At 45.0% G+C, this 72,089-nt stretch overlaps 2 protein-coding genes across 4 annotated transcripts; both read left to right on the forward strand.

Annotated features, from left to right (window-relative positions):
* Positions 1-18,470: 18,470 nt before the first annotated feature.
* On the forward strand, positions 18,471-41,228 carry LOC144132416 (boophilin-H2-like). Of its 3 annotated transcripts, none has more exons than XM_077664814.1 (4): positions 18,471-18,621; positions 21,008-21,196; positions 21,764-21,811; positions 22,324-22,722. In XM_077664814.1, exons 1-4 carry the CDS (start codon positions 18,579-18,581, stop codon positions 22,533-22,535), a joined length of 492 nt encoding a protein of 163 aa, XP_077520940.1. In that variant the 5' UTR covers positions 18,471-18,578; the 3' UTR covers positions 22,536-22,722. The 3 variants fall into 3 exon arrangements, with proteins under 3 accessions (XP_077520940.1, XP_077520938.1, XP_077520941.1); XM_077664812.1 differs by lacking the exon at positions 22,324-22,722 and adding an exon at positions 40,821-41,228 and having other exon boundaries at positions 18,472-18,621; XM_077664815.1 differs by lacking the exon at positions 22,324-22,722 and adding an exon at positions 40,821-41,228 and having other exon boundaries at positions 18,537-18,621; positions 21,011-21,196.
* LOC144133616 (protease inhibitor carrapatin-like) lies at positions 36,966-40,771 on the forward strand. Its single transcript, XM_077666798.1, has 4 exons — positions 36,966-37,119; positions 39,505-39,693; positions 40,261-40,308; positions 40,737-40,771. The coding sequence occupies exons 1-4, from the start codon at positions 37,077-37,079 to the stop codon at positions 40,769-40,771; spliced, it is 315 nt and encodes a 104-aa protein (XP_077522924.1). The 5' UTR covers positions 36,966-37,076.
* Positions 41,229-72,089: the final 30,861 nt, after the last annotated feature.

Consider the following 72,089-nt stretch of genomic DNA (forward strand, 5'->3'; position numbering starts at 1 on the left):
GCATTGAACTGACTTATACAGGCAATAAACTCTTGGCCGAACATAGGAGCAAAAGACAAGAGGCGGGTAGTCGTTGCACGGATGCCTAAATTATTTTCTTTATCTCTGTTGTCCGTGGCCTTGTGCCTCTTAAGCCTGTTCGAGGCTATAAACGCAGTTCTTTGCTGAAAATGACAGCATAATTTGTGCTGTAAATCCTGATGAACGTCGTGGAAACGATGATGGCAGTGTTGGAAAATGTTTGCAATAATGAGAGTAATACTGAGCATCCTGGATAGATGATAAATATGGGGGAGGCTAAAACTCATGGCGACGGAATTGGAGAGCTCGGTGGGCTCATGGTAGGCATGATGTTGTTCCTGTCGGCTCATGGTGGTGAGTAAGGTGGCAAAGCCTGGCTTGTTGCGCACGTGCTAGTCATAGAGTTTGTAGCTGGAACTGATAGCGGTGACGGTAGAACCAAACCTGGGAGGGTATAAGTCAACTGAATTTAATTAAGAAACACCGCATGATCGCTAGGTGTGGTCTATTGTTTCTAGCGTCAACACAACATATGACGTGTTCTGATGTTACCGCCAGACAGTTTATGGTGTTAACCGTCCTCATGTGTGTTACGCAAAAAAAAAAAACTTACGAGCAACTTCATGTCGACATATTCTTATTGAACTAAAATTGCAGCTTACGAAAATTTGTGACAAAACACTAGGTAAGTGCAGCTTCATCCGAAACGATAGCTGTCCAAGTTCCTATATTTCCTAAGCAAACGATAGCTAGTAGGTAATATTCTTCTAGACAGATAGTATTCCTGACTTCTCAAGATATACGAGTACAATAGAATTGAATGTTCCCCCTGCGAAAAAAGGTTATGAAAGCCCGATTGAGCCTGCGGTAATAGGAAATATCTGATGAATCGATTATGGCAAGACGCTTTCGTATTCTGCCGCAGTTGTTCACCCTTGCTCAGCAATCTCGCGGCAATTCCTGGGTAGGTATTGAGAAGGGATCGTTTATGATGCTTGCCGGAGCGCTCGGTGCGCTGAATGATATTGCAATCTATTGCGCCACTGCAACTCCAGTTGTTATTCTCATGGTTCCATGTTGCGGAGACCTGATTGGTTATGGTAGTCTGCGAAGTTCAAGGCGAAACATGTACACCGGCGATAACTACATCCTATCGGTGTTCTGAAGGCATACGTGCCAAGCGTACTCATCAAGAGCCCTTACCATCGGGCCCCTTCGGATTATGTACCACTACACGCAATCTTGAGAAGAAATCTCGAGCGCGTGGCTTGGATTGACATTAGCGGCGCTGAGTGCTGCCTTCTCTGCCCGAGACCATGCTGCACGGTAAGTTTCCAGAGGCTGACGATAGCGGTTGAGTTTCAGCTAGCCTGCCGCGGTGAACGCCGAGAGTCTCTAACGTCAGTCCAAGCCACACATTCGAGCTTTCGTGTTTAGTTCGCGGGAGCGCGGTACATGCAAGTTCTAAAAGGGCTGTATGCGGCACGGGGAAGAGAGAGCGTAACGTGAGACGACGTGTAATCTTTCACGAAAAAGCTGCTCAACAACATGTCTTCACCAACGTATTATCTGCATGCAGGCAGTTAAAGTACAGCGAACAGTGGAGCTTAATTTATTTATTTATTTTCTTATTATTTATTTATTTATTTCTTGATTTATTTATTATAGAAATGACCATCCCATGGAGGGATATCAGCATAGTAGGAGTACATAAACAAAAATACATTTCAAGGGAGGGAGAAAGTGAAAACAATGGCATCTTTCAACAATGCAGTGAAGAAAAGAAAGCAAAATAAAATGTGCCTCGACAGAAAGTCATTGGCAGCATTCAGACGACACTCAAATAATATCAAGGATGGTTGAAGAGCTTCACCATTTTTAAGTAAATTCCTGTCAGTGACAGTTTTTGAGAAAATTGAGTACTTAGAGGTGTTATTATTTGTTCGAAAAGGCGTTTGTCACATTATGACGCTAGATTGTAGAATACCCATATGAGAAAGAATTAATCTTTGTTTGCGAAACGCACGTTGTAATCTCCGTTCATTACTTGAAACAAAAATTTAAGACGCGACCCATGATTTCTATTAACTAAAGAAAGTAAACCTATTCTTGTTGGTAATTCGCTTGTAAATGCTTTCTGACAGGTTTTGTGTACAAAGCGAACGCTTCATATTGGTTTGTGTGTACGGGTCGAAAATTGTGACAGCATATTCTAGTATTGCAAGTACGATCTAGTGTCGGAAGTGCAACTCAGAACTCCCGACGCTCGTTTCAACGCTGCCGCCTCGCCCACCCTCCTACCGATGAAAAGTTTGAAAGAGCAGTCAACATCTTTGTGCAACTACCTACGCTCTACGGCTAAAGCGCTGGGTATTCATGCGGTCAGGCTGATCGCCGATCACAAGAAAAACACGAACTCTCAGACTCATGCAAGCGTATGGCCTGCAATGGGCCTATCACGCGAATGAGCACCGCAGCACTCTGACGCTGCCGTCAGAACTCCTGCAGTTTTCAACCGCAGTGCAAGGAACAGGTCAGTAATCCGCGAGTAGCAATTCTTTGCGATTGCTGCTATTTGTGCGGCCACCGGCATTGCCGAATGGCCCATTATAACACTAAAAACCAAGTAAAAATTTTCCAAGTGTCTTGTCAAGAATGATACTGAAACAGAAACGAAGTTTTACTGCCAAGCTGGTGCCGATAAATATTTTGCTGGTGGTTAGAGACGCCGAACAGAAGAGGGCGCTTTTCTTGCATCTACAGCGACTTCGTTCTGTGCTGAGTGCTTTTGTATTATTGGTTTGTTTTTCGAGGGGTACTTTTGTACACTGTGTACAGCGGTAATTTCAAACCGTGGCAAGTGCAGAGAGGCCCGGCGGTGGTGGCAGGACAGAGGGATTGCCGTACAGCTTGGTTTTGATATTCTGACTTGATTTTATGTTAGGCGATTTACCGGACGAATACTCAGCAAGCTAGGGAAGCCAGGGGGACAAGGAGCTTGTGCCTTGCGAGTAGTTCAAACATTGGTGTTATTTGAACGAGACTAACTTCGAGAGTTTCGTCGACGCAGAGGAGGCTAGCTTCTCCGACCGGTTGTGTAAGTGATTTGAGGAGGCCGTTTGGAGGATGGAAGGCGGAATATTCTCCCTAAACCAATAGGTCTCAGGAACTCAAATGAGATCTGTTGGTTTAGGGAGAGATATCGACTGAGCAACACACTCAGGTTGCCGAGAGGTTAAGGAGGAAGGGGATAAGGCCAACCTGTAACAACGAATAGTCGGCGAGCTGAAAAAAGAGCGGGAAAAGGGGGCTGAGTTAGAAGAAATGGAGGGGGCGCTCACGAAACGGCCGGTGGTCAACCCCGATTCGGAGCAGCGTCAAGTGTGGGGATAGGACACCATTGGACACATAAAGACCGTAGAACCGACGACATAATGTAGTGATAGCAAGGAGGCTCCATGACCCTACAGCTCGGCAGCGCAGTAGGCTGTGAGTGGGGCAGAGAGAAAGGTAGCAACAGGCCGGTGAAGAACGACAGTAGTTACCGCGGCAGGAGGACCAGACAGCGGTAACCGGGGGAAAAATTCGCCGGCTGGAGGTTTACAGTTTTAGAACAGAAGGGTCCTGGTGGTGGGGGACTCGAATGGCAAGTGCACGGCCAATGCAATGGCCAAAGCCCAGGAGGTGGTAGGAAAAAAACATGGACAACGAACAGCATGTCGCTATCAATGCTAGTTTAAGTGATGTGCTGAATGGATGAGCCAGAACCTCGATTGACAGTTCGAAATGTGGTTTTAAGGTTATAGGTCCCTGAGAGGGTGCATGTAACCATACTTTTAATCCCAGAGGACCAGTGATAGTCTAGCTTGATGTAAAAGACGGTCGCTGAGGCTAACCTTGACGTTAGGTTCATGCACCGATGACTAGGGTACGGCGTAATTGAATATAACAGGAAAGTGTACGAGGCCAGCTCCTACGCTCTAGTACAAGATTGTCCTCACTACAGTGGCGATACTGGGAAGATGACAGGAAGTAGGATAGTTAGCCAGGCAAGGGCTTTTCTGGGCCCTGAGGGCACCAGTGCAAAGAAAGAACCAAGGACTAAGGGAAGAACCAAGATCAGAGAAACATAGGAGCTATAGGAGCAGACAGGCGATTACGATATTCGGTAATGGGAGTTTTAAGCGCATCTATTCACACGCTACGTGCCAGCGCTGGCAGGTGGCGTGTTACGCTTCTAGCCACCCTCCACGATGTTCCCATGGCAACGAAGTTTACACTTGTCCATTACTCCGATCTCGCTGTGGCAGGTAGCGTATCTCTTTGCTACCACCTGCCACCTGTAAGGTGGCGTGCTAAGCCGATTACGCCGGCGACGACAATGACTACGACGGTGAAACAGTAACGAGCGCATAAGAGCTTCGCTCTAAAATAGACGTAAACGTCGATGCCAAATTGTTTCCGACGTAGAGTATATTAACAAACAAGGTGGATGGAAAAGGCTGAATTGGGAGGAAAACGAGAGCAGTTAACTCAGGTGGAATTAGTGGCATATAGGTTTTGCAGGGACATTTTAGCAACACGGAGCAAACACCCTGTAATCATCACCACGCATTTGAATATTGCAATAGAACTGAGGGCAGAAGCGCGAAATGGGGACATACATTCATAAAAGTATGAACGGCAAATGAATGCAAGGAACATTTATGGCTAAAATGAAAACTACAAAATGCAAACGAAAAGAAAATGCGTTTCTCACCAACTTAGAGAGTGCTTCTGTATTTTTCAGCAGCACACCAATCACAAGCCATAGCAGGCAGGAGGACCTTCATTCGTCCGGCCTGCAAGTGTCTTCAGAGGAAACCAGTTACATGGTACAGGTATACCAAAATCTCGTATGCCATGCCACTCGCACCCTTGTGAAGGATATATTTGGCCTGGGAACCATGGAATGTACATGTAAAAGAACCCTGTTCGCTAAAGACTGCCATTCTCTTCTTGGGCAACATCAGTTTTTGCATTGCTCATAGAGAATGGTGCTCCTGTGAACCTCTTCCGCTCAATCGCCGCAACATCGGATGTGTACCGTAAGTGCCTTAAATGATTGGACGTAACATTTTCAACTCAAATTAGGTACAGTGCCGTTTGTCAAGCGTTTAGAGAAATTTAATTGAGCGGCTGCTTGAATAGCCACAACGTTTTTGCTTTGTGGGCTGCGGTACTCAATTTCTGTAATCTTCCTGTACAAGGTTACTGTGGCCCAGTGACCCAGCTAGACAAAATCGGAAAATAGCCATTTAAGTTCCTGATCTGACATATTTATACACTGTAAAGTACACAAAATAACTGGTTTTTCACTGCCTCTTGCAGCACTTATGCTTTCTGTGTGGTTTTTGCAAGGCATGCATAATGCCGAATGCCGTCTTAAGAAGCAAGAGGTAAAGATGCTTCTTTCACTGCAATTGTTGTGGAATGTTTGTGGCATTGTGTCAAACAGGGTGGCATGTTAAATTAAACACCCCTAAGATTGAGTTTAGCTATGAGAAATTTTGCATTGGAAAGCAGTAGATTAACCGCGACCATAACAGGCTCTTCAGTGTGCACTGGGACTGCACCAAATGGAACTTTTTAGATTTCTTTGCATCGAAATGTGGCTGTGCATCATCATCATCATCATCCGGCAACTACGCACACTGCAGGGCAAAGGATTCTCCATATAGGTCCATTTAATCCTGGCCGGTCCCAGATGAGGCCATCATATGCCGGCAAATTTCTTAGTCTCCTACCCTTCTATATGACTAAGCCAATTAACCTTCGGCCCTCAGTCCCCAGCGGCTGCGGAGCAACTGACCAAAGCGGCGGTAGGACCTGGGACGCAGCGAAGGGTACTATACGTATAAGCCTTCGTTGGAAACTGTACCTGACAAAGTTTAACGCTAGAACCTTATCCAGTGGCTGCAGCGGCAGGAATCAAATCCTGCCAAATTGGGCGCAGCACTCAAATGCCATTGTCTGCGTGCCAGCTCAACAAGACTGAGAAAAACAGATGGCTAGGCTATATTAAGGCTAGTATTGGACTGGACGTTGTCCGTGGCATTGAATCCTGTGCACGCATGATACCCTAATTACTGTTGCCTCTGCTGTGTTAATTGCTTTGCAGGTGCAAGTCCACTCGATAAACAGCTTGCTATCTTGGAAGTGTGTCAGCGTGTGCCCTGTAATTACGTGCATGTACACCAATAATAGTATTGGCTATGAGGAAAATAAATTACCAGTAACTGTCTCACTGAATTACCGCATCTCAATGCGGCAATGTAATAGCTGACAGGCCATTATTAACTATTTCATGTCTTGGAAGAGGCTGCATGAAATATCGTAGCGAATTGAAACTATATATCAATGATCGTATTAGAGTTTTACTAGTGGATAACGTCAACTGGCACTCACAGTCGTTGTTCGGTCGACGAAAGCGAAGCCGAAATCGGAACAAAATGAGATAAGAATTTCAATTACAAATTATTTAGCGGATTTCGGCAAATAACACACGGTAATCCACGTATTCTAATGTCTAATGCAGAGTTTGACAGAACAAAAGGCGCAATAAAATTAGGTTATAGAGTCTGTTAATGTGCGCTGACATCGCACAGTACGTGGGCACCTTTGGCATTCCGCCTCCATCCAAACCAGGCCGCCACGTCTGGGTTCGAAACCGGAAACTCCGGCTCAGTAGCCGAGTGCCGTAACCACTGAGCCACTCTGACGAACGCTCTCTCAGACTTCCCGGTGTACACCTCAGCCGTGTCGTGAGCGCAGGGAGGTCGGTATAAGTAACAGAAGTTACAAAGAGATGCAGTAGTAGGGGGTCCCAAAATAACGTTCCCGCCGGGGCGGATCAGTGGTTAGCATGGTGTCGAAACAGATTTTTTCGGACGCTCTTCGGGTTTACGTCTTCCGGGTTTAGTTCCCAGTTCGACTCCAGAGCGATGTTGCGTTCCAGTTCGCACCAGTTCGGACCAGGTCGAACGGGTGCAAGCTGGTTCAAACGAGCTCGGCACTAAAAGAAAGAATTCTGATCATAGATGATTTTTAAAGGGACACTGAGGAGAAATTTAAGTTGGCTTCTATCGATAGAATACCAGCTCCTGATCACAAAAACGCCGCTCTTACTGAAATCAAAGCTCTTGTAAGGTAGAAAATAGTAAGAACCAAAATACAGGTATCGCCGCCACAGGCCAAACTCGCAATTACAAGCGTGGTGACGTCGTAGGACAAGAGACGCCACCTTGGAGGAATTTTCCTTCCTACATTGTGTGCGAATCTCTGAAGCTGACAAAGGAAGATTGCGCGGTTCAATATTGAAGTAAATTTTGTTTTAAAACCGATAGTGCACTTTTATCACACAAAGAAGGCAGACAAAAGGCAACCTGAATGTTGGAAGCAAAGAAAACCGATGCTTGGCGGCGCCACAAGCTGCCAGGAGAGTTTCGATTTGTTAAGGCGCTTCGCGTCTATGAGCTTTGCGTGCCCCGTGGTTTTGTTTTTGACGCGCCTCGATTTACAAGCGCCGAAAAGCAGAGGAACTACAAGTGCCGTTTCAAGTGCTAGTTAACCTTTGAAGGAGCCTGTTAAGGCTTGTCAGGTGATCGGCACGGTCGATGAAAAACTTTGATGGCACGATGGTCGGTAATCGTACAAGGCAGCACTTGTGTCTTCGCACGCTCGCCCGGCGAAACATTCCCGGCTGTGCCAGTCAACTTAAAAGTACTTAACGGAAATAGTTTATTAGCGACGGGAGACAAGGTACAAGGAAGTTCAGGAAAATTGCTGATGGCCTAGCTCTGTTAGGCAAGGATATACAAAGCGAAAGCGCGGAAATTTCGGCATCGGTAGAGTGCATTCATTAGGTGCGCCTTTATTGGTAATTGCTACTTCATCCGTCGTGGCGGTGTTGCAGCGTCTCCGCCTCAAACGCCAACGGCCCTGGTTCGATTCCGAACCTCGGCACAGGATTTTTTTTTATTCAGTGAGTGGGCGGGGGGTTTCAGTGGCTCCCAAAGATGCCGCCACCAATTAGGTTGGTTAGCGGTTAAGCGCAGGCACTGTTAAGGCGCGTTTATGCTCCGGCGTAACACGCGCGAGCACGCGCGCTGCACGGCGACGTCACGTCGGCCAAAGCGAGACCCTCTATACTCCAACTGCGCTTGACCGCCTACGCGTTCGGCGGCTTCAGCGCACTCTGACCGCACTGGCGGGGAGCCTTGGAGCATGTCTCTATTTCGCGCCGAGTGCGCCAGCCGCCGCCGGCCCGGCCAGACTGAATCGGCTCCGCGGCGAGGTGCGCGTTGTGACGTAATTCAATAACTTCGGCAGTTGGGCGGAGCTGTTCTTTTCGAGCTCTCGGCTAATTTGATCCATTCACGGTACACTTCTGAAGATACATGCAAGTGGGCGAGAGAGCCCGATCCAGTGGACCCGTTGGGTTTAGCTGAAGCCGTTGAAGCGTCGTTCGTCGGCTTTAGTTTCAAGGCGCCCACTTTAAACGCGACCGCCCTTGAGCACCTATCCGTTTTTTGTGACAATAAAATAACTTGGCCCTTGCAACCGTGGGAGACCTCGACGCCGCCTACTGCCTCGTGCAACTGCGTCGTTCAAGGAATCACAATCCGTTGGCCCCAAAGCCCCGGCCAGACTCCGATGGGCGCAACGCGCCGACCTTGTCCTGGCGCCTCGCGACTCCCCGCACTGGGGTTATGATATTTAGTTTGCAACGGCTGCTCACTGAGGAAGGGGGAAACGACCCGCCGGCGCCTAACCTAACCGTGCTCCCTCAAAAGCATCGCACGCTCTGTGGGGCTGAGGTCGCTTAAATGCAGGCCGGAGATTTTGCGGGAACTATGTCGTCGGGTTCGGGAACGGGATCCATCGCAACGCTGGCAAGACGCCGGTGCAAACGTAAACAGAGCGACGGTAGCGACCCCCGATAGATGCCTTCAAGGTGTGGCGGCGGTAGCTTTCATTTCGGCAGCCGCTAGACCACACCGCTAGCCGCTAGAAATCACGGAGTCTCCGTTTACGTTACGTTTCGGGTCACTCCGTCCTGTGACGTCATAAGAGTTCTCCGTGTCGTCATAAGAGTTCTCAAGTTTGAATCGGAGCGGCGGGAAAAACTTTTTCAACTTCGAATCCAAATTTCTTTGAAATAAATGCATCTTTCGCTCCCGGACAAGCGGCAACAAAGCCATGAAATGCCGAACTATCAGATTTTCCTAACGAAAAAAAATGTGATAGGGTTCTCCTCAGTGTCCCTTTAAGAAATCATTTTATGCTCTTTAGTTTCCTGTATGACGGTGGTATACAAAATGAAAAAAATATAAAGATTTGTTCAAAGCGAGAGGGTTTCACTTAACGCACTTTAATTTGCTGTCCGCGGCAAAAAGATAGGAATTTACTGCAACAGCTGCAGAATGTAATCGATTGAAAATAATATAAAATAGCTATGTATTCGCTTGAATCAATCTGATGTGGTACTACAGCGTGCAACAGTAACAGACCCTCCAAAGCTCCGACCCGTGCCACCCTGCGTGAGGGCACCGCCCGACAGCAGACTCATTTGAAACCGGTGCAGTGGGCTGGTCTCGACATAAGATGTGCTTTGTCACCTGGCAGGCCCATATAGAGTCGTACGGGTCGGAACTTTGAGGGGCAGTCTATTACTTTTGGCGACAATAGTACATAAGGGGAATAGCTGGTTGATTATGCATCAACAAACCCTCCCACTTCACCAGACCTCGTGGCACGAGTAATAAGTCTGCCTCGAAGCCACGAAGCTCTCCCTAAAATCCAAAGCTTACTAAACATATTTTATTTAAACCACCTGTTTGACATCGCGTTTGTAACGCGTTATACCGGGAGTTTCAACTAAGGTGTTCTATTTTTTTAAATAGTGTTTTTGAGTTGAAAGAGCACTCAGCACCGGGTTTGGGCGTGCTAACTAGCAGGCTGGTTAGTAGATATTGAATTTGTAACCTTTTAACTCTTTCTATTCGACTGCTTAATTATTGAGCAGCCTGTAGCCCTCCGAAAGTAATTTCGATATTAGAATATTGCATTTTGAAAACGCAGTTATCATCGGCGCTGCAAACCAACAATTCTTTCCTCCATCGTGCCAAAATGCATGCAATTTCGAAAAGCTTGCATTCAAAGCAACCCTTCCAGAGCACGTAACTCGTCGAAGTAATAAAAATTTGCTGGGCCACAGCGCCGAAGGTGTCTGTGTTTTCGCAGTTATAAAAACTGATATGGATATTAATTTCGGTGGACTTTTCAGTAACTGAGAAGCCTAAGGTAATAACTAAACGTTAACATAACGATAATATTTAAGCATCCTGCTGGTGAGCACGTCTTAAGCGGTATCTTTATGCACTATCCTACTGAAAACGCTATGCGAAAAAAAGTTGTCCTCTAACTCAAAAAGGCTACTTTTATAATTTTCAGGGCATCTTAGGTTGAACACTTGCCATATCTTCAGCCAGCAAGGTGGCAATTCGAGTGAATTTCAAGCAACTAGAAACTGTTGAAGAATGAAGTCATTTATGTTGTGTCGTGATGCAATGTTCTTTTAATGCATACTTGAGAAGACTGTTAGAAATGACATTGCAACCACGCCTTATGCTATAAAGTTTCTGGCTACGATTAAAAACTTTCAATATTCTTGTGATTTTTTGTGTTAATAGGCCTGTTTAGCGTGTGAAAAGCGGCACGGTGGATAAACACATAGAACCGCATCTTTCAACGAGATCACTGTTCAGTGAACAGTGCATTTTAGTGCAGGAATTATGTGCTGCCGAAGTTAAAACTCCTGACTGGTTGTCCTTTTTTGACGTGCGCGCCTTCTGGAATTTTGGCACGCAGGTTGAGTAAGAAACTGATGGCGGCCTGAGCCGTATGCCGAGATCATTGAATTGGACCGGTAGAGTAAGGAACGAGAAGGGTAGTAGATGTTCTGAAATTTCCATACGACAAGAATAGAAACAAGCTTCGGAGATGACCGAGTAGCATCAGTAAAAGAACGCTTCTCTGTTGCTTCGACACTGGTTGGAATCCGAATCTGGAATATTGTGTGGTAGTTCATATTTTTATCAATCAGGTGATGGGGAAATGCGCAGAGTATAGTCAACCCTTATATACATTGAGCCTTTATAGATTACGAGTGAGCATTTGACTTAGTTGAACCTTCAGCAGTCATGCAGGCATTGTGGAATCAGGGCGCATAAAAGCGTTATGTAAAAATACTGGAAGATATCTATAACGACTCCACCGCTACCATAATCCTTTATAAAAGCAGCAATAAAAATCCAATAAGAAAGGGGGCCGAGCATAGAGATGCGATCTCGCCAATGCTGTTCACCGGCAATTTGCAGAAGGTATTCAGAGGCCTAGATTGGATACAGTTGTGGATAAGCGTTAGAGGACTATACCTTAGTAATTTGGTATTAGCTGATGAAATTGCCTTGCTACGTTACTCAGGAGATGAACTGCAAAAAATGATGAATGAGAAAATCGCAGCAGAATTGTGGGTATAAACATATAAAGAAAACCAAAGTATAGTTAAACACTCCTGTAGTAGAACAGCAGTTTACCATCGAGAGCGAGGTGCTCGAAGCAGTAAGAGAATACGTCTACTTAGGGCATGTAATTATTGGAGATCAGGGTCACGGCAATGAAATATGAAGAAAAATTTTAATAGGGTGGAGCGCATTTGGCAGCTTTTCTTAAATCATGGCAGTTTGCCAGTATCCCTCAAGACAAAAGTGTATTAGAGCTTTATATTATCGGTACTCACCTAGAGGGCAGAATTTTGGCGGCTAATGAAACATGTTCACATTAAAGTAAGGACAGCTCAGCAAGCTATGGGAAGAAAATTGAATTGTTTAACGTTAATTGATAGAAATAGGGGACAGTGGGTCAGGGATTAAACATGGGTTAATGGCATCCTAGTCGAAATCAAGAGGAGGAAATGGACTTGGACAGGGATTGTAATACGAAGGCTAGATAACTGCTTGTCCTTAAGGGTAACGGAGCTGATTCCAAGAGAAGGAGAGAGTAGCAGGGGGCGGCAGACAGTTAGGTTGGCAGATGGAATTAAGGGGATACGGTGTTGCAGTTGGCACAGGACTGGGTTAATTAGAGAGATATGGGAGGGGACTTTGTCCTGCAGTTGTGGCGCAGTCTGGCTGAAGATGATGATGTTTCTGCAATAATGCTCCTCACTTGCTCGCTCTTCGTCGGCGCTTGTTGTTTTCGGTAGTCTGCCTGTTTCCTATGCATGAGTTCGCCCCAAGAATGAAAAGCACTGCTTCCAATGCCACGCTTTGTTATTGGCTCGTTTACGGTTTTACGTGATGCACAGAAAACTCTGGTGGTTCCCCACACTGAACATACTGAACATATTCTGTGGTGAGAAACCACACTGCGGCAACAAGCAAAGATTTTTTTCTTTCAGTGCGGTCCCTAATGAACTGAAGATTTTTGGCTGTTTTTGCTTTTCTCTCGAACGGAAATTTTGCGGTGGTGTGCAGACGATTCCCCTAAAGTCGTTCTCGTATTCTACGTCTTGATGCGCATTGTAGCGAGCCTTCAATCTTCTGAAATATGCCAAAGCAGGTGCTGTTTTGCTCCTCTCTTAGATAGTTGGACGCTTGTTGGTCACATTCTGTTTCCATGTATCAAGCGTAGGCAGCACACAAAGATAGGGTGCTTGCGCTCGCTCGTTCTTGCGCTACGTGGCTTGATTCAAATTTTGTCTTTTGTCTCAGTCTCATCGTCATCATCATTCAGAGTACACCCACCGCAAGTCCCTGCAAATAACCTTGTCCTTGCCCCCCCCCCCCCCCCCCCCCACCTCCGCCACCGGATACGGGCCGGTGTAGTTTCGGCCACTAGGCTTTGTTCTGGTGCGACGCCAGCGGTGGGGATGGGTATGGCAAGGACCCATCCTCTGAGGATGCGAACCCCACGGGAGTGACAGCAACTCCCACGAAGCTATGAGGACCAGTTGCACCAGTGAGGTCTGATGCCTGAGCAGAGGCCGGCCTGGTTATATTACCAGGCTAGACCCACGGAATCCGGCGCGAAAAGCATGTACGAATTCCTTAAGGCTTTCAAATACATGCATCTACCTCCCTCCGCACGCGGAGGCGTGCATGTCTGGCTATCGGCCGGCCGGTTTCTTATTCTAGAGAAAAAAGGTTTGCGCGGGGGTTCATAGTAGCCGGGATCTAACCGACGCCTCGGGGAAGCGGTCTTAGGCCGGCCGCGGTGCCGTAAGGGCCGTCGCGGGACGCCGAGGAAGGGGATTGTAGTACAACCTATGCAAGAACCGTAGATGTGGAGTAAAAACGGAGAAGACCCGGATCACCTCACACTAAGCCCCGTTATTGGTAGTGACTCCGGTCAGCCCTGCCTTCAATACTCCCTCCTCAGTAGGCGTGGAGCAAGCTAGGGGAGAAAATAAGCGCATGGTTGGTTGGATGGAAGCACAGGTGGGTCCTCCAAGAGGTGTTAGGTCAAGACGCCAAGGGCCTAATTTGATTTGTTGACTAATTGCGTTGGGCAATATAAATTGCAGCTTCAAGAATTTTTTGCGGTTGGCATGTCCTATACAAACTTATATTTAGCTTTCTTTCTTGTTCCATATTACTTTTAACAAGTTCTGCTGCCGTGCAACCTTTCAATTTGGCCCTAAAAGATTTTAAGCTTTGCTGTTTCCGTGGCCGTGATTTTGAATATTTGTACGAGTAGTACTGTATCTTAAACGCCGCAAACATTTTCCGCTCGTAAATGGCCACTTTGCGCTTCTTTACAAATATTTGACACTGGTATAAAGCCTCCTCAGGCGTTTGATCGAATGAATGATCGTCTTAAATCATTATTCAGTTTCACTTGAATCTGTTTTGCCATGCTCGCATAAAGAAAATTATGAAAAAAATGCCACAAAATACAATTTCGCTTCGTTCTCGGCCATAAATTCGAAAGCAACAGCAAAAAACAGGCTATCGTTGCACAGTTCTGAAATGGTGTTGCTGCACGTAGCGTCATCTCCAAAATGACGGTACTTCTACGTCATAAAAAACACAATCGGTGACAGCATCACCTGCTGTAAAAGCGCCAGCGACACCATTTCGAAAACGTGCAAAGCGCGAAATCCAATTCAACAAGGTTTGAAATGCATACAGGTGTATTTTACTTTTTTTCTTCTAAAACATATTGGCGATATAAAAAAAAAGAATTGGGCTCACCTCTCATGTAGACGCTCTTCAATTTCGAAACATATTTCACAATCAAAATCAAAGATAAAAAATTGATTACTTTTTCAGTTCATAATTCATCTAATCCTTGAAATATACCACGTGTACAGGTTTAATGTTCGCCTTGGTATGCAATTTACCTGCGCAGACCATACCGGTGTAACTTACACAGTTTTTAAAGCAAGAATTAGTAGACGCCTCGAAAAAACACCCGGTCCATTGCAAGTTGTTTCCAATAAAACAGTACATGGACGATCAAACCATACGTTCAACACATCATGGCCTTAGTTGCTTAGGTACCATAAAACTGAACGCAACACACACAGTCAAAGCATGTTGAGTATCAGACACCCAAAGCTAGCAGAGCACTCAGTTCAATAAGGTTAATTGGAATAAACCGCCAACTAACGTAAACAAATTCATGCATTCCACTCACATGAGCTCTATTATGCCTATGTAAAGCGGCAACCGCCATTTGGTATATATCTGATTTGCTTGAGCTGCTCAAAACAATCCATACGAATTTGTGTCTGGCGATTGCAACTGCTTCACATTTCTTAATGACTGTCGTGGTTGAGATTCCTTGCTGAATCAATTACTTCGAAGAAGCCTCAAGCGATGCCGTTAGCGAAAGAAAATACGTTCAAGGCGCTATATATATAATCGGAGAATGCGAATTGTCTTAAATGTAAAATATGTTGCGCAGTGCGTGCTGAGCCCAAAGCATAAAGCAATAAAAAGACAAGTGCCTACGCCAATGAATATTTTACTGTCATGTTATGTTTTGCCCAAGAAGAAAGCCTTGAAGGTTTTATTGGTTTTTTCTGATGTTAATGATGCCAAACGTCTATAGAAGTTTTTGTAAAATCTAAAACAAACTGCTGATTGGCGGTATTTTTCCTTGCACTGCGCTTGAGCTGTCATAATTTTTCACCGCCCTCGGGCAGGATGTTGTTAGTGTGAGCAGCGCTCATAAAACGGTGCTTGCAGTGCACTGAAGAGAGGCCCGGACCGTCCTTTTGTTCGGTCTTCTCTCTCATAAAACGCACAAGTCGCGTTTATGTTGAGGCTATGACGATAACCTATAAATAACAAGAGTACATACAAGCTAAAAGCAAATATTAACCAAGGGCACCTGTATGGAATAAGTAGAAGACATCTTTCAATTTCCCCTTTGCGCCTTTAGGTTTTTGCTCTGGCAATGCATTTTTCGGTGAAGGCTGGTATGCTGTCAGCGCGATATAACGCGATATTTGACAAACTGGCTCAGGGTACAAGATTGGGGTGAACCGGGCCTTACTCAAAACCGCCTATCTACGCAGAATATTGATGGAGTACGAGACTGCCACGTACCTATTAGCTTTATCCTAAATATTTCTGATCCTCACAGGCCGCTATCTCATCATTGTCTAGACTGGCATCGCCTGAAAATCTGGTGGCGAAACTTCTCGCGTTGTTCTTATAGCGGTGCATTATTCTCTGCAAAAACTGTGCAATGGCGTCATAAATATGCATGGCGCGATGAAATGTTATAATTTCATAATGTGAGGCAGGACGGAAAGAAACGCGCATCAAATAGTAAATGCTCCATGCGATTGCTTTTCAGCAGCGTTCAGGAGAAGTTGTTGACAATTTGTTGACTATTCAATAAAAATCACGGCGTCGTTAATAGTTGTAAGACGTATGATGTGCAGAAATGTATCTAGTAGTTTATCTAATGGTCTGTCTATTCGCACAAAATTTTAGGTTTCGCTGCCAGCGCAAAACTTTTCGTGCAGTGCCTGGTTCAATTATTTTATTCTCGTAATCTTTGGAACAACAGCCTGATATGCAGAGCACTTTCAGGCGTGCATGGCTAATTCCATTCCACATAATCTTACCTTCCTGGAGGACCGGCTCCTGAAGAAATGCCGACATTTTTGTACTCCGTTCACAGACTTTTGCTCTGACCCGCTTATAAAATACACTCATGAAGTAAGTAAGGTTCGGCCCTATACAGTCGCTCTATCTGATAAATCATCACGAAAAAGCAGCAAGAACCGCATAGACTAGCAGAAAGCGCGATTTACAGTACATGTTAGATTAAGTTGATACTCATCATCAGTAGCCTGGCTACGCCCACTGTAAGAAAAAGGCCTCTCCCATATATCTCCAATTAACCCGGTGTCCTTTGCCAGCTGCGGCCACCTTACACCAGCAACCATCTTAATCTCATCCGCCCCTAATTTTCTGCCGCGCACTGCTATGCTTGCCTTATCTTGGAATCCAGTCTATCACCGTTGATTACCATCGCATATCTTCTCTTCGCAATAAACGACCTGCCCAAGCCCATATATTTTTGATTTCAACTAGGAGAATCTAAATCAGCGTCTGTTTCCTGTCCCACTCTTTCCTCCTCCTGTCTCTGATCAAAACACCGATAAATTTAATTTCCACAGCTCTTTGCGCGGTACTCAATTTAAGTTTAGCACTTTTTGTTATGCTCAACGTTTTTGGCCTACAGGTGAGTGCTTATAAGTACACAGCTTTTATGTGCATTTCTCTTGCGAGATTAGGGTAAACTGCAATTCATGATCCGAGAAAACCTGCCAAATGCGCTTCATCCCATTCCTGTTCTTCTAGGTACTTCATTCCCGCCATCCGGATCTGCGGTCACTTCAATGACTGCCCTAAGTGGATGTATTTTCCCTTAGCACTTCCGGCACCTTGCTACCAATTGTAAACAGCTGTTCCCTGCCGAGACTGGTGACTATTGCTTTAGTTTTGTACTGAATAATTTTAGACCCGCTGGACTGCTTTGCCTGCCTAGTGATCTAAAGTCCACTCAAGCACGCTAAACCAAAACTAAATATTTGACTATAAAAATTATCTCCCCTACGCAGACTCAGGTGTAGTGCACGATTGAACTTCGGAAAAAAAACTTCGCTCGCAACTCCAGCTCCTCCATTCCAGCGACGAAAGTGTATAGAAGCGCAAAGTCCACGAGACGGCCAGGAGACCCTGCCAGTTTATATGCCTTGCTCATGCGCCAACCCATAATGAAATTTTGGAAGTGTGTGTTCAATTCACTGCCTGCGGGAAACGCATGCAATCTGCGCGGAAAAAGTCACGGTGTGTCTGTTGGAGCTAATTCTTCTTTCATAACGCCCCTAAATTGCCGTCCATTATTATTCTGCGCTGAAAATGATGATGACAGCAAGTGAGAAGAGAAAGTGAGCCAGGCTACTTCCCGTAAAGGTAATAAATATGTCGCTTTTTGCGTGCCACTCGGCTACTAAAAGCGGAGTATTTCTTGAAAAGGTTCACTGCTATTTTTCTGGAGTTTGTTTTTGAGATCTTGAGATGGAGGTAACTGCAAAAAAAAAATGTATGTGAGTGATATTGGAACCAATTACTTCTTTTCAAACAGGCAGCAAATAAAAATGCCGAATATTAAGAATCGTAAAGAGGACTGATATTCATTTGGCCTATATCTTCCGCGTTCCTTATGCAAAATTTATAATAAACTGCACATCTAAAACCAAAAATGTTAAAACCAAAAATGCCGTCGCTTGAACTGCTGCCGATCGTTCCCATTACAATAAATGTAAAGTTCGCAAAAAGGAACGTCGAAAAAAATAATAATAACAAATAACGAAAAATAATGCGATCAGCGGATTCTCAGCACACAGTGCAAATAGATGTTCAACAAAACTATTCCCAGAATTTAGAGAACGCAGCAGAGATATGTTTTATTCCACTTTTAATGGCTACATTTCGAGGATTTATTAAAATGCATCACTTCTATGCTTGGCAGCAGAAACTTCAATGTACTGCCCATATAAATTATACTCTGCATGAGTGCTCTACCTATTACATTGAAGTCGTTGGAGCACCCGGATATTTCTATAGAGGGGCGGTACCTTTGTATGCAGTGCTGTACCTCAGCTCTATATCTTACCAGCGCATTCCATCAGCCCTATCTTCGCTGCGACAGCCGGCAAATGACACCGCGTGGATGCTACCCCCACCGGACGTTGGACGTGGCTCCCGCCAATGATAAATTTTGAAATAGTTCAATAGGGGAATTAATTCTTTCAAAACACTGGCCATGGGGGCGGGTTTCTGATTGGCCTGCTTTATCTAGCATATGTGAAAAGAACACCTAACGGCTGATGGCGTCAAGGCTTATGTCACGCTATTGTTTCAGAGGCTATAAAAATCGGCCGCTGCGGGACAGGTTCCATCGTGCTGTCCCCACTTGTGGCCATCATGAAGGTCTTCATTTTGCTTGCCGTGGTCAGCGCCGCTTTCGGTGAGTTAAGAGCTTGGTGCTAGTTCTTGTTATCGTCGTCTTTGCTTTCAGATAACACAGGTTTCTTGAGACTAGTTTCCGCAGAGTACTCAACCTGCCTAATTTGTTCATGACATCATTGGGATCTGAGTACGCCACGTGAACTGATAGGAAACATGATTTCGAGCAGGCGATTTGCAATTGTGTTGCAGATAACTCCTCCCACACGACTGGGAACGTTTTAGCACTCTGGAGTCTTTTTACAATGGTGCCGCACTGAGCGATTCGTTATAATCTCCACATGCCGATTTCACGCTTTGTAAGCCAAGGTAAGCAAGCACCCAACAGAATAAACCCTAACGCAAGTTTATCGAAAAAAAAAACGGAATAACAAGCCTTGCTAGTGCCTTCATAGCTGCCTAACAGGAAACAATAAGTTCTTTATTAGAAAGAGGTGTATCTTGTTTATTACTAAAAATTTCTCGGAGACGTGCGCCGCTCAGCAGTTGAAAATGTCTGTATTCTTGATGCACTCTTTAATCATTCGTTTGTATATTCAATTCATTCAACACTGCATCAGTAGGAGTCAGTTTGACATCTTGAGCGATCCTGGAAAAAAGTAATTAAGCTCAGAAAATTGCTTTAGCTTTTATTTTTTTAAATCTATGCCATTTCACTCGCTTCGGCTAAAAATGTAAAAATGCAAGCAGGAAGTGAAGAGCGCATGGCGATACTTGTCATATTCTTTGCGACTGCTCTTTGAGAGATTGTCTTCCGTTGATGTCACTGAATGCATTCCTATTAACTAAAGTGGGAAGCGGTCGCATGTAATTTCTTCGGTTGTGGGGCCTGGATGTACAATACGCATACATCATGACTCGAGATATAATTGTTTTTGATAAACGTAACAGGTGAACAATGAAAGGAGATAATGAATAATGTGAGGCTTATTTCTTTCCGTCACCCAAATAACACCAAACAAACAAAGACAGAGCAAATAGAACGCATTTCTTCTATGGAATTCTCTAGCAAATAATTTTCCATAGCTAAAATCCTTTGTCTCCTTAATATACAAGCAATGGCAGGAACAAAATATATTTTTCTTTCGTCCTGTTATTCAAGGTAAGTATTTCGGGGTCATCTAACGCTCAGATTTACAAACTCCACTCTCAATGACAATCGTTGGACATGCTTTGCCGGCTCCAGGAACCCCCGATATGGCCTAAAAGAAAGAGCAGTCGTAGCTTTATGCGTTATTACAATTTAGAGCTAACGTACCCAAAGATGAAACTCTCCTCGAAGAAATTATTTGGGACCGATACATATTGTTGTACTCCTAATATAGGTTAATATTATTATCCGCCTGATAGAGCAAGGTTATACCCTTCCCGGAAATTTCTACTGAGATAAAATACAGTCGGCTGCTAAACACGAGGAGGACGAAATAACTTTATTTCTGACCAGTATTTATGCCCAATGAAATAAGCGCACTGGTCATCGCTTCAGACCAAGTGCAGCAAACCACTCCAGAGTGAAGGTGGAGGTTATGAGAAACAATGAGAGGCAATGGCAGCGTTACATATTCCACGACGAGTTCGCTGTCTGCTCTGACCTTCGGGCAGTCGGGACAATAATCTGCTTCACGCAGCCAAAGGTGCAGAGCATTAATGGGTTGAATAGGCCGTTTGTCTGAAATTTGCGGATGGTCTTTGCTCTTTTCGTTTTGAGCTCTTAAGCAGAGCATGTCGCATTAGCAAAGAAAAGAAGCGTAAAGATTAGAATAGATCTATGGAGCAATGCAAAGGAAGCGCATTGGAAAAACAATTCGCGTGAACCTCTAAACTGTGTTGAGCTGTAAATGAGCCATTAAGCACGTCGTAGTGCAGTCTCTAGAATACTTAAAAATTTATTGGAGTTTGATATCCACCATTGCCGGTCAGATACCCACGTTCTTGCGTTTATGCCAATAAGAAAGGTGGCTGCTGTGGCCGAGCAGCTGTACTGATAATAAAGATGTACCGTCTTTGCATAAGATAAACGGGCGACGGGATTTGCTTACGACCATCCCAAAGACTAAGAGGTCTCGAAAGGTGAGTACAAGCTATTTGTAGTTTTGCACACCTTAGAACTTAATGGGTACCATTAGTTCTCCGCTGTATGGCTAATAAACATATATCGTTGCTTTGCTACTTATCTTTTTGGCAGAGACTATACGCAGATAACACCGGTCTAGGATTTTGCACAAGCCGCTCCAGAGTTGCAGGTTGACTTTCCTAGACCAAGCTGTAGATGTCATATCGGAAGAAATGTACTTTTATTTAAAGGAATAATGTTTTGAACTTTTTGAATAAGTGAAAAAGGTGGTATTTGAAGTAATAATAAACAAATTTACTTATTTTGCTTGCAGCAGCGACTGCGTTTGACATGAGATGCACCCAGCTGCCCGATAGCGGTCCCTGCAAGGCGATGATGCCGATGTGGTGGTTCAATGCCAGGACTGGAAAGTGCGAGCTTTTCAACTACGGCGGCTGCGGAGGAAACGAGAACCGATATGAGAGCAAGCGACAGTGTGAAATGACGTGTTCTGCGAGTAAACGTGAGTGGTTAAAGGAACTGTTGCAGATGTGACCACTCCAGTTGGTCACTTGACCTTTTTAGCTTAAAGAGTGCGTGTCGTGTCCCCGCGTAGTTCACTAAGGTTGGAGCAATGCAGCGTGAACAACTATGTAGCAAAATACAAATATGAGACGTTGATAATTATGTCATATCAATTACTAACGCGTTACAAATTATTAACTGCCACACCCGCCTTCACACAAGCAAGAGTTTATCGCTCGAAGCCGAAAATGTCGACTACATGGAAAAACATTGTTCTAGCAAATAAGGTCGATACAATGCCATCAGCTCGCTGCAAGATATTTCCGCGTTTTGCTGTATGTTGCTCAATTTTTGCTAAGATTCGGCCGATAGCAAATGTTTAAGTGCTGCTTATCCACGGGAAGAAATCAGTTGAAGCGCCATCTCGCGGCCCACTTTTCTTGTCCTGCTATCAGCTGCTCTAGCTTTCAAAAACCCAGCACCAAGATGCCCCTATTCCTACGCATCAAGAATTTTGTTTATATCCTTCATCTTCTCCAAGGCTTTTCTCATTTTCCCTTCACAGCTTCTTTCTGGCCCGAAAGGCATTGGGGAGTGCCCAGTGGACTGTTCGGTATGTACACTGATATTCTGAACTTCATTAATATTATTTCTGCATGGCACATGAGAAAGAAATCCACTGAAAATTATAGTAAGAAACTGGAGAGACGAGATCGGCCATTCATGCACTCTAATTAGGCTGTTCTCAGAAAGCTGTGTACTCACTATAAGTAATGCAAAAAAGATGAGTAGGTATTTATTTTAGTGTATCGGTGCGAACATCATCAGGTTATTTTAATGGAGCTACAATTTTCAGCGTCACTTTTTATAAGTAATTGAAGAGTGCACTTCACTTTGAGAGGCGTAGGATAAGGTGGGTCTTTTGTGTAGCCGACAATGGTCAGCGCACCTATACATCGCAAATTGTATTTAGAATTACGACGAATATCTCCAGTTCACATTTCTGGTCTGAATGAAAGAAATTCTGAAATATTTTGCTAGTTACCAGTACTAAGCTGGAATCCACAGCATACTGAAGATGCAAATGACTCTATGCTGATTGTGTAACTAACTTTACTTCCTCAGCATCCGTGGCTGATGGGTGCCGTCGCCCTCCATACTCCGGCCCTTGCATGGCTAGCATCCCGCGCTTCTACTACGATGCTCAAACAAAGCAATGCCGGCAGTTCATCTACGGAGGCTGCCACAGCAACGGGAACAACTTCGAGACCCTGCGCCAGTGCATGGACGCCTGCGCCATTCAGTCTCCTTGGGAGCCGATGCGTCGGCACGCATAGACGTACATGTTGCACTTACTGCTTTTCGAAAAAGAAGGTGCTAAACATTCTTAGACCTAAAAGATTATAACACATATGCGTACACATTCAATTTAAAAATAACTGAAAAATTCTGTGAGATCTCGGGAAATTCATGCAGGATATAACTAGTGTAAGAGGCAGATTAATAAAGCTGATTTACTCAGCCTCTTGTTCGTTTGCGATGTATTTGGCTTGACACTCTTCGGAATGGGCTCTCCCCCATGTCTCCGCGTGAAGTAAATAATTTCGAGCAGACCATTTCTTTGCTTAGATATTTTAACTGTTTTCCTCCTGCTCAACTAACGCCACCATTTCCGAAAAAGTAATTTGCATAGCGGCGAATGCGCATCAGGTGGCAGGGACTTCCCACAGAGCTGTGACTATAGCTGGCGCTGAAATACCTGTGCTGCATTTGTAGCCACATAAAATAACAACCAGCTGCTGCCTAAATAAACCTTCTAAAATGCTATTTTGGCTCCTTTCAAACGAAGGGTGCGACGGCTGCTCGGTTTCTTCATAAAATGCACTAAATTATTATCCTTTCAAACACGGGTTATGTTCTACTATCGACTAAAATCTGAAAATGTATGTGTACAAATTTAGAATGCTCTACCTTGAAAAAAAAAAAAACAGGAACGGCTCCGAATTTTAAGGAACGGCATTTCCCCGCAGATATCTGCACCATGAATTGAAGCTTTATTCACCTATGTTTTACATTTATGACCAATTAACTGTCTTACTATCCAAAGCGTAAACTTCAATAAACTGTGATATAGTACAAAAGAAATTCCTGCAGGAATTGAAGAACGTTACGACGTCTATCTGTATTTCTAGTTTGGAAAAGTTGATCCTCATTTCCAGACATTTAATGGCCCTACCAATACGTCTAGCAGGAATTTCACATGCAACTGGCATCTCTGGTTTTGGAAAAAACAGTGCTGCACGCCTGAACAGTATATAAAAAGTCGCGTGCAAAATTATAGACGCAAGGCCGGAAAGGGTCGTATGCCGCAACGTGGAACGAGTTGTTGAATTTCACATCCTTTCCGCACCTGCTGGAAAGTGAAGATTATGCTCTTAAATCGGAATATGGGGCATGTTTGCGTAGTTAGAAAACCCTACATTTGGATGTCCGCTAGCACCCGTTGATGCAAATCGCACCGATGTGAGGACAACAGTAGAGTTACTTTCTTTGGCGCACTTATTCGCATGAAGCCTTTTGATAATTTCGAGCCTAGAAGATCTGAAAACCTCACTATGGTTCGTTCCTTTCGATATTCTCCGCAATGCTTTTATTTATATAAGTACCCGTCACCTACGCAAGCGCCTCGCTTGAAAGGAAAGTAAAGGTAGCTTATCTTTAGTTTTATTCTGCTCAGTCAACGCCATTTCAAGAAGCACTGAGAGACTGACCGACCGAGCGACCGAAAGACCTTGAACGTGATGTTTGTAAGCGCGTTGTTCACAGAAACCGACCCAAGCAAAGGAAAAAATAGAGGGGATGATGGTTATGACAGTCTTGCTAAACTGCGTCCCCTCACTGATAAAATACACAAAACATTCAGTAAGAATACTCGTTGTCATCTCACCAGGCAATTAACGAAAGCATGGTAGCTTCCAGAGGAAGATCTAGTATGAAACAGTACGTTCTAATGAAGCCCATAAAGAGCGGCTATAAAGTTTGGTGCAGGGCAGACTCAAAGACGAGCTATATGGGAAATTTCAGGCGTATGAAGGCAAGAACGCAGGAAGACCATTCAATGAAATCCTTGATGAGCATGTCGTACTTTCTCTGTCAGAGAACGTGCAGCCTGGAACGCGGCTGTTCTTTGAAAACTACTTTACCAGCACTCGACTAATGGAAACTCTCGCTCAGAGGAGAATCCTAGCCGCAGGGACGATTCGCACAAACAGAAAGCACTTGCACGAGGAATTGAAGCGAAACAACAAGCTGAAGAAGGGAGAATAGCTATGGCGCTCCAAAGGTCAGGTCACAGCCTATCAGGGTCATGACCCTAAAGATGTTCACCTCTTGGCCAATTTCGACAATCCTGAGACTGTGGAAGTATCGCAGAAACTTGCCAATGGTTCTTCGGTGGATGTCATCGGCCCAAAAGCACTAACAGACTACAACATGTCGATGGGGGCCGTGGACAAGTTTGACCAGAAGAGAAATGCCTACACTTCTCATGGGCTTTCCAAGATGTCCTGGTATAGGATATTTTATTTTCTCTTCAACTCTTCTGTCATACAGCAGCAACAATGCCATAACATACTTGTGGCTCCGGCCTGTTTCAGGGACGGCAACTCATAAGTAGACAATACTTCAGGCACTACACTAGCACTGGACCACTCCGGGAGAACAAGGAGGGCTGAAAAACTTCCAAATATGGTTGGAGTGTCGGAAGAAATCCGGTTCACAGGCAGCAGCCACAATCACAAAAAGTGCCCACAAGGCGAAGGTGCACAAAAAAGGAGGTCCGCACAAAGTTCATGCGTGGGTATGCAAGGTGCCCTAGTGTGCCACTTGTATGGTGCCTTTCACACTAAATAGGTACATAAGTGACCTCAAGATGGTGCCTTCATGACACAAGGGGCAGTGTTGTCTCAGCTCCGAGAGCCACGAAATGTGCCAATGGCACATATACGCGCGACTTTTTTCTAATAAACTTGCCATATTATAATTCTCAAACCTGTTTACTATCATTTCCAAAGTCTTCAGGAGCTTAAAGAAGCAAAGTATTTCCCCTTTTTTACGAGAAAATCATATATGACCTCACAAAAGAATAGGGTAATTAAATAAACAGAGCCCTTTATCTTGATACAGTACTCAACAAGAAGGGGTCGGTTAATCTTACCTAATGGAATCCTAGGATGTGGCACATTTACGCATTTCTAGCCTATTAAGAAGCAATCCTCGGGAATCTGTCATATTTCCTATAAAAGTAGGCGCTAGGCAGCAGGAAAAGAAGGTTTACTGCAGTTCGTTACCGATATTATTTTAATAAGGTACGTATACAGAAGAATTTCGTAGGCACGTAATCGAATTTGTGCGGTAAGTCAATCGGCTCTCCGTTTCGATTCCGCAAGTCGCCTAAACAACCAGATAATGAAAAAGTTCTTATAAGGTCGGTACATATAAAAACGCAGTACAAATATTTATTTGGTATATAACCACATTTTTAAACGGAAATGTCCAATTTCTGCCCATGCATGAGATTCATTTGAACTCGGCACTTTTACGTTTTTGCAAAAAGAATTTCAGACTTAATTGATGACAAGTATAGCCAGATTTTCAAACGCGAATGTCAAGTTTCTGGCGATGTATGAGATTCAGTTTAACTGGATACTATGTTACAAAAACAACACAGATTTATTAATATCAAGTTCACACTTCATTGTGTTCCTGATCCTAAGTCTCGCACTTGTTTTCCCAATTTTCTTCAATTCCCTTCTTTCACACGGCTTTCAAACCACGATCAGGGCGGCGCTCAAAAACTTCAAGTTTTTGTTAGTCACTGCATTTTCATAAATTAAGGAATCAGGAGCAAAAAGCCATGCGCTAATATTTGGGGCAGGACACAAGAAATGTACGGTGGAATGAAACAGGCATGTTTAAAAAAAGATCTTATCCAGGAGGGATGTTTGGTGTCAGGCATAAAATGTCTAACAGCAAGATGTCTGGGAGTAATTTTCTGTATTATTTAGTTTAGTTATCTATTTAGGAATACTGTAGACCCCTTCTTAATTCCAAGCAGGAGTGGGGAACACGCATGAACGATACCACAAATAAAAAACAAAGGAAACGAAAAATTTAAACATTCATACTTTTCAAAGCGGCAAAAAACTCCATCCCGACAATCAACAAGATTCTGAGACAGCCTATTCCAGTTGAACACAGTCTTAGGAAAATAACAATATTTTAACAAATCGTCTCAATCCGGTATTTATTAAAAATTTCCCGTGGATAAAGCGTGTGTTAGCTCGTGATACAGCGGTAAGATTGTCGTTTATCTGCGTCTTGTTACTGTACAGGATGTATAATAATTTAAGCCTGTATTCTGTGCGTCTAGATTGGAGGCTCTGAAATTTCAAGTGATTAACCATTTGTGCTACGCTATCTATTCGTCTCTAGCGGTTGCAAATAAAATAGACGACCATTCTCTGCACCTTTTCCAAATTTGCTATATTTGTTTCGGTGTAGGGGTCCCATATGTTATCAATATGTTTGTTCCAGGTTAAAGCTGATGTTATTGTGACTCCTAGATATTTACAGAGTATAAGTTGTTAATTACGTCCCCGCCAATATTGTATGTGCGGTGTATTGATTGTCTCTTGTTTGAGGCGCGAAGAACAGAGCATTGTTTTTATGCTAAGAGCCATTTCCCACATTTCGCACCAGCTGTGAATATTGCTAAGATTCGCGTTAAGGAGTTCTTGATCCTAGGGTTAGCTGACGGTAGCGTACAGAACACAATCGCCTCCAAAAAGTATTACAACTATTCCGTGATGCGCAAATCTAATCTGTAGTGCTATTGTTTATTCACACACTTGTTTATTATTGACTACTAGCTATAATGTTTACTATATGTGACCTTAAACCTTTTATTCAGCCTATAGACAGGGCCACACAGGTCCATAAAGGCCAGCGTCTATAGTTTGCTTTTATTTAGCCTGTAATGTTTCCATTACGAAGGACCATATCGGTTTTGGCTCATGGATATTCTCTATGTCTTTTTATTGTTACTCTGTGAGCCTAAGCATATAGCAGAAAAAAGCGCTGGAAACATTTTAAAGATATAATTGGCGTCGCTATCACGACCTACTGTGTTCAGTAAAACCGTTACATCTCTCATTGTGCTCCTGTCATTGGCTGAGTACGAGCTTTAAATATTCATAAGCGTCTCATTTGGAACATTACAGTGGTTTGAGAATACGACAATGCTTTGCGATGATGGTGAGGGTAGTGCTCTTATCAGGCAGCCGCGATAAGCCCTACACTGATCATGTCTAATATTCATCCACTTTTGTCACATTGGCTAAGCCAAATGGAGCATCCCCCGAAATGGCAGAAGTGAAATACCGTGTAAGAAACTTTAAACTAGTACTTTTACTGTGCATATATTTGTTACTGAGTGGGCAATCTGATTTTCTTGATATCTGTCCATAATTATTGTTTCTATTCATGTTTTAATTAGCTGTTTTGTTTTTTCGAGAATTTTCGTTAACAGTGGTTAGGTTTGAAGGGCCATGGAAGAGCTGGTTTAAATGCCCAGGGGGATTTACCTTGCAGCGTCCTGTTGGCAATAGCTCCGCCAAAGTCACTCAGTTCAATGACGGCGTCTCTACCATTCTTCTATGAGACCAATGTTCTCTAAAAGCCTCAAGCGCGATAGCGACACTGACCGCCTTTCAGCTTGGGAGCCACTCTTGTTACATTAAGAAGCAATGTATAGTGTAGCTTCTCTGCTGTTGTTGTCTCGGCATATTAACTATCAACGCCAAGAAGGTTAACGTGACCTGCACAAATGCGATGGTGGTGGCTCGTTTGCGTTCTGCGGATAATGGCCTCCATTTAAGAAATAAGCGCATTTGGTCCCCTCCGTATTGGTCGATTACAAATAGCCAGTGTGCACACCAGATCTGGTATGAAATATACCTGTCGATTATAATTTTCGTGAATCAGAATAATTAAAAAAGGATCGATGTTTTAGTATTATTGGCAAAGTGATAAAAAAAAGAAAGTCGGGTTAGTTTGGCGCTTTTGATTAACTAACTACGACGTGGTAACTAGCGTCAACAAACTGCAGAGACAACGAAAAGATGCCGTTCTGTGTCCCGGAAGTACATTTTCGTTCTTCCTTGTGTTTTTTTAGCGCTTATTTCCATGTCGCAGCAGGTACATTATTGGCAACATCCATTCTTAATAGTATATTTGTTGTTGCATATCTATTGCTCCATTTTCCTTCTCGAACAGTCGGCTGTTGTGTACTCTGTTAAATACTTTTTGGAGTACTGCTCATCTGGACACGAAAAAATTCACTAAAATCGTAACTATATACGGGGACAATTTTTCTTTACTAATAAGAGAATACTATGTCAATCATAGATGTGCGCAAAACATTAGAGAAACATAAGAAAACGAGAGAAACATGATGCGCTCATCGATAATCGGTATAGTATGATCATGCACCAACTAGGCCCAACAGAAGTGTTATTGAATTAAGGAAAAGCTGCGGGGGCAGATCATCCCCAATTGTGTCAAACAGCATTCGCTGCGTCAAATTTAGGCTAGATTTTCGTTTCGTTTCCGAATGAAAGTTATAATTTTTTATGCCCAGTTTCATCCAATAATAGCATTTTCCCATGGCCCGGAAACGATACCTAGTGCGTTGCCGAGATGAAAACGCCAGGAAAAGTAGAAGCATACGAACTTCCTCGCGCGGAAAGCTCACACTGAGGCGTCTGAGTGCCGAAACAGATAAGATAACAAGCTCACTTGAACGCCACCTGATAACGCCGCAAGGCACTCCATTAGCGCACTGCAGAGAAACGAGACTCGGACAGACACCCGACGTCCTTGTTTCACCGCTTGGCGTTTCAGGCCAACAGCTCAGTACGCAATAACATCTATGGACGAATAAAAATTTAAATATAATGTAAGTTTTACTAAAGGGAGCTTGTTTCTCTGCCTGTCCGTCGGAAGGCAGTGGCGTCGCTCGTTCAGCTGTCTTAATTTGTTCCGCGGATTTTTCGTTACAGTTGCCAGAACATACACTGAAAAAAGAACTCATGTACACACACTGCTCAAAGAGTTTGCTCGAAAATAACAAAGGATTTCAGGCTCCCTGATGTCGTTTCGTTGAAAATTAAAACCAAGCCTTGGTGCGGAATTTTTGGTGTACCCAGTTGTTCTCTGCTTTTGGAGCCCTCCACTACGGCACCTTTTTCTTTCTTTTTTCTTCTTTCACTCGCTCCTTCCTCCCTTCCCTTACGGCGCGGTTCAGGTGTCCTACGATATATAAGGCAGATACTGCGCCTACTCCTTACCCCGAAAACCAATTATTAATAATAATAATAATTTTGCTTGCAATCGAAATGCTTGCTATCACTCAGTTTCACCTGGAGGCAAATGATCACAAGATGTACAGGAGCGGAACAAAAAAAAGACAATGCTCGCGAGTTCGCAATGAGGATATATCACGGAAAACATGAGACGATCCTCATCATCACAGTCATCAGCCTGACAGCGCCTAAAGCAGGGGGCAAAGGCCTCTCCCGTGTCTCTCTAATTAACCCGACCCTTTGCGTACCGAGATCATCCTATCCCCGCAAACTTCTTAATCTCATCCGCCCTCCTAACTTTCTGCCGCCCCCTACTAGGCTTCCCTTCTCTTGGACCCACTCCGTTAGCCTTAAGGACCAGCGGTTGCCTTGCCTTTGCATTACATGCCCTGCCCAAGCCCTTATCTTGTTCTTGATTTCGACAAGGACGTCATTAACCCGCGTTTGTTCTCTTAACCACTCTGACCGCCTTCGGATGCTTCCGGACAATCAGATGCTACCGTTTGTAGCATCTTACCTTAGTCGTTTGTATTGAACGCTCTAATTTTGATGTTTCTGTGGATTTGCTCATGTAAGGCAGGATATACGAAGCGAAAGCTACCTGCGCTTCTTGTGTTTATTGGCGTTGACGATGATGATATTGAGCAAAGGAAGAACGCATAACTGGCTCCCTGGGAAGGTGGACGCCTCGATGGTGCCTTGAGGTAAATGGTGGTGGTGAGAGAGATATGTAAGCTGCATGCATTGGCGCTGACAACGTTGTGGCAGACACGCGACACTGCAGCAATAGGCCGGAGCGTTCATTGGGTGACCAGCATCTCGCGATCAACCATTAATCTAATTGCCTTCTGTCACTGTGGCAGGGTGGGTGCGCTGCCTGTCCAGTGTGCAGAATGCACTCAACGTTACAGATGCCACGCCGCGTCTACTTGCACGATACACCAAAGCTTTCGCTCTCTAACAAGGTTCAGCAGAAGTTAAGCTGTAGCTCTTTTTTTTTTTATTCAGCTGAGGCTCGACGAGATCACGTGGTCAGACAGCAGCCGTTCCGCGGCTGTGGAGCCCCGGCGCAGTGACGGCGAAGACTCGGCTCGACGGTGTGGTGAAGTCACGTGATTCGTTGCTATTGCAACAGCGCCACGTCAGGTGGCGTAATGTAGTTGTGACGATACGTTTTTCAGAGCCAAGTTTGCTCGCTTGTGCTTGCCACTAAAGCTTTCGCTTTAAAAGTCTCGCCGCACTCTATTTGAGCCTGCGCGTCTGCTTTTTCTCGTAGTCGTCTTAGCGCTCTTCAGTCGACAAAAAAAAACATCAACACGGAAAGTAGCCGGTCCAACTGGCGCATGACTCTTGGCAAAAGAGCGGGCTGAGTATCAGGACACAGACAGCGCTGTGTCTGTGTTCTTGCCAGTCATGTTACTTTGAGCGCTGTTTTGCCAAAGAACGCCAATTGTTTGCCGTACCGAACAATTTAGGCTTCTTTAGACTATTTGTTGTCTTAAAATATAGCCGCGTTGGACTGAATTGCGCGACTATAAATGTCGCTATATAGTCATTCATAAGTTTTTGAAGTTTCTGATTTTGCTCGAATGCTGACATTCACTTAAATCTCTCACTCGTCTGTGCCAGGGCGAGAGTCTCACATTTCTCAAAGGCGAGATTAAGGAGCACCTTTTCTTCCATATGAAAAAACAGTTGAAGAATGAGCTACCTTAGGTGATCTTGACAGAATACGATACAGTATTAAGAGACATAAGCGCTAAGGAAACGTAGATAAAGTGCTCTGTCATATCAAATTTTCTAATTCAAAATCAGCATACAGAGTACTCGCAGGTAGGATCACATGCATCATTATGAAATGTGTTTGTGGTGCGCGATGAAAGTATGGCAAACTTCAAGCTCCGCTGCAATTTACTGGCGCCTCTTCAGAACCGCCTTCAATGCTTTATAGAGATTAGCGCGAAAGACAGAGGCAGCGTTTAGGGGGCAATATGACCTTTGAGATGACATAATATCCAAGGTAATTATGTGGTGATGAACGTGCGCATGCGCATATTTCTAAGCTTTATGCACGAGGGATATGAAAAGAATGAAATGACAGCAACAGCGAACGACAACTCCTCCCACCCTCCCCGTTCCCTATAACCGCGATCACAGCACCAGACTTAATCAAACTTCTATTACTGAAACATTTGGCTGCCAGATGTGTTAGGAGCCAGCCGTGCTATTGCTATCCTTTTCCAATAAACTATTTCTCCCTTTTCATCGGTTCCATGGCACATGATTTGAAAACGAACGCTTCTAATGCGCCTAATTTTTATCTTGCAGTGCCTTCAACTGTCCTAAGAGAATGTTCAGTGCTTCCACAGAATATCTTGATACTCAGAGTAAGAGGTTGTACTCCTTTGTCAGTTATTAGGGAAACGCAGGTAAGAATTAGCTTAAGTGGTGATTCCTAATGCGAATTTATTATTGATATTTATGGCGCTTGTACCCAACAATAAGAATTTCTCCTTTTTCAAGTTCTCCCAGTAGCCGTAAATCTCTGCCATTAAAGTTTTGATCTCTTTATTTTTTCTTCTCCTGTTTCATGAAATTTGCACACTCAGTCGAAACATGCGCAAACGTTTCCGACAAAATTTCTTCCCAAACGTTTCAAATGTATGCGCAGTCCACCCATTGTCCCTTCGTTCATTTCCAAAATTTTATCAGATTGTCGATGCGACCGGTTTCTTATTAGGTTTAACGTCTCAAACAGTTTATGAGGTTTAACGTCTCAAACAGGCTCAGGCTATGAGGAACGCCAGGAACCTATAGTTTCCCGGCCAGGATCGAACCTGCGTGTTTCGGGTCAGCAGCCGAACACCATAACCACGGAGCCACCGCGGCGGCTAGTACACTGTTCAGACGGTCCGCTATGCTTTCAATCAAACATACCCAGGGCTCAATTTTTATTCCTTATATAGTAACTAAGTTTTCATTAGTTTCGTTTGGTATTGATTTCATCTAAACATTCCATTTCAGCGCTGATATATATTTTACGTGAAGCATATATTGAGAGACGTGCCCAGTGTTCGTTGCGTGCTTTGTGAAGCGGAGTTACTCCCTGGTAAAAAGGAGAGTTCTTTGTGATTATTAAGAAGAATGGGTGCGCGACTATTCGAATATTTCGAACAGCGATCTGAACATCCTCCTATTGGATTATTCGGAGCGAATAAAATTTCTCTCAACCTAATGGAATACTTTTCGAATATTTGGCACGAGGTTCAAATAACGCCCACCTAAATTTTTCTTCGACGACTGTTCGAAAAACAGGGCGAAAGGTGGGTGAAAGGGAAAAACAGGTGGGCGAAAGAAAATTGGTTCAAAGCTCTCTATATACCATCGCAGAATGCGAATTGTCTTTCATGTAAAATATGCGGCGCAATGCGTGCTGAGCCTAAAGCATAAAGTAATGAAAAGACAAGTGCCTAAGCCAAATAATAATTTACTGTCATGTTATGTTGCGTCAAGCAGAAAGCCCTAAAGGGTTTATTGATTTGTTATGATGTTAATGACTGCAAACATCTACAGAAGTCCTTGTAAAATGTAAAACAATAAGCTGATTGCCGGTTTTTTTCCTTGCACTGCGCTTGAGCTGTCATAATTTTTCACCGCCCGGGGGCAAGGTGTTGTTTGTGTGAGCCGCGCTCATAAAACAGTGCTCGCACAGCACTGAAGGGAGGCCCGGACCGTCCTTTTGTTCTGTCCTCTCGCTTATGAAATGCACTATTCGCGTTTATGTTGAGGTTATGACGATAACCTATAGGTAAGAAGAAGAGTACATACAAGCTTAAAACAAATATTAACCCAGAACACCGGTGTGGAAAATGTAGACTTCTTTCAATTACCGGGTTGCGCCTTAAAGTTTTTGCTCTGGCAATGCATATTTTCGTGAAGGCTGATATGCTGTCAGCCTTCAGATATAACGGCATTTTTGACAAACTGGCTAAGGGTGCAAGATTGGGGTGAACCGGGCCTTACTCAAAACCGCCTATCTACGCAGGATATTGATGGAGTACGAGACTGCCACGTACCTCTTAGCTTTATCTTAAATATTTCTGTTCCTCACAGCAAGGCATAAACAGATGTAAAATTTAAAATTGCGGTAAGTTTGTTCCTCGCTTTATTTGCGCACAAACATACATATCTTTAACATCAGTAATCATTTTGCTTTTAGACGTGGTTAGAAGCTTTCCTCGTGTCGGCTGCAAAGGCGGAGCGGAATTTCCCAGCGGTCCTCCAACGGTAGACAGGGAATCATTACAACACAATCCTGTAGACATTCTTTCTCCTGAAGAGCTTACAGATTCCTCCATGAATGAGATTGCACATCAGATGTTGGACACGTTCCTTTTTCTCGTCCAATGACAGCTGTGCCTGGATGTTGCGCTCATGTTGCATTATATTATCGTGACCGCTGTAATCACACCCTCCCTGTGTCTTTTCTTTTGGAGCTTGCAATGAATTCCCCGTATTACTATCTCGGCGATTCGGCGAAGCCATCGAGGTCAGCAATCATAAATCAAGCCTGGCATCCGGTGCTCCGCGGGAGGCCGCTATCTCATCATTGTCTAGACTGGCATCGCCTGAAAATCTGGTGGCGAAACTTCTCGCGTTGTTCTTATAGCGGTGCATTATTCTCTGCAAAAACTGTGCAATGGCGTCATAAATATGCATGGCGCGATGAAATGTTATAATTTCATAATGTGAGGCAGGACGGAAAGAAACGCGCATCAAATAGTAAATGCTCCATGCGATTGCTTTTCAGCAGCGTTCAGGAGAAGTTGTTGACAATTTGTTGACTATTCAATAAAAATCACGCCGTCGTTAATAGTCGTAAGACGTATGATGTGCAGAAATTTATCTAGTGGTTTATCTAATGGTCTGTCTATTCGCACAAAATTTTAGGTTTCGCTGCCAGTGCAAAACTTCTCGTGCAGTGCCTGGTTCAATTATTCTATTCTCGTAATCTTTGGAACAACAGCCTGATATGCAGAGCACTTTCAAGCGTGCATGGCTAATTCCATTCCACATAATCTTACCTTCCTGGAGGACCGGCTCCTGAAGAAATGCCGACATTTTTGGACTCCGTTCACAGACTTTTGCTCTGACCCGCGTTATAAAATACACTCATGAAGTAAGTAAGGTTGGGCCCTATATAGTCGCTCTATCTGATAAATCATCACGAAAAAGCAGCAAGAACCGCATAGACTAGCAGAAAGCGCGATTTACAGTACATGTTAGATTAAGTTGATACTCATCATCAGTAGCCTGGCTACGCCCACTGTAAGAAAAAGGCCTCTCCCATATATCCCGGTGTCCTTTGCCAGCTGCGGCCACCTTACACCAGCAACCATCTTAATCTCATCCGCCCCTAATTTTCTGCCGCGCACTGCTAGGCTTGCCTTATCTTGGAATCCAGTCTATCACCGTTGATTACCATCGCATATCTTCTCTTCGCAATAAATGACCTGCCCAAGCCCGTATATTCTTGATTTCAACTAGGAGAATCTAAACCAGCGTCTGTTTCCTGTCCCACTCTTTCCTCCTCCTGTCTCTGATCAAAACACCGATAAATGTAATTTCCACAGCTCTTTGCGCGGTACTCAATTTAAGTTTAGCACTTTTTGTTATGCTCAACGTTTTTGGCCTAGAGGTGAGTGCTTATAAGTACACAGCTTTTATGTGCATTTCTCTTGCGAGATAAGGGTAAACTGCAATTCATGATCCGAGAAAACCTGCCAAATGCGCTTCATCCCATTCCTGTTCTTCTAGGTACTTCATTCCCGCCATCCGGATCTGCGGTCACTTCAATGACTGCCCTAAGTGGATGTATTTATTCCCTTAGCACTTCCGGCACCTTGCTACCACTTGTAAACAGCTGTTCCCTGCCGAGACTGGTTAATAATGCTTTAGTTTTGTAATGAATAATTTTAGACCCGCTGGACTGCTTTGCCTGCCTAGTGATCTAAAGTCCACTCAAGCACGCTAAACCAAAACTAAATATTTTACTATAAAAATTATCTCCCCTACGCAGACTCAGGTGTAGTGCAAGATTGAACTTCGGAAAAAAACTTCGCTCGCAACTCAAGCTCCTCCATTCCAGCGACGAAAGTGTATAGAAGCGCAAAGTCCACGAGACGGCCAGGAGACCCTGCCAATTTATATGCCTTGCTCATGCGCCAACCCATAATGAAATTTTGGAAGTGTGTGTTCAATTCACTGCCTGCGGGAAACGCATGCAATCTGCGCGGAAAAAGTCTCGGTGTGTCTGTTGGAGCTAATTCTTCTTTCATAACGCCCCTAAATTGCCGTCCATTATTATTCTGCGCTGAAAAGGATGATGATAGCAAGTAAGAAGAGAAAGTGAGCCAGGCTACTTCCCGTAAAGGTAATAAATATGTCGCTTTTTGCGTGCCACTCGGCTACTAAAAGCGGAGTATTTCTTGAAAAGGTTCACTGCTATTTTTCTGGAGTTTTTCTGGAGTTTGTTTTTGAGATATTGAGATGGAGGTAACTGCAAAAAAAAAATGTATGTGAGTATTATTGGAACCAATTACTTCTTTTCAAACAGGCAGCAAATAAAAATGCCGAATATTAAGAATCGTAAAGAGGACTGATATTCATTTGGCCTATATCTTCCGCGTTCCTTATGCAAAATTTATAATAAACTGCACATCTAAAACCAAAAATGTTAAAACCAAAAATGCCGTCGCTTGAACTGTTGCCGATCGTTCCCATTACAATAAATGTAAAGTTCACAAAAAGGAACGTCGAAAAAAACAATAATAACAAATAACGAAAAATAATGCGATCGGATTCTCAGCACACAGTGCAAATAGATGTTCAACAATACTATTCCCAGAATTTAGAGAACGCAGCAGAGATATGTTTTATTCCACTTTTAATGGCTACATTTCGAGGATTTATTAAAATGCATCACTTCTATGCTTGGCAGCAGAAACTTCAATGCACAGCCCATATAAATTATACTCTGCATGAGTGCTCTACCTATTACATTGAAGTCGTTGGAGCGCCCGGATATTTTTATAGAGGGGCGGTACCTTTGCATGCTGTGCTGTACCTCAGCTCTATATCTTACCAGCGCATTCCATCAGCCCTATCTTCGCTGCGACAGCCGGCAAATGACACCGCGTGGATGCTATCACCACCGGACGTTGGACGTGGCTCCCGCCAATGATAAATTTTGAAATAGTTCAATAGGGGAATTAATTCTTTCAAAACACTGGCCATGGGGGCGGGTTTCTGATTGGCCTGCTTTATCTAGCATATGTGAAAAGAACACCTAACGGCTGATGGCGTCAAGGCTTATGTCACGCTATTGTTTCAGAGGGTATAAAAATCGGCCGCTGCGGGACAGGTTCCATCGTGCTGTCCCCACTTGTGGCCATCATGAAGGTTTTCATTTTGCTTGCCGTGGTCAGCGCCGCTTTCGGTGAGTTAAGAGCTTGGTGCTAGTTCTTGTTATCGTCGTCTTTGCTTTCAGATAACACAGGTTTCTTGAGACTAGTTTCCGCAGAGTACTCAACCTGCCTAATTTATTCATGACATCATTGGGATCTGAGTACGCCACGTGAACTAATACGAAACATGATTTCGAGCAGGCGATTTGCAATTGTGTTGCAGATAACTCCTCCCACACGACTGGGAACGTTTTAGCACTCTGGAGTCTTTTTACAATGGTGCCGCACTGAGCGATTCGTTATAATCTCCACATGCCGATTTCACGCTTTGTAAGCCAAGGTAAGGAAGCACCCAACAGAATAAACCCTAACGCAAGTTTATCGAAAAAAAACGGAATAACAAGCCTTGCTAGTGCCTTCTTTGCTGCCTAACAGGAAACAATAAGTTCTTTATTAGAAAGAGGTGTATCTTGTTTATTACTAAAAATTTCTCGGAGACGTGCGCCGCTCAGCAGTTGAAAATGTCTTGTATTCTTGATGCACTCTTTAATAATTCGTTTATATATTCAATTTATTCAACACTGCATCAGTAGGAGTCAGTTTGGCATCTTGAGCGATCCTGGAAAAAAGGAATTAAGCTCAGAAAATTGCTTTAGCTTTTATTTTTTTAAATCTATGCCATTTCACTCGCTTCGGCTAAAAATGTAAAAATGCAAGCAGGAAGTGAAGAGCGCATGGCGATACTTGTCATATTTTTTCCGACTGCTCTTTGAGAGATTGTCTTCCGTTGATGTCACTGAATGCATTCCTATTAACTAAAGTGGGAAGCGGTCGCATGTAATTTCTTCGGTTGTGGGGCCTGGATGTACAATACGCATACATCATGACTCGAGATATAATTGGTTTTGATAAACGTAACAGGTGAACAATGAAAGGAGATAATGAATAATGTGAGACTTATTTCTTTCCGTCACCCAAATAACACCAAACAAACAAAGACAGAGCAAATAGCAGGCATTTCTTCTCTGAAATTCTCTAGCAAATAATTTCCCATAGCTAAAATTCTTTGTCTCCTTAATATACAAGCAACGGCAGGAACAACATATATTTTTCTTTCGTCCTGTTATTCAAGTTAAAGTGATTCGGGGTCATCTAACGCTCAGATTTACAAACTCCACTCTCAATGACAATCGTTGGACATGCTTAGCCGGCTCTAGAAACCCCTGAAATGACCTAAAAGAAAGAGCAATCGTAGCTTCATGCGTTATTACAATTTAGAGCTAACGTACCACTATATGAAGTTCTCCTCGAAGAAATTATTTGGGACCGATACATATTGTTGTACTCCTAATATAGGTTAATATTATTGTCCGCCTGATAGAGCAAGGTTCTACCCTTCCCGGAAATTTCTACTGAGATAAAATACAGTCGGCTGCTAAACACGAGGAGGACGAAATACCTTTATTTCTGACCAGTATTTATGCCCAATGAAATAAGCGCACAGGTCATCGCTTGCGACCAAGTGCAGCAAACCACTCCAGAGTGAAGGTGGAGGTTATGAGAAACAATGAGAGGCAATGGCAGCGTTACATATTCCACGACGAGATCGCTGTCTGCTCTGACCTTCAGGCAGTCGGGACAATAATCTGCATCACGCAGCCAAAGGTGCAGAGCATTAATGGGTTGAATAGGCCGTTTGTCTGAAATTTGCGGATGGTCTGTGCTCTTTTCGTTTTGAGCTCTTAAGCAGAGCATGTCGCATTAGCAAAGAAAAGAAGCGTAAAGATTAGAATAGATCTATGGAGCAATGCAAAGGAAGCGCATTGGAAAAACAATTCGCGTGAACCTCTAAACTGTGTTGAGCTGTAAATGAGCCATTAAGCACGTCGTAGTGCAGTCTCTAGAATACTTAAAAATTTATTGGAGTTTGATATCCACCATTACCGGTCAGATACCCACGTTTTTGCGTTTATGCCAATAAGAAAGGTGGCTGCTGTGGCCGAGCAGCTGTACTGATAATAAAGATGTACCGTCTTTGCATAAGATAAACGGGCGACGGGATTTGCTTACGACCATCCCAAAGACTAAGAGGTCTCGAAAGGTGAGGACAAGCTATTTGTAGTTTTGCACACCTTAGAACTTAAGGGGTACCATTAGTTCTCCGCTGTATGGCTAATAAACATATATCGTTGCTTTGCTACTTATCTTTTTGGCAGAGACTATACGCAGATAACACCGGTCTAGGATTTTGCACAAGCCGCTCCAGAGTTGCAGGTTGACTTTCCTAGACCAAGCTGTAGATGTCATATCGGAAGAAATGTACTTTTATTTAAAGGAATAATGTTTTGAACTTTTTGAATAAGTGAAAAAGTTGGTATTTGAAGTAATAATAAACAAATTTACTTTTTTGCTTGCAGCAGCGACTGCGTTTGACATGAGATGCACCCAGCTGCCCGATAGCGGTCCCTGCAAGGCGATGATGCCGATGTGGTGGTTCAATGCCAGGACTGGAAAGTGTGAGCTTTTCAACTACGGCGGCTGCGGAGGAAACGAGAACCGATATGAGAGCAAGCGACAGTGTGAAATGACGTGTTCTGCGAGTAAACGTGAGTGGTTAAAGGAACTGTTGCAGATGTGACCACTCCAGTTGGTCACTTGACCTTTTTAGCTTAAAGAGTGCATGTCGTGCCCCCGCGTAGTTCAATAAGGTTGGATCAATGCAGCGTGAACAACTATGTAGCAAAATACAAATATCAGACGTTGATAATTATGTCATAACAATTACTAACGCGTTACAAATTATTAACTGCCACACCCGCCTTCACACAAGCAAGAGTTTATCGCTCGAAGCCGAAAATGTCGACTACACGGAAAAACATTGTTCTAACAAATAAGGTCGATACAATGCCATCAGCTCGCTGCAAGATATTTCCGCGTTTTGCTATATGTTGCTCAATTTTTGCTAAGGTTCGGCCGATAGCAAATGTTTAAGTGCTGCTTATCCACGGGAAGAAATCTGTTCAAGCGCCATCTCGCGGCCCATTTTTCTTGTCCTGCTATCAGCTGCTCTAGCTTTCAAAAACCCAGCACCAAGATGCCCCTATTCCTACGCATCAAGAATTTTGTTTATATCCTTCATCTTCTCCAAGGCTTTTCTCATTTTCCCTTCACAGCTTCTTTCCGGCCCGAAAGGCATTGGGGAGTGCCCAGTGGACTTTTCGGTATGTACACTGATATTCTGAAATTCATTAATATTATTGCTGCATGGCACATGAGAAAGAAATCCACTGAAAATTATAGTAAGAAACTGGAGAGACGAGATCGGCAACTCATGCACTCTAATTAGGCTGTTCTCAGAAAGCTGTGTACTCACTATAAGTAATGCAAAAAAGATGAGTAGGTATTTATTTTAGTGTATCGGTGCGAACATCATCAGGTTATTTTAATGGAGCTACAATTTTCAGCGTCACTTTTTATAAGTAATTGAAGACTGAACTTCACTTTGAGAGGCGTAGGATAAGGTGGGTCTTTTGTGTAGCCGACAATGGTCAGCGCACCTACACAGCGCAAATTGTATTTGGAATTACGAAGAATATCTCCAGTTCACATTTCTGGTCTGAATGAAAGAAATTCTGAAATATTTTGCTAGTTACCAGTACTAAGCTGGAATCCACAGCATACTGAAGATGCAAATCACTCTATGCTGATTGTGTGACTAACTTTACTTCCTCAGCATCCGTGGCTGATGTGTGCCGTCGCCCTGCATACTCCGGCATTTGCATGGCTAGCATCCCGCGCTTCTACTACGATGCTCAAACAAAGCAATGCCGGCAGTTCATCTACGGAGGCTGCCACAGCAACGGGAACAACTTCGAGACCCTGCGCCAGTGCATGGACGCCTGCGCCATTCAGTCTCCTTGGGAGCCGATGCCCCGGCACGCATAGACGTACATGTTGCACTTACTGCTTTTCGAAAAAGAACGTGCTAAACATTCTTAGACCTAAAAGATTATAATACATATGCGTACACATTCAATTTAAAAATAACTGAAAAATTTTGTGAGATCTCGGGAAATTCATGCAGGATATAACTAGTGTAAGAGGCAGATTAATAAAGCTGATTTACTCAGCCTCTTGTTCGTTTGCGATGTATCTGGCTTGACACTCTTCGGAATGGGCTCTCCCCCATGTCTCCGCGTGAAGTAAATAATTTCGAGCAGACCATTTCTTTGCTTACATATTTTAACTGTTTTCCTCCTGCTCAACTAACGCCACCATTTCCGAAAAAGTAATTTGCATAGCGGCGAATGCGCATCAGGTGGCAGGGACATCCCACAAAGCTGTGACTATAGCTAGCGCTGAAATACCTGTGCTGCATTTGTAGCCACATAAAATAACAACCAGCTGCTGCCTAAATAAACCTTCTAAAATGCTATTTTGGCTCCTTTCAAACGAAGGGTGCGACGGCTGCTCGGATTCTTCATAAAATGCACTAAATTATTATCCTTTCAAACACGGATTATGTTCTACTATCGACTAAAATCTGAAAATGTATGTGTACAAATTTAGAATGCTCTACATTGAAAAAAAAAAACAGGAACGGCTCTGAATTTTAAGGAACGGCATTTCCCCGCAGATATCTGCACCATGAATTAAAGCTTTATTCACCTATGTTTTACATTTATGACCAATTAACTGTCTTACCATCCAAAGCGTAAACTTCAATAAACTGGGATTTAGTACAAAAGAAATTCCTGCAGGAATTGAAGAACGTTACGACGTCTATCTGTATTTCTAGTTTGGAAAAGTTGATCCTCATTTCCAGACATTTAATGGCCCTACCAATACGTCTAGCAGGAATTTCACATGCAACTTGCATGTCTGGTTTTGTAAAAAACAGTGCTGCACGCCTGAACAGTATATAAAAAGTCGCGTGCAAAATTATAGACGCAAGGCCGGAAAGGGTCGTATGCCGCAACGTTGAACGAGTTGTTGAATTTCACATCCTTTCCGCACCTGCTGGAAAGTGAAGATTATGCTCTCAAATCGGAATATGGGGCATGTTTGCGTAGTTAGAAAACCCTACATGTGGATGTCCGCTAGCACCCGTTGATGCAAATCGCACCGATGTGAGGACAACAGTAGAGTTACTTTCTTTGCCGCACTTATTCGCATCAAGCCTTTTGATAATTTCGAGCCTAGAAGATCGGAAAACCTCACTATGGTTCGTTCCTTTCGATATTCTCCGCAATGCTTTTATTTATATAAGTACCCGTCACCTACTCAAGCGCCTCGCTTGAAAGGAAAGTTAAAGGTAGCTTATCTTTAGTTTTATTCTGCTCTGTCAACGCCATTTCAAGAAGCACTGAGAGACTGACCGACCGAGCGACCGAAAGACCTTGGACGTGATGTTTGTAAGCGCGTTGTTCACAGAAACCGACCCAAGCAAAGGAAAAAATAGAGGGGATGATGGTTATGACAGTCTTGCTAAACTGCGTCCCCTGACTGATAAAATACACAAAACATTCAGTAAGAATACTCGTTGTCATCTCACCAGGAAATTAACGAAAGCATGGTAGCTTCCAGATGAAGATCTAGTATGAAACAGTACGTTCTAATGAAGCCCATAAAAAGCGGCTGTAAAGTTTGGTGCAGGGCAGACTCAAAGACGAGCTATATGGGAAATTTCAGGCGTATGAAGGCAAGAACGCAGGAAGACCATTCAATGAAATCCTTGATGAGCATGTCGTACTTTCTCTGTCAGAGAACGTGCAGCCTGGAACGCGGCTGTTCTTTGAAAAATACTTTACCAGCACTCGACTAATGGAAACTCTCGCTCAGAGGAGAATCCTAGCCGCAGGGACGATTCGCACAAACAGAAAGCACTTGCACGAGGAATTGAAGCGAAACAACAAGCTGAAGAAGGGAGAATAGCTATGGCGCTCCAAAGGTCAGGTCAGAGCCTATCAGTGTCATGGCCCTAAAGATGTTCACCTCTTGGCCAATTTCGACAATCCTGAGACTGTGGAAGTATCACAGAAATTTGCCAATGGTTCTTCGGTGGATGTCATCGGCCCAAAAGCACTAACAGACTACAACATGTCGATGGGGGCCGTGGACAAATTTGACCAGAAGAGAAATGCCTACACTTCTCATGGGCTTTCCAAGATGTCCTGGTATAGGATATTTTATTTTCTCTTCAACTCTTCTGTCATACAGCAGCAACAATGCCATAACATACTTGTGGCTCCGGCCTGTTTCAGGGACGGCAACTCATAAGTAGACAATATTTCAGGCACTTCACTAGCACTGGACCACTCCGGGAGAAAAAGGAGGGCTGAAAAACTTCCAAATATGGTTAGAGTGTCGGAAGAAATCCGGTTCACAGGCAGCAGCCACAATCACAAAAAGTGCCCACAAGGCGAAGGTGCACAGAAAAGGAGGTCCGCACAAAGTTCATGCGTGAGTATGCAAGGTGCCCTTGTGTGCCACTTGTATGGTGCCTTTCACACTAAATAGGTACATAAGTGAGATCAGGATGGTGCCTTCATGAGACAAGGGGCAGTGTTGTCTCAGCTCCGAGAGCCACGAAATGTGCCAATGGCACATATACGCGCGACGTTTTTCTAATAAACTTGCCATATTATAATTCTCAAACCTGTTTACTATCATTTCCAAAGCCTTCAGGAGCTTAAAGAAGCAAAGTATTTCCCCTTTTTTACGAGAAAATCATATATGACCTCACAAAAGAATAGGGTAATTAAATAAACAGAGCCCTTTATCTTGATACAGTACTGAACAAGAAGGGGTCGGTTAATCTTACCTAATGGAATCATAGGATGTGGCACATTTACGCATTTCTAGCCTATTAAGAAGCAATCCTCGGGAATCTGTCATATTTCCTATAAAAGTAGGCGCTAGGCAGCAGGAAAAGAAGGTTTACTGCAGTTCGTTACCGATATTATTTTAATAAGGTACGTATACAGAAGAATTTCATAGGCACGTAATCGAATTTGTGCGGTAAGTCAATCGGCTCTCCGTTTCGATTCCGCAAGTCGCTTAAACAACCAGATAATGAAAGATTTCTTATAAGGTCGGTACATATAAAAACGCAGTACAAATATTTATTTGGTATATAACCAAATTTTTAAACGGAAATGTCCAATTTCTGCCCATGCATGAGATTCATTTGAACTCGGCACTTTTACGTTTTTACAAAAAGAATTTCAGACTTAATTGATGACATGTATAGCCAGATTTTCAAACGGGAATGTCAAGTTTCTGGCGATGTATGAGATTCAGTTTAACTGGAAACTATGTTACAAAAACAACACAGATTTATTAATATCAAGTTCACACATCATTGTGTTCCTGATCCTAAGTCTCGAACTTGTTTTCCCAATTTTCTTCAATTCCCTTCTTTCACACGGCTTTCAAACCACGATCAGGGCGGCGCTCAAAAACTTCAAGTTTTTGTTAGTCACTGCATTTTCATAAATTAAGGAATCAGGAGCAAAAAGCCATGCGCTAATATTTGGGGCAGGACACAAGAAATGTACGGTGGAATGAAACAGGCATGTTTAAAAAAAGATCTTATCCAGGAGGGATGTTTGGTGTCAGGCATAAAATGTCTAACAGCAAGATGTCTGGGTGTAATTTCCTGTATTATTTAGTTTAGTTATCTTTTTAGGAATACTGTAGACCCCTTCTTAATTCCAAGCAGGAGTGGAGAACACGCATGGACGATACCACAAATAAAAAACAAAGGAAACGAAAAATTAAAATATTCATACTTTTCAAAGCAGCAAAAAACTCCATTTCATCCGGACAATCAACAAGATTCTGAGACAGCCTATTCCAGTTGAACACAGTCTTAGGAAAATAACAATATTTAAACAAATCGACTCAATCCGGTATTTATTAAAATTTTCCCGTGGATAAAGCGTGTGTTAGCTCGTGATACAGCGGTAAGATTGTCGTTTATCTGCGTCTTGTTACTGTACAGGATGTATAATAACTTAAGCCTGTATTCTGTGCGTCTAGATTGGAGGCTCTGAAATTTCAAGTGATTAACCATTTGTGCTACGCTATCTATTCGTCTCTAGCGGTTGCAAATAAAATAGACGACCATTCTCTGCACCTTTTCCAACTTTGCTATATTTGTTTCGGTGTAGGGGTCCCATATGTTATCAATATGTTTGTTCCAGGTTAAAGCTGATGTTATTGTGACTCCTAGATATTTTACAGAGTATAAGTTGTTAATTACGTCCCCGCCAATATTGTATGTGCGGTGTATTGATTGTCTCTTGTTTGAGGCGCGAAGAACAGAGCATTGTTTTTATGCTAAGAGCCATTTCCCACATTTCGCACCAGCTGTGAATATTGCTAAGATTCGCGTTAAGGAGTTCTTGATCCTAGGGTTACCTGACGGTAGCGTACAGAACACAATCGCCTCCAAAAAGTATTACAACTATTCCGTGATGCGCAAATCTAATCTGTAGTGCTATTGTTTATTCACACACTTGTTTATTATTGACTACTAGCTATAATGTTTACTATATGTGACCTTAAACCTTTAATTCAGCCTATTGACAGGGCCACACAGGTCCATACAGGCCAGCGTCTATAGTTTGCTTTTATTTAGCCTGTAATTTTTCCATTACGAAGGACCATATCGGTTTTGGCTCATAGATATTCTCTATATCTTTTTATTGTTACTCTGTGAGCCTAAGCATATAGCAGAGAAAAAGCGCTGGAAACATTTTAAAGATGTAATTGGCGTCGCTATCACGACCTACTGTGTTCAGTAAAACCGTTACATCTCTCATTGTGCTCCTGTCATTGGCTGAGTACGAGCTTTAAATATTCATAAGCGTCTCATTTGGAACATTACAGTGGTTTGAGAATACGACAATGCTTTGCGATGATGGTGAGGGTAGTGCTCTTATCAGGCAGCCGCGATAAGCCCTACACTGATCATGTCTAATATTCATCCACTTTTGTCACATTGGCTAAGCCAAATGGAGCATCCCCCGAAATGGCAGAAGTGAAATGCCCTGTAAGAAACTTTAAACTAGTACTTTTACTGTGCATATATTTGTTACTGAGTGGGCAATCTGATTTTCTTGATATCTGTCCATAATTATTGTTTCTATCCATGTTTTAATTAGCTGTTTTGTTTTTTCGAGAATTTTCGTTAACAGTGGTTAGGTTTGAAGGGCCAAGAAGAGCAGGTTTAAATGCCCAGGTGGATTTACCTTGCAGCGTCCTGTTGGCAATAGCTCCGCCAAAGTCACTCATTTCAATGACGGCGTCTCTACCATTCTTCTATGAGACCAATGTTCTCTAAAAGCTTCAAGCGCGATAGCGACACTGACCGCCTCTCAGCTTGGGAGCCACTCTTGTTACATTAAGAAGCAATGTATAGTGTAGCTTCTCTGCTATTGTTGTCTCGGCATATTAACTATCAACGCCAAGAAGGTTAACGTGACCTGCACAAATGCGATGGTGGTGGCTCGTTTGCGTTCTGCGGATAATGGCCTCCATTTAAGAAATAAGCGCATTTGGTCCCCTCCGTATTCGTCGATTACAAATAGCTAGTGTGCACACCAGATCTGGTATGAAATATACCTGTCGATTATAATTTTCGTGAATCAGAATAATTAAAAAAGGATCGATGTTTTAGTATTTTTGGCAAAGTGATAAAAAAAAAGAAAGTCGGGTTAGTTTGGCGCTTTTGATTAACTAACTACGACGTGGTAACTAGCGTCAACAAACTGCAGAGACAACGAAAAGATGCCGTTCTGTGTCCCGGCAGTACATTTTCGTTCTTCCTTGTGTTTTTTTAGCGCTTGTTTCCATGTCGCAGCAGGTACATTATTGGCAACATCCATTCTTAATAGTATATTTGTTGTTGCATATCTATTGCTCCATTTTGCTTCTCGAACAGTCGGCTGTTGTGTACTCTGTTAAATACTTTTTGGAGTACTGCTCATCTGGACACGAAAAAATATCACTAAAATCGTAACTATATACGGGGACAATTTTTTTTACTAATAATAGAATACTATATCAATCATAGATGTGCGCAAAACATTAGAGAAACATAAGAAAACGAGAGAAACATGATGCGATCATCGATAATCGGTATAGTATGATCATGCACCATCTAGGCCCAACAGAAGTGTTATTGAATTAAGGAAAAGCTGCGGGGGCAGATCATCCCCAATTGTGTCAAACAGCATTCGCTGCGTCAAATTTAGGCTAGATTTCCGTTTCGTTTCCGAATGAAAGTTCATCCAATAATAGCATTTTCCCATGGCCCGGAAACGATACCTAGTGCGTTGCCGAGATGAAAACGCCAGGAAAAGTAGAAGCATACGAACTTCCTCGCGCGGAAAGCTCACACTGAGGCGTCTGAGTGCCGAAACAGATAAGATAACAAGCTCACTTGAACGCCACCTGATAACGCCGCAAGGCACTCCATTAGCGCACTGCAGAGAAACGAGACTCGGACAGACACCCGACGTCCTTGTTTCACCGCTTGGCGTTTCAGGCCAACAGCTCAGTACGCAATAACATCTATGGAGGAATAAAAATTTAAATATAATGAAAGTTTTACTAAAGGGAGCTTGTTTCTCTGCCTGTCCGTCGGAAGGCAGTGGCGTCGCTCGTTCAGCTGTCTTAATTTGTTCCGCGGATTTTTCGTTACAGTTGCCAGAACATACACTGAAAAAAGAACACATGTAAACACACTGCTCAAACAGTTTGCTCGAAAATAACAAAGGATTTCAGGCTCCCTGATGTCGTTTCGTTGAAAATTGAAACCAAGCCTTGGTGCGGAATTTTTGGTGTACCCAGGTGTTCTCTGCTTTTGGAGCCCTCCACTACGGCACCTTTTTCTTTCTTTTTTCTTCTTTCACTCGCTCCTTCCTCCCTTCCCTTACGGCGTGGTTCAGGTGTCCTACGATATATAAGGCAGATACTGCGCCTATTCCTTACCCCGAAAACCAATTATTAATAATAATAATTTTGCTTGCAATCGAAATGCTTGCTATCACTCAGTTTCACCTGGAGGCAAATGATCACAAGATGTACAGGAGCGGAACAAAAAAAGACAATGCTCGCGGGTTCGCAATGAGGATATATCACGGAAAACATGAGACGATCATCATCATCACAGTCATCAGCCTGACAGCGCCTAAAGCAGGGGGGCAAAGGCCTCTCCCGTGTCTCTCTAATTAATCCGACCCTTTGCGTACCGAGATCATCCTATCCCCGCAAACTTCTTAATCTCATCCGCCCTCCTAACTTTCTGCCGCCCCCTGCTAGGCTTCCCTTCTCTTGGACCCACTCCGTTAGCCTTAAGGACCAGCGGTTGCCTTGCCTTTGCATTACATGCCCTGCCCAAGCCCTTATCTTGCTCTTGATTTCGACAAGGACGTCATTAACCCGCGTTTGTTCTCTTATCCACTCTGACCGCCTTCGGATCCTTCCGGACAATCAGATGCTACCGCACCGCCTCATCCTACTGAGACGAGCAATATTGTTTACTGTCAACGTGAATAGCTGCACTTACACTGCACAGTGGTTTTCTTTTACCTGTCCTGCACTTGTGTAGTCTCATAAAAACAGTTTATCCTTCCTAACTACGGGACGCGCAGTCAAAATACAGTCTGTTTGGGGCTCTGGTGGCTCGAAAATCTGCGGCGAACATCGTTTTCAACATCGAGAGTTCTCAAAGCAACGATCCTTGTCGTGTTAATATTAGGTCTCTAGCTGGCGCTTGTTCTTCGATAATGCTTAAATAAACAGCTTTACGATTGTAATAAGAGCAAACTTATTCACTCAAACTGGAAACTCCACTCTGCAACATGGGTCAGAGAGCTCGCTTCTTTCTAGCTTCGGCCTAATTACCTGGTAATATCGCGCAGCACATAAAACGCGAAGTATAGTTTCAAATTTTCATGACCTATGAGTCGAGTGTTTAGGATCACATTTTTTGCAGAAATAAAACCTTTCACTGCCCGAAGTCAATACAGGAGAGAGCGGTTCGAAAAAGAAGAGTAATCATAGACGACCCCTATGCTATATATAAGTCCTAATGGCTGTTTCAAAAGCATCAAAGCTAGTGATTCTTGCGATGGAACTGGGCAAGTGTTCCCGTTCATTCGTCCTTATCGGAATGAAAGTATAAGAGCTTTTGGTTGTCATTAGCCTGTACTGATTTTCTGCAGGTCTGATATGCAGTTAGTGCTCATTGCGGTGGTTCCAACGAGAAAACTAGTGAAAAAGGGTCTGCCACCTAATTTTCCGACACGAGGGAAGGTGACACAGATGCAAGGCTTGTTTTGCAAGAGCACATCTAGATAAACAACAGTATTTAATTAAAAGAAAGCGTTCGCTTTAATTGTGTACATAATGAAGTTGTTTAGGCAAGAATTGCCTAAATAGTACTGCGCACTTTAGATACATGTTGTACTGTCAAGCGCAATGTGTCTTCATATATTGTAGGTGGATATAAATTGAGCGCGGTTTTCAAACGTTTCACTGTAAATAGCACAGCGTGTGGTTAACGCCATTTAATACTTGATTTATGTGGGTTATCCAGACAAAATTGCAGCGTAAAAAGAACCCAAGAGGCTTGTTCGAATTAATTCCTTTTAGACCAGTACCATCAACGATAAGCATCAGAAGAACCTATTCACAAAATTCTTATTATTCTACTTTGATTCAATTGAAGAAATTTTTACAGAGAGTGCACCAGGCAGTGACGGCATTTAGATCAGACATCCGCAATCGAACGTCATGATTAGAAGAAATCACTCTGTAGAGCGGAAAATTATTTTCGGACAGTCTGTGTTACTGGTGAATAAAAATAGACAGGGCGTTGATATAATAGCAGAGCACGAAAGGACCGGGTATGCAGCGCTGCAGTAAAGCCGGGTTAACCGGACAAAGGAGAAAAAACGCCCTCTTTAGCGGTTATGAAAGGTGGTCTGTAAAAAAGAAAATGTAGTCTTCAGGGTGATATGTTCAGATAGATGTTCAGATCACAAGGCTAGGAACAAGGATAAGGTGGTAAACTAAATTAAAGGCGTGAGAAAAATCAAGAATTATGATCTTTATGTACGTATTCATTGCAAAACTCGATGAATGATCATTCGCAAAACATAATACACTGTGTCATATAAAATAATTAACTTGCCAAAATCATGCTGACGCGACATGAAAAATCGGAATGCAAAATTTATAAGGATAATGATATGTCTTAATGGTTCAAGGTTAGGATTGTGTGAAGAGCTCCGTGACACCAAGCAACTTACGGTACGCTTGAATGGTGTCCAATACTCATTTTGCAAGCATTTCAACGCAAACTAGCGGAGCACCAGGACAGGGGAAAGCTGTTACCTCTTATAACCAAGCTGGGTACCCGGCGGCAGCGGGAATAAAACCGCACCTCTCTCTTAATAGGGGGAGGCATCAAACACTAATGTACAAGAGTCGAAATTATGACGTGCACTAAGAATTTGCAGGAGACAGCTATTATATGTTCATAGGCATGCAATGTAACTAGCCGCGGCGATAGACAGCTATGAAATCTCCTAAAGAGGTAGAATAACACAGTACGCGCTAGCATTTTCCTAGCAATTGTAATTTGTCTCAGAGCATGACGAAGGAACTATCAAATATACTCTCTGATGAAATCAGTAAGTAAAAGATTCATTGCCGGAAATTTAGAAAAACAAATATTCAGGAACTTCAAAAAAGTCTTGAAAATACTTCGTCACGAAGAGAACAGCCTTGGGAAATAGGTGTAGCGGCCCTATCATCTTCAGCGGTCCTGCGCCGCCTCTGCACTCGCTCCTGCGCTCATGCGCTCGCTCTGGCTACGTGGGGCCACGTGCGGGGTAGAATAAAGGCAGTTAATACCTTGCTCTCGGCCTGTTACCTTCGCCCGCGTTGCGCTCCAATAATTTGTAGGAGACTGAGTCTCTGTTCCTCTACAGTTTGCTGAACCCAGATGTGATGGACGCGGCTAACGCCGCCATGGTTGCGGCGCCGAGGCCCCAGGCCCCAGCTCATACACCGGCTGCGGAGGGCATCGCCAGTGCCTGCGAAGAGCTGCCGTCATTTTGGCCTCGGAATCCTGAGGTATGGTTCGGAGGCTGTGTTCGACCTTCTGCGAATCACTTCACAACGCGTGTAGTATCTCCACGTCGTGTCGACTCACTCCCAAGAGGTAATGGACAAGTTTGACGTCGTTTTGAAGACACCCGACCATTCCTCTCGTATGATCACTTCAATGTTACGGTCCTGGCCCGGAAAACCATTTAGGAGTTCAGCCACCTGCAGCAGTTGCTAAGCACTGGGGACCTTGGCGACCGTCGACCATCTCAGCTCGTCCATCGCATGTGACAGCTGCCCGGTGACTGCCCAGAGGACGTCAACAGACCGCTACTCCCGAGCTGTTCTTTCAGCGCCTGCCTCAGGGCGTCGTGGTCGTCCTGGCTGCAGCAGGTGATGTTAGCTTGGATAAGCTCGCGAAGTTGGCTGACCGTGTCTCGGACTACTCTTGCCCTTGTTCTCTGGCTGCAATTCATTCCGCCTTGTCGTCCACTCTCGTCGACCGGCAGTCAAGCCTCGAGGTTAAAATCGACCACCTCGCGAGTACCGTTCCCACACTGCGAGCTTCGATTAATCATCGCTACCAGCGTTCCTCTCACCAACGGTTGCGCCATCGTTCCAGTTCTACTCATCGAACGAGCCCAGCCCGTGACGGGTTCTCCTGGTACCGCCGCAACTTCGGTGCCGTAGCCCAAAAGTGCCGGCAGCCTTTTTTATGGTCGGGAAACGCGCCGGCGAGCCTCTACTTTACGTCACCGACAGGATCACGGGATGCTGCTTCCCTGTGGACACCGGTGCACAGGTTAGCGTCGTGCCTGCCTGCCGCCTCGATCGACAATGCGCTGTGCAAGGAGCGCCCCTGCCGGCGGTCAACACCTTCAAGATTGCTACCTACGGACAGCACTCAGTCACCCTCGATTTGGTCTTACGCCGCATATTCCGCTGGATTTTCAATACCGCGGACGTTTTGTTTGCCATCCTCGGAGCGGACTTTCTCGCCACTTTTGGCCTGACTGTCGACCTTCGTTCTCGTCGACTGGTGGACCACACGACTCACTTGTCTGTGAACGGCGTCCTCGCCCCGTTGGCCACTCCCATCCTCCAATCCAATCCGCAGCTGCCGCCGACCGCCTTTGCTGCGATTCTGGCCACTTTTCCTGGCATCACGCTGCCCAGCAACCTTGAGCTACCCGTCCGTCACGTACCACATAGTCACTACGGGCCCACCAGTGTTCTGCCGACGGCGCCGCCTTGCTGGCGACCGCCTCGTCATTGCCCGTCGCGAATTGGACCATATGCTGCAATTGGCATCATTCGGCCGCAGTACAGCAGTTGGTCTTCGGCGCTGCATATGGTGCCGAAACGTGACCCCGGTGATTGGCGCCCCTGCGGCGCCTCTCGTGCCCTCAACGCCCACACTGTCCCGGATTGATATCCTCTCCCTAATTTTCATTACATTGCGGCCGACCTGCATGGCATGACCGTATTTTCCAAGATCGACCTTGTGAAGGCCTACCATCAGATCCCGGTGGAGCCAGCAGATATCCCTAAAACGGCCAGTGTAACACTGTTTGGCCTCTTCGAGTACGTCCGTATGCCCTTTGGTATGCGAAACGCTGCTGAGACATTCCAACGCTTCATAAACGAGGTCAATCGAGGCCTGCGTTTTATGTTGCGTATCTCAATCATCTGCTGGTTGGCAATTCCTTGTCAGAAGAGCACGCTTAACACCGGCGCCTGCTGTTTTCACACCTGGAAAGAAAAGTCTTGTCATAAATCCGGCCACGCGCCTTTCTGGCATCGACGTCATCGAGATCTTTCGTCATCACGTCACAGCGCAGGAAATTCGCCCTTTAGAGAGCGAGGTGCGAGCCATTCGCGACTTTCTTCGCCCCAAGTCGCTTCACAAGCTTCGCTTGTTCCTCGGCCTCCTGAACTTCCACCGACGTTTCTTGCCCAGCATTGCCCACAATACCCTGCCCCCTACCGATCCCTCAAAGTCGAATCATGGTCCTCACACTCCTCTCGAGTAGACGTCAGCTGCCGAAACCGCCTTCCAAGCCGCCAAGAACACCCTTGCCGACGCTACTCTGCTCATGCATCCGAATGCCTACGCCCCGTTGCGTCTCATCACCAACGCCCCGGTGCAGCTGTAGGCGCCATCTTTCTACAGCTTCAGGACGACTGCTGGTGTCCACTGGATTTCTTCTCCCAGAAGCTCAAGGCCGCAGAAACGTGCTACAGTACTTTCGGTCGCGAGTTACCAGCTGTCTATCTCGCTATTCGACACTTCCGTCACTTCTTGGAAGGAGCTGTTTGTTTATGCTCACGGACCACAAGCCCTTAACGTTTGCTTTTCTTGTGAAGCAAAGCTCGTACACTGCATGAGGGATACCGCACCTGAGTTTTATTTCTGAATTCGCGGTGGTTGTCGGACACATCGAAGGCCCCGGGAACAGTGCAGCCGATGCATTCTCCCGTGTCGCTGTTCTTGCAACAGGCGCGCTTGACTTCGCCGCACTGGTGCCGCACAGGCGATAGACATTGAGCTTCAAGCCCTCCAAGCCAACCTTGGGTCTCTGATCGTGTCACCGGTGCCCCTGCCATTCTGCTAAGATACCATCGTGTGCGACGTTTCCAGTGGTTCCCCCGGCCTTTTGTACACACCGCGTCCAGCCGCCAAGTCTTCGAACAGCTGCACAACGCAAGCCATCCCGCCATTCATGCTATGCAGCGGTTCGTGACGTCTAGGTTCATCTGGCCTATAACGTCAAGAGAGATGTGCGTCGCTGGGCTCGTGAGTGCTTGCAATGTCAGCGTGCCAAAACAACGCGCCACACGCGGTCGCCTCACCACCCTTTCCGGCCCCCCGACTATCGTTGCGACCATGTCTACGTCGACATTGCTGGCCCTCTTCCTCCATCATGAGATCTCCAATACATCCTTACATGTGGTCACCGCTACATACGGTGGCCCGAAGTCTTTCGCGGCGTGATATCACGTCGTGTACAGAGGCGTCTACTTTTGTCAGTGGATGGATTTCCCGTTTCGGCTGCTCCGTTGTAGTGTCGACGGATCATGGCCGCCAGTTTGAGTGCGCCTTGTTTCGCGGCCTAACATCTTTGCTTGGCGTGCGCCATGTTCATCCCTTCCGCGAACGGCATGGTTGAATGTTTGCACCGACAGCTGAAGGTTGTCCTTGTTGCACGCGAAGCGCGCACCTCATGGCCCGGTTTCTTTGCTTTGGGGCTCCTCGGCCTTCGATTCGCCTTTAAAGGATCTTCAGTGCACGGCAGCCGAAATGGTCTACGGGGCTACCGTTCATTTTCCAGGCGAATTCTTCGTTTCGGCCCGCAACGAGTACATCTCTCCGCCTGCCTACGTTAAGCAACTATGCCTAATCTTCAAGCGCCTGCAACCAGTCCCTACACGTCCGTCCACTCACAAAGTCTTCGGGACCAAAGACCTCGCCACGTCCGCACATCTCTTTGTGCGTCGAGACATACTCAAGCCTTCGCTCACCCCTCCCTACGATGGCCCTTATCCCGCCCTGCAGCGGGGTGAGAAAACTCTGAAGCTGTCCGTCGATGTACGAGAAGAAATCGTTGGCATCGGCCGCGTGAAGCCCGCCTACATCTCGCCTGTTTTTCGTTCAACCCGCCACTACGAAATCTCAAGCCCCAGTTCTTCCACTGACTTGGTCCGCGCCGTATGGAGGAATGTCTCATGGGTGCCGCGCTGTTGACCGCCATGCTCGTTCCTATCCGCCGTGGGGGGGGGGGGGGGGAGCCTTGTAGCGGCACTATCATTATCAGCAGTGCTGAGCCGTCGGAGCTCGTGACATGCGCTCGTGCTGGCTACGTGGGGCCACGTGCGAGGTAACATAAAGGTAGTTGATACCTGGTTCCTGGCCTGTTCCCTTCGTCCGTGTCGCGCTCCGATAATTTGTAGGGGACTAAGTCTCTGTCCGTCTACAAGAGACATAGTACTTCCTTCACTGTTGGATAAAGACATGGTGTTTTTTGAGCGCGTTCTCTTTCACATATCTGTAGTGAAGGAAGAGTTGTGTAAATTATAGATTTGTCGCCATTATTAGAGCTCTAAAAAATACGGCACCTTAGTCATTTGTATTGAACGCTCTAATTTTGATGTTTCTGTGGATTTGCTCAGCTAAGGCAGGATATACGAAGCGAAAGCTACCTGCGCTTCTTGTGTTTATTGGCGTTGACGATGATGATATTGAGCAAAGGAAGAACGCATAACTGGCTCCCTGGGAAGGTGGACGCCTCGATGGTGCCTTGAGGTAAATGGTGGTGGTGAGAGAGATATGTAAGCTGCATGCATTGGCGCTGACAAAGTTGTGGCAGACACGCGACACTGCAGCAATAGGCCGGAGCGTTCATTGGGTGACCAACATCTCGCGATCAACCATTAATCTAATTGCCTTCTGTCACTGTGGCAGGGTGGTGCGCTGCCTGTCCAGTGTGCAGAATGCACTCAACGTTACAGATGCCACGCCGCGTCTACTTGCACGATACACGAAAGCTTTCGCTCTCTAACAAGGTTCAGCAGAAGTTAAGCTGTAGCTAATTTTTTTTTTATTCAGCTGAGGCTCGACTAGATCACGTGGTCAGACAGCAGCCGTTCCGCGGCTGTGGAGCCCCGGCGCAGTGACGGCGAAGACTCGGCTCGACGGTGTGGTGAAGTCACGTGATTCGTTGCTATTGCAACAGCGCCACGTCAGGTGGCGTAATGTAGTTGTGACGATACGTTTTTCAGAGCCAAGTTTGCTCGCTTGTGCTGGCCACTAAAGCTTTCGCTTTAAAAGTCTCGCCGCACCCTATTTGAGCCTGCGCGTCTGCTTTTTCTCGTAGTCGTCTTAGCGCTCTTCAGTCGACAAAAAAAAAACATCAACACGGAAAGTAGCCGGTCCAACTGGCGCATGACTCTTGGCAAAAGAGCGGGCTGGGTATCAGGACACAGACAGCGCTGTGTCTGTGTACTTCCCAGTCATGTTACTTTGAGCGCTGTTTTGCCAAAGAACGCCAATTGTTTGCCGTACCGAACAATTTAGGCTTCTTTAGACTATTTGTTGTCTTAAAATATAGCCGGGTTGGACTGAATTGCGCGACTAGAAATGTCGCTATATAGTCATTCATAAGTTTTTGAAGTTTCTGATTTTGCTCGAATGCTGACATTCACTTAAATCTCTCACTCCTTCTCTGGGCCAGGGCGAGAGTCTCACATTTCTCAAAGGCGACATTAAGGAGCAGCTTTTCCTCCATATGAAAAAAACAGTTGAAGAATGAGCTACCTTAGGTGATCTTGACAGAATACGATACAGTATTAAGAGACATAAGCGCTAAGGAAACGTAGATAAGGTGCTCTGTCATATCAAATTTTCTAATTCAAAATCAGCATACAGAGTACTCGCAGGTAGGATCACATGCATCATTATGAAATGTGTTTGTGGCGTGCGATGAAAGTATGGTAAACTTCAAGCTCCGCAGCAATTTACTGGCGCCTCTTCAGAACCGCCTTCAATGCTTTATAGAGATTAGCGCGAAAGACAGAGGCAGCGTTTAGGGGGCAATATGACCTTTGAGATGAAATAATATCCAAGGTAATTATGCGGTGATGAACGTGCGCATGCGCATATTTCTAAGCTTTATGCACGAGGGATATGAAAAGAATGAAATGACAGCAACAGCGAACGACAACTCCTCCCACCCTCCCCGTTCCCTACAACCGCGATCACCGCACCAGACTTAATCAAACTTCTATTACTGAAACATTTGGCTGCCAGATGTGTTAGGAGCCAGCCATGCTATTGCTATCCTTTTCCAATAAACTATTTCCCCCTTTTCATCGGTTCCATGGCACATGATTTGAAAAGGAACGCTTCTAATGCGCCTAATTTTTATCTTGCAGTGCCTTCAACTGTCCTAAGAGAATGTTCAGTGCTTCCACAGAACATCTTGATACTCAGAGTAAGAGGTTGTCCTCCTTTGTCAGTTATTAGGGAAACGCAGGTAAGAATTAGCTTGAGTGGTGATTCCTAATGCGAATTTATTATTGATATTTATGCCGCTTGTACCCAACAATAAGAATTTCTCCTTTTTCAAGTTTTCCCAGTAGCCGTAAATCTCTGCCATTAAAGTTTTGATCTCTTTATCTTTTCTTCTCCTGTTTCATGAAATTTGCACACTCAGTCGAAACATGCGCAAACGTTTCCGACAAAATTTCTTCCCAAACGTTTCAAATGTATGCGCAGTCCACCCATTGTCCCTTCGTCCATTTCGAAAATTTTATCAGATTGTCGATGCGACCGGTTTCTTATTAGGTTTAACGTCTCAAACAGTTTATGAGGTTTAACGTCTCAAACAGGCTCAGGCTATGAGGAACGCCAGGAACCTATAGTTTCCCGGCCAGGATCGAACCTGCGTGTTTCGGGTCAGCAGCCGAACACCATAACCACGGAGCCACCGCGGCGGCTAGTACACTGTTCAGACGGTCCGCTATGCTTTCAATCAAACATACCCAGGGCTCAATTTTTATTCCTTATATAGTAACTAAGTTTTCATTAGTTTCGTTTGGTATTGATTTCATCTAAACATTCCATTTCTGCGCTGATATATATTTTACGTGAAGCATATATTGAGAGACGTGCCCAGTGTTCGTTGCGTGCTTTGTGAAGCGGAGTTACTCCCTGGTAAAAAGGAGAGTTCTTTGTGATTATTAAAAAGAATGGGTGCGCGACTATTCGAATATTTCGAACAGCGATCTGAACATCCTCCTATTGGATTTTTCGGAGCGAATAAAATTTCTCTCAACCTAATGGAATAATTTTCGAATATTTGGCACGAGGTTCAAATAACGCCCACCTAAATTTTTCTTCGACGACTGTTCGAAAAACAGGGCGAAAGGTGGGTGAAAGGGAAAAACAGGTGGGCGAAAGAAAATTGGTTCAAAGCTCTCTATATACCATCGCAGAATGCGAATTGTCTTTCATGTAAAATATGCGGCGCAATGCGTGCTGAGCCTAAAGCATAAAGTAATGAAAAGACAAGTGCCTAAGCCAAATAATAATTTACTGTCATGTTATGTTGCGTCAAGCAGAAAGCCCTAAAGGGTTTATTGATTTGTTATGATGTTAATGACTGCAAACATCTACAGAAGTCCTTGTAAAATGTAAAACAATCTGCTGATTGCCGGTTTTTTTCCTTGCACTGCGCTTGAGCTGTCATAATTTTTCACCACCCGGGGGCAAGGTGTTGTTTGTGTGAGCCGCGCTCATAAAACAGTGCTCGCACAGCACTGAAGGGAGGCCCGGACCGTCCTTTTGTTCTGTCCTCTCGCTTATGAAATGCACTATTCGCGTTTATGTTGAGGTTATGACGATAACCTATAGGTAAGAAGAAGAGTACATAGAAGCTTAAAACAAATATTAACCCAGAACACCGGTGTGGAAAATGTAGACTTCCTTCAATTACCGGGTTGCGCCTTTAAGTTTTTGCTCTGGCAATGCATATTTTCGTGAAGGCTGATATGCTGTCAGCCTTCAGATATAACGCCATTTTTGACAAACTGGCTCAGGGTGCAAGATTGGGGTGAACCGGGCCTTACTCAAAACCGCCTATCTACGCAGGATATTGATGGAGTACGAGACTGCCACGTACCTATTAGCTTTATCCTAAATAATTCTGTTCCTCACAGCAAGGCATAAACAGATGTAAAATTTAAAATTGCGGTAAGTTTGTTCCTCGTTTTATTTGCGCACAAACATCAGTAATCATTTTGCTTTTAGACGTGGCTAGAAGCTTTCCTCGTGTCGGCTGCAAAGGCGGAGCGGAATTTCCCAGCGGTCCTCTAACCGTAGACAGGGAATCATTACAACACAATCCTGTAGACATTCTTTCTTCTGAAGAGCTTACAGATTCCTCCATGAATGAGATTGCACATCAGATGTTGGACACGTTCCTTTTTCTCGTCCAATGACAGCTGTGCCTGGATGTTGCGCTCATGTTGCATTATATTATCGTGACCGCTGTAATCACACCCTCCCTGTGTCTTTTCTTTTGGAGCTTGCAATGAATTCTCCGTATTACTATCTTGGCGATTCGGGGAAGCCATCGAGGTCAGCACTCATAAATCAAGCCTGGCATCCGGTGCTCCGCGGGAGGCCGCTATCTCATCATTGTCTAGACTGGCATCGCCTGAAAATCTGGTGGCGAAACTTCTCGCGTTGTTCTTATAGCGGTGCATTATTCTCTGCAAAAACTGTGCAATGGCGTCATAAAAATGCATGGCGCGATGGAATGCTATAATTTCATATTGCGAGGCAGGTTGCAAAGAAACGCGCATCAAATTGTGAATGCCCCAAGCGATTGGGTTTCAGCAGCGTTCAGGAGAAGTGCCGCTACTATCGTACTCTGTTGTTCTTGCTGTCTTTTTCGCATATTGTCTGCTCCTATTTAGCGCTTGACGCACTTTTGATTGCCAGTACATGAGGTTCTTTCGCGGGTGCTAAAAAACGTTCCTTTCAGCGTGCCCTAAGCTAGATACGGAAACACTGCCCGTGAACATTTGGTTTCAGAGAAAAGGCATTTTTGTGTCATCTGTGAACTCCCGCCTCATTGATGTTTCCAAAATAATTAGCACTGCCTTATCAAATGTAATAATCCCCTGGGATGTCTTGCAGCGAACCTTGAAAAGCGATTTTGGTTGACTTTTATGCCAAACGATACCTCAACGGTGAGGAATATGTCGATGAACTTATCGATATATTTTTTCTTGTTCGACTGCACAGCTGATAGAAAACTAGAATGATGGACCGCCACTGCGAATCGGTTGTTTCGATGAAATCTCAATTGAGCAAAATGATTGTTGAACTGAGGCAAGTGTATGTACAGACCGACTCTAAACGGGAGTGTCACTCCCTCTTGGTGATGTTCTTATCCTTAGCTCCCGCCTAGTGGTCTCTTGCTCTTTCTTATTTAGATGTCTCCCTTGGGATTTCATAAAAGCTTCGTAAATTGTTCATGTAAATAGAGCACGATTTCAGTGTAATAAACGTCATGTTAAAAAAAGAGCCTTCGTGCCTTATGGTTAGCGTGCCTATCTCACAGTCCAAACGGCTTGGGTTTGACTCCCAGCGCCACCCAAATTACAGAGGACGAAGCCGTATTTTCTCCAGAACAGCAGCAGCAACACCATTCCGTTAATAAACATAAATTTCGATATTTCGGGGTGAAATCGTGGCCGCTGCAAACGCATTTCGCTGACGGCTATATGTGAATACGCCTACGTCGTGTGCAATATCACCCCACGTAAAAAACACCTGGTAGTTTAAATTAAATCCAAGTTCTCCTTCATGGCGTTCTTCAATGCGGGCGCGCAGGACAATGCTGTTAAGTAGACAATGCATTGAACACACAAGTTTAAGACCTGTTATTTCCAAATTTATAAGCAGCACCCCCAAATCTCAAAATGTCTGGACTTGTGGCTGAAGAGGGGCAAGGTTTTATTGTTTGCGAGGCAATGAATAAAAAATAAAAAACAGAAAATATTAGACGCTATGTACTTGATCTCTTGTTTCTCTGAGATTTACGGGACGCTAGTATGTGGAAAAAAAGTTATTTCGGCAGTCACATAATCCAAAATTCTGAAATGCTTCACGGTATAAAGGCACGAACGCGATCTATCAGATGGCAAAGATATTATTCGACTGTGTCACAAGGTAGAGCTGCAACGAAATTTTCTCTGAAAACATGCGTCGCCAAATGTTTTGATCGCGATAGAGCGTAAGGCTTGGGGACATGAATAATTTGCGGGATGATTTTCAACAAACAGCGGTGCGAATTACAAGTCGGCTTTAAGGCGCGTTGTGAAAAGAGTTTTCTTCGCATCCTTTTTCTTTTTCCGATTATACAAATTACGTGCCAGCCGTGCGTTATCTGGCCGCAAAGTCAGCTGTAGTAGAAAACGATTCAAACTTTAAGGTGAGCTGGTCCTGACTGCTAACCCTGTAGTGCATCCACTGACACAGTATGCCGAATTCTCATGCCTAAAAGTATTCCCCTAAATTGTCTTTAAAATTTACGAGTGTAGTGATGGACCAACCAAAGAAAATTAAAATATTCGAATAAATATTGGTAATTATGCGCTTTCCGCCGCTTCTTCCACTACTTTCTACCGAAGTACATTTCGCATCTATTCAGGGCAGTTAGGTCCTCTAGCTAACCAATATAGAGGCAGTAAAGCAAAAGCTCATGATATTTTATACTTCGCTGGCATCTACAATGTGTACTCTCCATGTGAAAATGAACATGTCAGAGATGAAAATTGCGATAATTTTCGGGATGCCATCGTCAATGAGAACCTGACGACTCAGCTTTTGAGGCTTCATAGGCACTCACTTTGCCCTAAACGTTGGGTTCTCAAGACACTCGCGTGTTTTAGTAACAATTTAAAGTGCTGCCTGCGTACACATTCAAACATTTACGAACAATTCGCATGGTACCTTAGAGATTTTAGGTTACCGATGAGTAGTTTTCTCGACTTTTCGCTTCCAAACGACAGCTACGATTGCCTACCCGTCTACAGAGTAACCGAAACGGATGGAAAACATTATGCTTCAAGACGACGTCATTCATTCTCACGACGTGGGTGCCTACCGCGCAAAAGACAAGCGGAAAAAATGTGAACTTGTGAAGTGTGCAGTTTTACGTCCCGAATCACGACATTAGTAATGAGGAACGTAGCAGCAGAGTGCTTCGCCACAATTTAGACCACCTGGGCTTCTATAACGTACACTGATATCGCATAGCAACACGGGAGTTTTAGTATTTCCTCTCCATCAAAGTACAGCTGTCATAGCCTGGATGCAACCCAGAACCTTTGCATCATCAGCCAAACTCCAAAGTCACCGAGCCACAGCGGCGGGTATGCGAAGCGAAAAAAGAGAATTGCAAAGACGATACTTCTCTAACAACGCTCGGCGAGAGCACATGGCAGGAAAACACGGTGCAGCACGCACGTATTTCCTCACAGTCGTCATTCAGCGTTTGCATGAATAACGGCCGCGTTTGATCTCAAGAGTGCACTAATGTATCAATGACTTCGTTGTATTGTGCTGGCGGCATAATTTGTTCACAATTCAATAAATTCGCGCCGTCATTGATGGTCGTATGACTTATGATGTAGAGAGAATTTATCTAGTCGTTTATCTAATGGTCTGTCTATTCACACCAGACTTAAGCTTTCGCTGCCAGCGCAAAAGTTCACGTGCAATACATGGTTCTATTTTCAATTCTCGTAATCCTTGCAACAACTGCCTGATACGCAGCGCACTTTCAATCGCGGATGGCTAATTCCATTCGATATCATCTACCTTCCTGAAGAACCTGTTCCTGAAGAAAGGCCGAAATTTTTGGACTCCGTTCACAGGTTTTTGCCCCGAACCCCGTTAAAAAATAAACTCATGAAGTTTGGTTCGGCCCCACATAGGCGCTCTATATGATCAATCATTACAAAAAAAGCAGCAAGAACCGCATAGACTTGCAGAAAGCGCGATTTACAGTACATGTAAGAGGAAGTTCATACTCATCATCAGTAGCCTGGCTACGCCCACTGTAGGAAAAAGGCCTCTCCCATATATCCCTGATTAACCCGGTGTCCTTTGCCAGCTGCGGTCACCTTACACCAGCAACCACCTTAACCTCATCGGCCACTAATTTTCTGCCGCGCACTGCTAGGCTTGCCTTATCTTGGAATCCAGTCTATCACCGTTGATTACAATCCCTTATCTTCTCTTCGCAATAAATGACCTGCCCAAGCCCATATATTCTTTATTTCAACTAAGAGGACCTAGGCCAGCGTTTTGTTCCTGTCCCACTCTTTCCTCCTCCTGTCTCTGATCATAGCACCGATAATTTTCATTTCCACAGCTCTTCGCGCTGTCCTCAATTTAAGTTTAGCACTTTTTGTTATGCTCAACGTTTTTGGCCTACAGGTGAGTGCTTATAAGTACACAGCTTTTATGTGCATTTCTCTTGCGAGATAAGGGTAAGCTGCAATTCATGATCCGAGAAAACCTGCCAAATGCGCTTCATCCCATTTCTGTTCTTCTAGGTACTTCATTCCCGCCATCCGGATCTGCGGTCACTTCAATGACTGCCCTAAGTGGATGTATTTATTCCCTTAGCACTTCCGGCACCTTGCTGCCAATCGTTTGCAGCTGTTCCCTGCCGTGACTGGTTAATAATGCTTTAGTTTTGTAATGAATAATTTTAGACCCGCTGGACTGCTTTGCCTGCCTAGTGATCTAAAGTCCACTCAAGCACGCTAAACCAAAACTAAATATTTGACTATGAAAGTAATCACCCCTACGCAGGCTCAGGTGCAGTCCAAGATTGCACTTCAGAAACAAATTTCGCTCGCAACTCCAACTCCTCCCTTCCAGCGACGAAAGTGTCTAGAAGCCGTGCTAATAGCAAAGTCCACGAGACGGCGAGGGGACGCTGCCAATTTATGTGCCTTGCTCATGCGCCAACCTAGAAATGATGTTTCGGAAGTGTGTGCTCAATTCACTGCCTGCGGGAAACGCATGCAATCTTCGCGGCAAAAGTCACGGTGTGTCTGTTGGAGCTAATTCTACTTTCATAACGCCCCTAAATTGCCGTCCATTATTATTCTGCGCTGAAAAGGATGATGACAGCAAGCGAGAAGAGAAAGTGAGCCAGGCTACTTCAAGTAAAAATAATAAATGTGTCGTTTTTTGCGTGTCACTTGGCTAGTGAAAGCGGAATATTTCTTAAAAAGTTTCACTGCGAAATTTCTGGAGTTTGTTTTTGAGATATAGAGATGAACGTAACTGCAAAAAATGTATGTTAAGGATATTCAAACCAATTACTTCTTTCTAACAGACGGCAAATAAAAATGTTGAATATTAGGAATCGTAAAGAGGACTGATAGTCATTTTTTTCCTATTTTTTCCGCGTTCCTTATGCAAAAATGCTTAGCACGTCAAACGCCTCCTGTTGCCATGCATGAACTCGTAGCAAAACAGATATTTATACATGGCAGTGGTGCTGTTATCAACTCGACGGATCACAGAATGCTCGCTAAAAAAAAGAGTTACAGCTTCTTGCGACGCCTTGGCAAAAATTGCGGTACACCACATCTGCGACTGCTCCCAAAAGCGTTACCGACGACTCACAATGATACAACTATGCTATAAACTTCATTATTGTTTGTGCGGGCTATGGCTGCTTGAAATATACTCGGAATCAATTGCCGTTCCTTTATGGCATGCGCCAGTAGCACTGCCACGACATGGCTGCAGGAGCGATTCTCGCCAGTATGCTGTTAGTAACACGCAATTCATTTGGTATGTCATCAGCGAGTGTTGCGGGGTAATAGATGACACGGAGGTTAACGGTAGACAGAGTGCTAAATTCCACCTAGTTTGAAATTGGTGCTTTCGGTGCCATACACAGTTTAAAATGTCGTATATTCTTGATGCACTATATTTAATCATTCTTGTATATATACATTTTTTTTCACCGGTGCATCAGTGGGAGTCATTTTGGCATCCTGTGCGATCCTGGAAAAAAAGGAATTAAGCTCAGAAAATTGTTTTAGCTTTTATTTTTTTAAATCTATGCCATTTCACTCGCTTCGGCTAACAATGTAAATATGCAAGCAGGAAGTGAAGAGCGCCTGGCGATACTTGTCATATTCTTTGCGACCGCTCTTTCAGAGATTGTCTTCCGTTGATGTCACTGAATGCATTGCTATTAACTAAAGTGGGAAGCGGCCCCATGTAAATTCTTAGGTTGTGGGGCTTGGATGTACAATGCACATCCACCTTGACTCGAGATATAATTGTTTTTGATAGACGTAATAGGTGTACTATGGAAGGAGCTAATGAATAATGTGAGGCTTATTTCATTCCATCACCCCAATAACACCAAACAAAAAAAGACAGAGCAAATTGAAGGCATTTGTAATGTTTGTCGCGCTGTCGCATCTTTTTGTACATGTGTTGCGAATATTCCGCGAGAGGGCAGTGACCTCGGCTGCGCGTCCGGTTTTGTTTTATTTTGTTTTGCTTTGGTGCACGCCGTTAGAAGGGGACTCATGCCTTTTTGGTTAGTCTCCCCATTCGTCCTTGCGGTTTCCTTCGCCGCTCCGGATGGTGGGGCTATCCGCCGGCCTCGACCTTGGACCCCTGTCCCCTTGGCGGATTGCGGGACCACCTAGGAAGCAACTCGTGGGTAAGGGAAAACGCTGACATCAGTTCGGAGCTTTCCTATACGTCAAAACTGATGAGCCGCAGTTAGCAGTTTGTTTTTACGTGTGCAAAGGGGCGCGGGCATCTTCGGGGTGTTCACGCGAACGGAGCCGCGCTCGTGTGCTTTTTGTCTCTAGCGACTCCTAGCTGGCAGGCGCTCGGTCTGGCCGAGTGCGGAGGGAGTGACCGTTGAGAGCTGGTGCGAGGCGCGCCAGTTTGACTGTTGGGACGCGGTGTCCCTCGCCTCTGTGCAGGCGGTCGGCTAGGCCGGCCGCGGATAGTTGTGGCCGTATATTGACTTTTGTTTTTACCCATCTGTAAATAGCCTGTATAAAAGGTCGTTTCTCACTAAATCGCTTCGCCTGCAAGTCATATCATCGAGAAGCCTTCAAGCGGTGCATCCAGTTTCTGGAAATCACCGGACCAACACCACCGGCAAACCTTTTACTGGCGCAGTCGACAGTACTGGTGCTCTGCAGCGGCCCCGAGGAACGGACGAAGACATCCACGGAGAGAAGGACGAAGTTCGGCATCCAAGGCGCGATACCGAAAGGACGACAGGCTACGGGGGTACGAAGATGCGAACCGCATCGGGCGTGAAACGCCGAAGACAAGGCCTTCAACAGACACAGAGTGGTATCCCTCAGCAACGGCGGCAGTTGGAAGATTCAAGCGGACACGGCTTTATGCGGAGCAACGAGGAGGCAACAAGAGGCCTCCGAGGAAGAGAGTGCTGCAGCTGCGGGAAAGGACGAGACGGCATCTGACTGAGAGGTTCGGAGAGGTCGCAGGAGCCATGGGCAGCGACGCGATGGCAGAGTGAGTCCCCCTTCCCAATTGCTTGCCTCCGTAGCGCTCGAGCCGCAGGGTTAGGGAGCAACGGGTGCGATGGCCGCATTCAGGTGTTCGAGTGGGCAATACGCCAGGCGCGTCTTATGGTCCAGGCTGGACGATGTCAGCCTGGAATCCCTCGACCGCGAACTAGCGATAGCCAAACAAGAGTACAAGGAGATGAAAGAATCTCTCCAGAAAGAGCGAAGTGCGCAGCAGGAGGTGGCACCGCTAGAGCGAGCTCAGAGCCGATCACCCCCTCCGGGTAGAGGAGATGGCTACGAATCGCTGAGCAGTGTAACAGAGGATGTGGTTAGCTGCTGCAACCTGAAGCCGGTAGGGATCGAAAGCGCTTCGAGCGAAGCGCAAGTCCCGGCAAACAATGTAGAGATTGCTGGCGCTGAGTTGCCGGATGCTGCTCAGTCAGCAATCCAGGTTGAAAGAGAACAGCGGTCCCTACCTGCTGGCTTGGAGATGAGCCCCGTGGAGGAGAAGGCCGATAAAACCCATCCGGTGGGCGACGCACGTGAGGGCATGACGGACTTTTGCGCTGAACCTCATGAGCATGAGGAAAAGGGCGGCTCGCCAGGCGCAGGCGTCCAGTGTGAACTTTCTTTGCGCATCGACATGGAAGCGGTGCGTCGGGGTGTTTCACCAATGACGCGGATGAAACATCGAGCTCAGCGGTAGCGGCGTCGCTTGAGGCGCAGGTGTCGCAGCAGACTAGAGCTGATTCTGAGACAGCGGACACGGGTACAAGCAATGCTACAGTGGAGAGATTGCCATACGGCAGATCAGCTGGTGTGGACAGTTTCTGCGTCCTTTACAGTGAACAGAGCACGGAAACACGTCAAAAGTTTGCGACGCACGCCAAATCACGGCACGATCTTGGCGTGCCTTTGCCTATGCAGCCCGAGGGACTGGCGTCCAGCGTAAAGACGCTACAGCAGTTGAGCACGCAAAGCATGAAGGCCTCAGAAAACATGGCTCTGTCCATAGTGAAGGCGCGTAACCTGAGTGCGCTGACCACCAACGAGGGTCGTAAGCTGGATAGACAGCAGCGCAAATGGAATGTCACTGCGCTGACCGCCTGTGCCGCACCGATATTTGGTCGTAGACGGCGGATGCGAGTGTTCGACCCGGGAGGACGCCGCTGAATCGTAGGCTGCGTGGGCCATACCCACTCCACCTTTAACAGGCATCGCCATGTCCGAACAACGACCAGTGCGCAGGTATGCAACACGGCTAGCTTTGGTAGCACGTCTCGAGATGAAACAAAAGGCTCGAGTAAGCGCAGATGCAGTAGGTGGGTTTGGGGGATCCATAGTTGGCAGGACTCAGTGTTCGGGGACTACAGACATGGACATGACCGAATGTTCTTGTGCGGCAGTTATGCTGATTTTACCTTGTGTGCTTCAGTGATTACGGACAGTGTGATATAAACTGCTCGGAACTGTCTTTGTTTGCATATTACAGATGTTTGAGTGCCCCGAGAATGATGTGCTGTCTTAGTTACAAGATTGAGAGTATTTGTCATTGGCACTGTCATTAGCATTGTCATTAGCATTGTCCTCGGGATGGGTGTGTGTGACAAAGGGTCGCAGCATGCGGGTTGGCAGGCTCCGGTTGCTTGCTCGTGCAGAGGTACTCAACCGCCACTTGCCGAACCCTTTTTGTTGTTTGTTGTCTCGGCTTATCTCTGAATAGATTAGCCGAGTCTTGGGGGGAAGGTGTAATGTTCGGCGCGCTGTCGCATCTTTTTGTACATGTGTTGCGAATATTCCGCGAGAGGGCAGTGACCTAGGCTGCGCGTCCAGTTCTGTTTTATTTTGTTTTGCTTTGGTGCACGCCGTTAGAAGGGGACTCATGCTTTTTTGGTTAGTCTCCCCATTCGTCCTTGCGGTTTCCTTCGCCGCTCCGGACGGCGGGGCTATCCGCCTGCCTCTACCTTGGACCCCTGTCCCCTCGGCGGATTGCGGGACCACCTAGGAAGCAACTCGTGGGTAAGGGAAAACGCTGACCTCAGTTCGGAGCTTTCCTATACGTCAAAACTGATGAGCCGCAGTTAGCAGTTTGTTTTTACGTGTGCAAAGGGGCGCGGGCATCTTTGGGGTGTTCCCGCGAAGGGAGCCGCGCCCGTGTGCTTTTTGTCTCTAGTGACTCCTAGCTGGCAGGCGCTCGGTCTGGCCGAGTGCGGAGGGAGTGACCGTTGAGCGCTGGTGCGAGGCGCGCCAGTTTGACTGTTGGGACGCGGTGTACCTCGCCTCTGTGCAGGCGGTCGGCTAGGCCGGTCGCGGATAGTTGTGGCCGTATACTGACTTTTGTCTCCCTAATATATAAGCAACGGCAGGAAAGAATTATATTTTTATTTCGTCCTGTTATTCAAGATAAGTATTTCGGGGTCATCTAACGCTCAGATTTACAAACTCCACTCTCAATGACAATCGTTAGACATGCTTAGCCGGCTCTAGGAACCCCCGATATGGCGTAAAAGAAAGAGCAGTCGTAGCTTTATGCGTTATTACAATTTAGAGCTAACGTACCCAAAGATGAAACTCTCCTCGAAGAAATTGTTTGGGGCCGATAATTATTGCTGTACTCCTAACATAGGTTAATATTATTCTCCGCCTAATAGAGCAAGGATATACCCGCCCCGGAAATTTCTACTGATATAAAATACAGTCGGCTGCTAAACACGAGGAGGACGAAATATCTTTATTTCTGACCAGTATTAATGCCCAATGAAATAAGCGCACTTGTCATCCTTTGAGACCAAGTGCAACAAAACACTCTACAGTGAAGGTGGAGGTTATGAGGAACAATGAGAGGCAATGGCAGCATTACATATTCCACGACGAGTTCGCTATCTGCGCTTATCTTCGGCCAGTCGGGACAATAATCTATGTCACGCAGCCAAAGGTGCAGAGCATTAATGGGTTGAATAGGCCGTTTGTCTGAAATTTGCGGATGGTCTTTAATCTTTTCGCTTTGAGCTCTTAAGCAGAGCATGTCGCAATAGCTAAGAAAAGACGCGTAAAGATTAGAATAGCTCGCGTGAACCTCTAAACTGTGGTGAGCTGTAAATGAGCCATTAAGCAGTTCGTAGTGCAGTCTCTAGAATACTTAAAAATTTATTGGAGTTTGATATCCACCATTACCGGTCAGATACCTACGTTCTTGCGTTTATGCCAATAAGAAAGGTGGCTGCTGGGGCCGGGCATCTGTAGTGATAATAAAGATGTGCCGTCTTTACATAAGGTAAAAAGGCGACGCGATTTGCTTACGACCATCCCAAAGACTAGGAGGTCTCGAAATGTGAGGACAAGCTACTTGTAGTTTTGCACACCTTAGAACTTAAGGTGTACCATTAGTTGTCCGCTATATGGCTAAGAAACATATTGTCACGTAGTGGTGACGGCAGTCGAAGCAGCGATGAAGACGGACGAAAGGGTCTTCTAGAAAGAACTGTTTATTGGGCTGACTTGCACCCAAAATGGACTGAATCACTCGGCGGCGGCGAAGCGACAAGCGTGCTCGGCGGTCGTCGAACAGAATGCTCGCCGCTGTCGGCCATGCTCAATTTAAAGCTGATAGCGAACTTTCGAGATAAAGAGCGCAAAGCTACTAGAGCATTTCCTGAACAACGTAGAATCAGCTCTGCCTGGCTGCGATCAATCGAGATAAATCTAGTCGCGTCTTCCGTCGCAAACAAATCGATAAAGTGGTGTGGCGGCAGATTTGAAAAACGAACAAACACTGCAAATATTCGCGGCATTACTCCCCTCTCAACGAAGCATCGACCCGATGCAGTAAAACAAATAATGCGACTAGTAAGGAAAAAAAAACGGATCTTGCGAAAATAGAGCATGGAAATGCAGCGGACTTTAGCGCGCATAATACGGCTTCAGACGGACTACATGGACAACTTCTGGTTGTACGCGGCGTCGCTGTAATGCAGTCATTTCGTCAGGGATGACTTCGTAATCCAGTTCACCCAGCCGACGAAGAACCTTGTACGGGCCGAAATAGCGGCGCAAAAGCTTTTCACTCAATCCACGGCGGCGAATGGGCGTCCACACCCAGTCTTGGTCTCCTGGCTTGTATTCCGCGTTGCGTCTTCGTAGGTTGTAGCGTCTGGCGTCGGACCGCTGCTGATCTTTGATCCGTAATCGGGCAAGCCTTCGAGCTTCTTCTGCGCGTTGAAGGTAGGCGGCAACGTCGACGTTCTCTTCTTCTGTAACGTTGGGCAGCATGGCGTCTAGCGTGAGTTGAGTTGGGTGGTTGTAAACTACCGGTGGGATAAGCCTTGCAGTTGCTGCCGGCAATTGCTCCACCGTAGCGACACTTAAATAGAAATCACAGAAACACTGTCCGCAAAAACGCAAATAGACACTCCTGAGGTCACCATGTGGAGGCCAAATCCGTGTCCTGCTGGTAAAGTAGAAGAAGGCGAGAAGCATTACTTCTACTCGACTGGCCCCCGCGCGGGAAAACAATGTCCTGAAGAGAACTGTGAGGAACTCCTGCCTTCTTGAGGGATCCGAATAACACAGCCCGTTCCGCGTTGTACAAAGAACAGCACAAGAGGTAATGTTCTATGTCACCACACACACCACACGTTGAACACAATGGTGACAACGCTAGGCCAGTCTTATACATCCACACCGGCGTACGAGCAGAATCCGTGCGAACGGGGTGCAGCAAAGTGGCTTGGTACATTTTGAGACCCTTGGTTACACATGGCTGATGAGGAGAGCTCCACAAAGAACTGAAGTGGCACAACACCACATCTCTGAACATTTGCTTGACTTCATGGGGGACTCCATGTACTGGAATCCCGGAGAGAGCTGTATGGGCGAGGTTGTCTGCTATCTCGTTGCCTAAGACACCTATGTGCGAGGGCACCCGTTGAAAACGTATTGAGAAGCCTTTGCTATGTAGATTCTGCACCAAACGTAGGGATCTAAGACTCAAGGCATCAGTGGGGAACCCGTACTCTAACCTTTGAAGGGCAGATTTTGAATCCGTAATTATGACAGTAGGTTGAGGCGTACAACACCGTAGCTTCTTTAGAGCTGCCTCAATGGCAACGCTTTCGGCCATTGTGGAGGACACGACTTTAGTAAAACGAACAGACCAATCATACTTCAAAGACGGAATATGAAAAGCAGCTGCACTAGAACCTCTGACCTTGTCCACAGAGCCGTCTGTAAAAATTTGAAGATGACTGGCATATTCAGTCTCAAGATGTTCCAGTACGAGCGAACGCATTGCCGCTAAAGGAGAATTCCGCTTAGAGCGAACGTGGGGAATTGTCAAGGAACAATCGAGGCTCGGAAAGGACCAAGGTGGCTTCAACGTCTTAGGTCGATCTCGAAGGTCGAGACCCAGAGAACGAAGAGTATTTAAAGCCAAGTACGCCCGGGACTCAGATCTCTTTCGAAGGCGCTGTAGAAGCGCTCTCCCGGCAACAGTCTCTCTGAGGCGGCCAATTTGCAGCAAAAGTCTTTGTGAAGCGGCTAGCCGAAGAGGTTTCGATTGAGACTCATACAGTACTGCATTGTTTGGAGCAGCCTGCGGAACGCCGAGAGCCCTCCTTAGTCCCATTCTGTGCAAAACCTCAAGGCGTTCCAGCTGCGATACCGAGGGGGAAATTAAAGGGAGCTGGTACATTATGCGACTTGTCACCAGGGCATCGTGAAGCCTGATCATTGAAACAGGATGGTTTCCCCATTGCTCACTAGCAAC

This window comes from Amblyomma americanum, chromosome 5 (assembly GCF_052857255.1).
Source record: "Amblyomma americanum isolate KBUSLIRL-KWMA chromosome 5, ASM5285725v1, whole genome shotgun sequence".
NCBI classification, from domain to species: domain Eukaryota; kingdom Metazoa; phylum Arthropoda; class Arachnida; order Ixodida; family Ixodidae; genus Amblyomma; species Amblyomma americanum.

Excerpts from the sequence above, each read along its gene's own strand:
- LOC144132416 (XM_077664814.1), top strand. The coding sequence starts at position 18,579 with ATGAAGGTCTTCATTTTGCTTGCCGTGGTCAGCGCCGCTTTCG. Across the intron at positions 18,622-21,007 it reads CGTGGTCAGCGCCGCTTTCG|CAGCGACTGCGTTTGACATG; the intron begins GTGAGTTAAGAG and ends TTTTGCTTGCAG. Across the intron at positions 21,812-22,323 it reads AGTGCCCAGTGGACTGTTCG|CATCCGTGGCTGATGGGTGC; the intron begins GTATGTACACTG and ends TTACTTCCTCAG.
- LOC144133616 (XM_077666798.1), top strand. The coding sequence starts at position 37,077 with ATGAAGGTTTTCATTTTGCTTGCCGTGGTCAGCGCCGCTTTCG. Across the intron at positions 37,120-39,504 it reads CGTGGTCAGCGCCGCTTTCG|CAGCGACTGCGTTTGACATG; the intron begins GTGAGTTAAGAG and ends TTTTGCTTGCAG. Across the intron at positions 39,694-40,260 it reads GACGTGTTCTGCGAGTAAAC|CTTCTTTCCGGCCCGAAAGG; the intron begins GTGAGTGGTTAA and ends TTCCCTTCACAG.